The 60948-nt window shown below is 33.9% G+C and overlaps 2 protein-coding genes across 2 annotated transcripts; one reads left to right on the forward strand and one right to left on the reverse strand.

Moving 5' to 3' along the window:
* The first annotated feature begins 43412 nt into the window (after positions 1-43412).
* Positions 43413-43991, forward strand: LOC115956595 (putative RING-H2 finger protein ATL19). The gene has a single exon (XM_031074923.1). It carries the CDS (start codon positions 43413-43415, stop codon positions 43989-43991), a length of 579 nt encoding a protein of 192 aa, XP_030930783.1.
* Positions 43992-47126: 3135 nt separating this feature from the next.
* LOC115954760 (putative serine/threonine-protein kinase receptor) lies at positions 47127-57667 on the reverse strand. Its single transcript, XM_031072692.1, has 4 exons — positions 57580-57667; positions 57383-57482; positions 54223-54380; positions 47127-47395 (listed from the first exon to the last, which is right to left on the reverse strand). The coding sequence occupies exons 1-4, from the start codon at positions 57622-57624 to the stop codon at positions 47354-47356; spliced, it is 345 nt and encodes a 114-aa protein (XP_030928552.1). The 5' UTR covers positions 57625-57667; the 3' UTR covers positions 47127-47353.
* Positions 57668-60948: the final 3281 nt, after the last annotated feature.

Here is a 60948-nt window from a genome sequence, read left to right on the forward strand (position 1 = left end):
TGGGTCATGGGCTATTTAGTGCCCTTAAATATATGTATGAATTTTGAAAAAGTCTAAACAAAAGTCCTGCCAGCTCTACCTAACAAATCGTTCTATCGTGTAGTTGCCCATTACTTTGAAAAACTGAACCTCTATATTTGGAATTCACAACTCTTACACTCTTGGATTCACATCCATTTTTTTGTTTTTTATCGTACAAAACAAGAAAAAGATAAGAAAGAAAGCCCTGATGAGTTACAACGTTTAGCCAAAACTTCATTTACAAAACGTCTGCTCAAGCAATCATTCATCATGAACTACATGGTTCCTCAAGCCAGTGTTCAGCTACTGCCTTCTCTTCCTCCTGATCCTCTTTCATCATTCGATTCATTTGTTGCTGCTCTTTTAACCATTATTTTATTCATTATAATCATAATTTTCTTTATTATCTTCATTTTAATGTCATTGTTCTATTTCATTCTCATTGTCACTATCATTACATGTGAGTTCTTATCTTGGTTCAATGAAAGACGTGATCACGATCTTGAAGAAGGAGAAAGAACAATCCATCAACCAGAGGACAATCTACATTCTTCTCGTCAAGCTGGGGTCCGAAGTAATTTACGGATTTGGGCTTCATTGGATAGAATCATAGAGGATATAGAGGCAAGAAAGAGGCAAAACCAACAAGCATTAGAAAAATTACCATCACCTGTAAATTATGGAAGCAAGGAAGTAGCATCAGCTTATATTGTCTGCGTTATCTGTTTGGAGGAATTTGAGAATGGCCAGTCATGTCAAGTTTTTTCACAGTGCAACCACATCTTCCACTCAAATTGTATCGGACGTTGGTTAAAGAGGAGGCTGACTTGTCCTATTTGTCGTGTTTCTGTCTCAGATGTATAAAATGATGTAGCAAAAGATAAAAAAATGAGTTTGTCACAAGAATTGTTAATACCAAACTTTCAGCTCAGTAGGATTATATTTTGTTTTCTCCTAAAAATAACTGCAAACTTTCTCCCAAATGGTTTTTTTCTTTAATTTTTATTTTAAATATACAATAGGAATTTTTTTTTGAGGGGCAAGATACAATAGGATTTGTGTAGGTGAAGATGTTCCAAAAAGGGAGGAACCACATCAAGAACATTTTGTTAGGCCCCGTTTGGTCGAGGTGAAGACATGGAGGATGGAAAAGAAGGAGAGGAAAATAGAGTGGAAAATGAAATTTTCTCTTTGTTTGGTTCAGGAGAGAAAATAAGAAAGAAAGAAAATGGTGTGGAAAATAATCTCTCCAGGCCCGCATAATTTTGTCCTCCTAATTTGGGAGAAAAACTAAGGAGAAAAGATGATATGGGTAGTAAATTACACAAATATCCTCACCTTTATTGCACTCACTTACCCTTCACTTTCCCATCTCTTTACATAATAGTCAATTCATATAAATTACATTTTTCATCCTCCCACTTTTTTCTCTAACCAAACAAAAGAGTTTTCCACCCTTCTACTTTTCCACCAAACACACATGAGGGAAAACCAAAACTTTTCTATCATTCCAATTTTCCATCCTTCCACTAATTTTTCATTCTCCCACTTTTCTACTTCTCCAACCAAACAAAGCCTTAGTCATGCGAATAAGAGAAAAAACTAGAAAGACTAAGTTGTGACATTTTAAAATTTTGAAGGACCAAAATCGAATAGACCTAATATTTGAGAGTATAAAAATGCATTTTAAGTCAACTAATAACAACAACAACATTATCAATAACAATAGTAAAAATAATGTGGATTTTAATTTTTTTTGATAACTCAATAGTCAGGGAAAGGGGGATCTCAATGGGTAAAATCCCTTATCATTCCATAAGGGACCTTCTATCATACTTATAATAATTATTTTTTTTAATTTTCTTTCTAAAAAGTTAGAGTTGAAAAGGAGAGAAAGGGTAGACGAGATAAGGAAGCACTAATTGCATATTGGGCTAGGTATTTTACTTCTACAGTAGCTAGGGCTGTCCATCAACCCATAAGCTCGACCCACCCGTTCGACTCAGTCCGACCTGAAGACTAATAGGCGGATCCGATTGCCAAAACAGGTGAGTTGTGGGTCAGTTAGAGATAAATTTTCGGGTTTTTGGTTCGGTTTTGGGTTCCACAACTCATAATCCATAGAAATTGACCTGATCTGTAAGAAGTTTAAAAATAAGGCAAAAAACCCAACCCGTGAGAAGTTTTCATTTTTTCAGATTTTTACGCTCTCTATCCTTCAGTTTCATATTTTCACGCTTTCTCCTTCTCCTCTCTCTCTCAAATCCCTAATCCTAACCTTTCTTATAGCCGCTGCCATGGTCAAGTTTTCCTATTGCTACCACCGTCGTTGTCAAGCTACTCAAACCCCTCTCGAAGCCTCTTCTAATTTGCTTGAAATATCCTTTGATCTTGTGCATCTGATGGTGGGTTAGTAAAAAATATAATTTTATTCTTTTAGATTTCGCATTGATATTGTGATGATGTGGTGATGATGGGTGAGGGGGGTGGTGGTGGTGCCGGTTTAGTGTGATATCTCTCTTTCTTTCTTCATTTCAGTCCATAGATCTGAGTTCTTATTTGTGCCATGTGATTTCTGCAGTTTGTGTTTGGGTTTATTTCCTTTTGGGTTTTTATTTTTGTGTTCTTTTGGCTTGATTTCTTCGTGTCTGTGTTCTTTTGGGTTTTGATTTTTTTATTGTTTGGGTTGTGATTTCTCTGTTTTCTTCTTTTGTTTCAAACCCGATATTACCCGATGGATCCAACCCGCTCAACCGATGACCCGAGTTGCCAGTTTCGATTCAAACATATGGTTGGTTGCGGGTCCATTTTATGTTCACCTGAGCCAATCGGGTCGGGTGCGGATCAACCCTAAACCCGATCCGACCCGACTCGTGGACAGCCCTAACAGTAGCATTCCTCAATAATATTTGGTTTAAATCAGATGTGATTTACTATCTAATCAATAAACTTATTTTTTATACACAAATTTAGATTATAAAAACTTGAAATTTTATTATTTTTTAATGACATAGCAATTGATTTTTTATTTTCTTAAAAATTTTACAAGCATAAAAGATATAATAAAAACATAAAATCCAACTGTTAGATTTTCAAAATTTACACTCAATATAAAGATATATGAGTAATTTGAAGAGTTTTTCTTCAAATTAATTTAGAAAAAAATCTTTGTTCCATTTTAATGTAGATGGAAGATACGTCATTTTTCTTTCTCTCACCTCATTCTCTCAATTTTCTTCTTCTTTCTCCCTTTTTTTTCCGTTTTCTCCAACATCAACATTGTCTCACCCAAGCTTCATATCAGAGATGAACAAACTCCAACATTAGCGATTCTCAAAAAAAAAAAAAAAAAAAAAAACTCCAACATTAGCACTCTCACGAGCCCATAATCCAGCTCTTACCAAATCCACAACCCATCGGAATTCCCATGCTAGAAACCCATATCAAATCCGATCATACCAAATCCATAATTCATCAGAATTCCAATTCTCCTCAACCATGCTTCTCCCAAAAAAAAAAAAAAAGTCATTGGCTACCCATCAACCATCTATAGTGCCTAACACATATTCTTTCAACCAATATCTGCTAACCCCAGAGGAACCCGATCCATATCAAAAAACCCAGCCGCGGTGTCAAACCAAACAGCCCCACCTATATAGTTTAGCTCTGCCGCAAGCTCGCCGGAGGACTCTGTCTCGCGCGCCACCTCTGAACCGAGCTTCAACGCTCCCAGCTACAAAACCCACCACCATGTTAATCCTAACTGCCATTGTTTCTTATATTGCTACACAATTTCTTTTATTCCTCGAAAATAGTCTCATTTAGAGCATTCTCATTAGGTGTGCCAAATGCCAAATATTTGACATTTGGCACACCAAACACCAAAAATAGAGCATCATGAGGTGTGTTAAATGTGATAAAATTTTGAGACATGTTACAGTACGCTTTCATCTTTGGCATGGTATGGATGAGAATGCCATATGTGTTTATTGTTTTTTTATTCATCTTTCTCTCTCATCCCGATTAAAATATATCTTCATCTTCACATTCAGCCACCCATTTTCTGCTTCTCCATCTCCACTCTCCCGTATCTTTTTCTTCTTCCTTCTTCCATTTTGCTCTATTCTCTTCCCATTCATGAATCATAAGCCACCACCGATTTCCTCTCTACTATCTCACAAATTCCACCATCACTGATCTATAAAATCTCCTTTATCGGTTCCCCCCCCCCCTTTTTCCCCTTTTTTTGGCTCTCTCCCCTCTGTTCTATGATCTCATACACTGAATCAGTTTAGTTCATCTCAGAATCGCCGACTCGCAGTTCAATCTTAGTATCGCCAATTCGCTATTTAACCTCGATATCGCCGATTCAATCTCAGTTTCACCAATTCTCTAAAGGTTTCATCGATTCGTCGATTCTCTGAAGGTTTCATCGATTCATCGTTTCTCTAAAGGTTTCATCTATTCGTTCTACGTCTATTGCGTACTGGTAACTTCTCCGTCTTCTCTGTGATTCTCTCGGTCTTTCAGTGTCTACTTCTATTCTCTCTATCTTCTTTAGTTCATATGTGCTATATGCTGTGTTATTTATTTATTTATTTTTTCAATTCTTTTGCATTACCGAATGATTACTTGGATGCAAACTATGAGACATTACAGATTCTAAATTCTAATTCTAGCATTTAGGCTATAAGACACTATGAAATTCTAATAGTCCATGCTCTAAATTCTAATTCCAGCATTTAGGCTAAATTCTAAATTCTAAACTATGAGACACTATGAATAATCTATTTGTTTCATTAATTCTAGCATTTAGGCTAAAAACATATGTACCAAAGATCTAATTCTAGCATTTAGAATTTAGAATGATAAAGAGTGAGGCGAAGATTAACAAGTGTTTATGTGTGTTTGTGTGTGTGTGTTAAAGGTGAACTTATCAGTCACAATTTCACAAAGCCATATATATATATATATATATATATCGATAAATCTTTTGCAATAATTCCTATTTTTGTGCATTTAGATATGCATTTGAGTTTTTTTTTTTTTTTTTTTTTTGGTGGGCTCTTTTTGGACTACCTAAATTATTTTTATCTACATATCTATTTAGAGCATGGACTCAAGACATTATTCATAGTTCGTTGATGTCTTACGGGGGAATATTAATCTTGAGGATGAACTTTTCGATTTATCTGAAAATAGTCCTATGTTAGTTCAAGATTCTCCACTGAATGATGAAGTTGCCACTTCTAAGAAAAAAACAACATGTGGTATCAACTTCAGTCTTGAGGAAGACAAGCTGCTTGTAGTAGCATGGCTCAATACCGTGTCGATCCTATGTATGGTAATGAGCAACATAAAACAACATTTTATGGCAAAGTTGCAAAATACTTCAAGGACCACAAGATTGATTCTACACGTAGTATTTCACCCTTAACAAGCCGATGGGGAGTGATTAATAGGGAAATAGTTAAATTTTGTGGTTCCTTAGGTAAAATTGAAGCAAAGAATGAAAGTGGAACCACTGCTAAAATGAAGATATAATTTTTGCAATGGTCTTTAATTTTTTTAGATTTACAACACAAATGAAATGTTTGAAGAAATTAATTATGTTCTATTTATTTTATTTTTTTTAGATTGAGAAAGCAAGGGAATTGTTTAAAGAAATATACGGTTACTTTTTTCTATATGAACATTGTTGGCTAATGTTGAAGGATTTTCCCAAGTGGGCATCTACTATGCCTAGGGAAGATTCAAGAAAAGAAATGCCTCAAACTCCAGATTCAATAGATCAAGGAGGGGAGGTTGGTGACACTATGGATTTCGAGAGGTCAATAGGTAGAAAAGTTGAAAAGGTTAATCGAAAGAGAAAAAATGATGGGAAAGATGTTGCAACGGAATATTTGAAAAAGAAAAAGAAAATGCTTGAAGAATCTTGTGCACAAGAAAAAGAGAAAGTACGTATCAAAACGGAAATGGTTTGCTTGCAAGAGTTGAAAGAGAATGAAAGAATTATGATGCTAGACACAAGTGGCATAAACGAAAACCAAAGAACTTTTTATGATGGACTCCAAAATGAAATCCTTGCAAAACAAAGATCAAGTCGTTCGTTGGGTTGAGATGATGTTGGTGATGTCTTGTTTCAACCTTATTTTGGTAGTAACTTATTGTAGGTCTTGATATGCATTTTGTGGCATTTTTTGGGTGTAGCTAATTTTAGGCTTTGATATGTATTTTGTGATCTTAGTAAAATGTCTTGACTCTTTTATTATGTGATTTCTTTGTAGATTCTATTAGGTCACTGCCATCTAAGTAATGCTAACATTTTAGCTTATATAAAATGTCGTGTATTTTCTATGTTTGATTTTATATTACTATAGAATTAATATTACTGTCATGCTTAATGCTAGTACTGTGCTGTGTTATTGTCATTGTTGATTGGGCTGAGAGGCCAGTGTGTAAGTGCCCTGATTCTGCTTTGGTGTTGTATATACCTACAACTAATTTGCTAATAGCACATATAATAATTCATATGAGCCTGTGACTAACTACTGAGTTGTTAGTGAACAATCAAAAAGCTAGGAGCCAACACATATATACATTTTTTTTGGTTATATTTTCTTGTAGTTTCTATGCTTGTCATGACTGTTGGGGTCTTCTAATTGTTTCTAAAATGTATCCATTGGTTTACAATTCTTAAGTGCTAGAAGAAGATAGGAGAGGATCTCATCTTAGGCCACATTTTTATTTAAAGAAAATTTTATATTTTTTACATAATGATCAAACCTTCTTTTAAAGTTATTGATTTCATTTCATATCATGTTTCTTACATCTATATTGATAATTGCTTTCCAATGTTTTCTTCTAGTTTATCTCCATGGGTCGTTCTTTTTTTCGTGAATTGCTTGATGATGACTCATATGAAGATGAGATAATTATAAAACTTCTCACGAGTGAGACATCACAACGTAAGCGTCGTCGGTATATCGACCGTAATCATTTGGTAGGCCATAAAAGACTTTATGATGATTATTTTGTTGAAGAATCTGTATATCCTCTCAAAGTATTTCAAAGGAGATTTCGAATGAGACATTCTCTTTTTCTCCGAATCCTATCTAAAGTAGAAGCTCATGAACCTTACTTTATCCAAAAAAGAAATAATGCTGTCCAACTGTATGGAAAGGGATGTATTGTGGTCATATTCGTGAGCCAACTATTATTTTGGAAGCAGTGGCTTCATATGATCTTTGGATATGACACTCATTTTTTGGATTACTTGGGTCAAATAATGATATTAATGTGTTGGAGCGGTCTCATGTATTTTCTGAGCTTGCACAAGGATGTGCTCCTGCAGTTAATTACTCAATCAATGGTCATGATTACACAATGGGATACTATCTTGTCAATGACATATATCCAAAATGGTCAACATTTGTGAAGACAATCCTATCTCCACTAGGAGAAAAAAAAATTATTTGCAAAAACTCAGGAGGCATATAGGAAGGATGTAGAGCGTGCATTTGGAGTGCTTCAAGCACGATTTGCAATTGTACGTAGACCTACATAATTTTTCTATCATGAAACACTACAAAAAATTATGAAAGCATACGTAATTCTTCATAACATGATTATTGAAGATGAGCGAGATGAAGCTAAAGCAGTGGACTTAGATTATGAACAAATTGATGAGATTTCATGTACACCAATTTCACGTGAGCCGACAAATGAATTTACGAAGTTCATTCAAGTTCATCAACGCATTAGGGATAAAGAAGTTCATTCTCAACTCCAAAGGAATCTCATTGAACATTTATGGCAATTACAAAGAGAGTTGTGAAAACTTTTGATTTTATTTATTTCTCTCCTCTTCCTTTTATGGAGTTGCCATTAAAACTTTGGATTTGGTTTATTTGTTTCATTTTGTTTTTGAAGCTACCATTAAAACTCATTGGCTATGTTGTTTTGTTGTGTTAAGTTTAAGTACTAGCCAATTGTTTTGTTGTGTTAAATTTAAGTACCGTTTGTGATCAAAGAAGTGGCAAGCTCAACTCTGTTTAATTCAATTGGTTTTCTGTGTGAGTTAATGTTATTGGATATGAGTTATGTGTGTAAGTTTTCTATGGGCTACATTGGTAGTTTAGTTCAATTGAAACAACTTCAACTTGATAGGTTGTTTTTTAGATTGCATTTATATAAATATGTTTTTGGCTTTTGATATGAGTCTTGACAGGTTCAATTTTTTTTTTTTGAAGGTGATAGGTTCTAAGTTTTTATTTTTATTTTTATTTTATTTTTTAAAAAAATGCTTAAGAAAATATGGATTTTAAAAAATATGACAGTTGAATAAGAGGATTATTTGAAAATGTTACCATTTAGAACAAGAATATTTGAACAAGAATGTTACCTTTTAGAACAAGAATATTTGAACAAGAATGTTACCGTTTACAACAAGAACATGACTGTTAGGAACAAATAATAAAGTAAGAATAAAATAAGAATTAAAAAGAGTTAAGAATTAATATTTAAATGAAGTGGTAAAAGAATAGAACATCTGATAAATGATATATTGTAAAATGGTGTGCTAAAATGATAAAGTAGGTTTTTGGTGTGTCAAAATAGCATTTTTTTATGAGAGAGCTAATGAGAATGCTCTTAGATCCTTTACTTATCTCTCTCAAAAAAGAAAAAAAGAAAAAGAAGAAGAAGACCCTTTACTTCAAGCAGTGTGACACCACTGACATGTATGTGCACCACGCCTCGAATGATTTAAAAAAGAAGAAGAAGAAGAAGAAGTAATACTACAATTTCAAATTATTTTATAACATTTTTACAAAACATTATTTAGGGATGAAAATTTTGCCCTGCCCTTCCCCACTTGACCCGCCTCTTTTCGCTTCGCCCCACATGGGTTTTTCTTGCCCCCAAAAGGTGGTGGAGTGGGGTGGAGATGGGGCGAGATTTTAACTCCTGCACCACAGGGTGGGGTGAAGATGAGTTTAGACATTTTAAACCTAACTTGTCTTGCCCCATCCCTGCCTCATATTGATAAGGGTTAAATTATAAAATTTTCATACCTTAAAACCATACTATTTAAACAAACATATCATCAGTTTATTTTATTTTACTTAACAAGGCTTTTGTTCTTTTTTTTTAATTATTATTTTTTTTCTAGCAGGGTTGGAAATAAGGTACCAATTTTAACATTTTCTTTTATTTTTATTATAAAAAAATTTATATACTATTGAATCATTAATTTTGTATTATGAGATTTTTATTTTTGTTGTGATATTGTCTTATTAAATACTTTAATAATATTATTAAATTTTTGCTAAAAAGTAGTTTGATTTGATGAGATAAATTTATTTGTAATTTCAAGCATATTTTTATTAATGAAATAAGTTTTATTAAAAACAATTGTAATAGTTGTAGGCAAATTAACAAGAAGTAGAGTTTTACAGGATAGTGCGGGGCTTTGCAGGGTCCTAAGGGGCGGGGATGAGGTAAGAAATTTTTTCCTGTCATGCGAGGTAGGGCGAGGAAGGGGTAAGATAAAACCATGCGGGATGGAGGTAAAGACCCCATCTTTTGTACCTATCCTGCTCCATTGCCATCCCTACTATTGCTATGATAAATTTTTAATAATTTTTATTTGGGTCTACAGTTGATATTACTTTTTTACTTACCAATTATTATTCACCACATTAATAGTTTGTAAAAAATATTGTAAACATTTTTTTTTTTTTGTGACTTTAGCATTTTCCATAATTATTTCCATGTACCCATCATTATAGCGCATTGTATTTCAAAGTGAACTTTTTATAAATATTATAAGATAAAGTATACAAATAAATTCTGCATACCGAATTTTAAGTTTAAAAGGCAATAAATTATAGCCTAACATGACGAGTGAGGTTGTAAATCCATCACCTAGTGAATGCTTAGCAATAACAAAATTTAGTAAGGAAAGATAAGTTATGTCAACTATGAAGATTAATTGACAAGGGATAAACAATTTCTTAGAACGTTTGGCGTGATGGTCACTTCATAGGATTCAGATCCATTAGATTTCTTAGGGTACTCTACCAATAGATTTCCTTAAATTTTAACCACTCTTTAATGATTTAATGGTCTAAATTATGCCATGTCAGCATTCCACTAACATCATTCTTAAAATAATAAAATAATGTTGCAAACAAAATAATTAAAATTATTATTAATAGAATGCTGACAGGGCAAAATCTAAAGTATTAAATCATTAAAGAATGATTAAGATTTAAGAAAACTTATTTGGTAGAGTACCTTAAGAAATTTAGAGGATCTGAATCCCACTTCATAAGTATAATTGTTTATGGGGTGTAGGGGGTAAGGGTCAGAGTTCAAGTCTTCAAAAGAGAGTTTCATATACATATACACTTAGATTAAGCTATAGTAGAATTCTATCTATCACCAAAAAAAAAAAAAAAAAATTCTTGGAGCTTGGTAAAATTTTTATTGAGTTAAAGATACATAGGTAAGAAAAATTAGATTGTTGAAATATGTTGGAGGTACTTTTAAATAAATTTGAAGCAATTTTAAATTAGAAGGACACAAAATTAAATAAAATCTGAAATATAATTTGATACTCTTGAATCTTATACATAAAATCAGAGACGATTAGCTTATTCCTTCTTTTTTTTTTTTTTTTTTTTTTTTTTTGAGTTTTCATTTTAAGTATATCATATAGATAAGGGTTCATCCATGTAATAGGATAGTCTATGGTTTCTAGGATACTTGTACCATAGAGTTCCTAGATTAGATTTTAGCATATCATCCCTAGCTAAACAAACGTCAATTATAATATTTGTAATATCTATTGAAATTATTAACTATATGGTAAACTGCAAACATTTCATTTAAAATGGTCAAAGATAATTTAGAAAATATAATTAATTTAAGAACTTTACATGATGTAATATATGTATAGATCAGGACAAAATGGGCTTCTGCCCTTTTTGGACAAATTAATTAGCCTTTTGTCATTCTTCCCAAACTAAATAGGGAAATGCCCCTCTTTTGAAAATCGAGTTTCTCAAAATCGAGTTAAAAAAAAAATAAAATTCTGGAGCCCTATAGTGACGTTTTCAAGGACCTATAGTGACGTTTATAAAGACCTATAGTGGCGTTTTGTAACTTGATATCCATGAAATCAAGTTATAGGACTTAAATCGATTTTGAAAAACTCGATTTTCAAAAGAGGGATATATCCCTATTTAGTTTGGGAAGAAGGGCAAAAAACTAATTAATTTACCTGAAAAGGGCAGAAGCCCATTTTGTCCGTATAGATCATTTCAAAAAGTCTAAATTAACAAACCTACCGTCTCTACCAGACAAATATCATTCTTGTATAGTTGACCATAATTAGTTCAAAAAACTGAACATCCATATTTGGGATTCACTACTCTTGTTACAAGCTTGGGTTCACATCCATTTTTTCCTCTTCAGAACTTAATCCTCGAGTTGCACACAGGATTATTACTATTATTTTTTTGTTAAAAAAAAAAAAAAAAAGAGAAAAAAGAAAGCCCAAATGAGTTAATTTACAAAACCATATGGCCAACCATGCTGGACGCGAAACCCTTTGCCTGCATTCATTCCTCGTAAAAAACATGCTTCCTCGAGCCTGTGTTCGCGGCTTCCGCCACTGTTCACTCTTCCTCCTCATCCTTTTTCATCATCAATTTGATTCATTTTTAACTGCTATTTTAATCGTTATTTTTTAAAGGAAATAGCATCATCAGCTTATGTTGTCTGCGTTATATATGTTTGGAGGAATTTGAGAATGGCCAGTCATGTCAAGTATTTTCGCAGTGCATGCAACCACATCTTCCACTCAAATTGTTGGTTGAAGAAGAAGCTGACTGGTCCAATTTGCTGTGTTTAATTCTGTCGTAGATGTATAAAATAATGTGGCAAAAGATAAAAAATATGAGTTTGTAACAAGAACTGTAAATTACTAAATTCTTTAGACACATCGTTCCCTTCTTAAATTCCTTTTCTCTCTTTTTGACTGAGTACTGAAGTTGATAGCTCGAAGGTTACTCGGTTCAGAGGTTTTCTATTTGGAATTGGGATATTAAACATAAGCTACATTTTAGTCACCTGGTCTACATTGTGTAATATTGTTAATAATAGTATATGATAAGAAGGGGTAAATCAAAATTTTTGTCCTTCAAATATGGGATTGGTTCAATTTTTTATTTGATATTTCAAAATTTTAAATTATAATATTTTATTAGTCTATTTGTCTGTATTTTTTTGTCGAATATTAATTGTTTTCCGACCATTTTTTATTTGCATTTTTGGTCTTTTAAATTATGGAGTGCATTCAATTTTAGTCCCTTATTAAGCAGTATTAGATTGGTTTGATCTTAGTTTCTTACATATAAAGCTAGTTCAATTTTAATCCCTTTAAATACACGGTAGCTAGGGTACCTTAGCTACCGTGTATTTAAGGGATTAAAATTGTGACATTTTAATAATTTGAAAAGGCCAAGTTGAGCAGGCCTTAGATGGCCCCAGGATCATTTCCTTTTGTTTTTTGTATTTTGTATTTTGTTTTTTGTTTTTTGTTTTTGTTTTTTTTAAAACCAAGGTTCATTTGAGAATGAGAAGGGGGTAGGATGAAGCTCATAAGCTCACTCCAAAAGGTTTACTTTAAAAAAATATACAAAGTTCCGAAAATTAGGGGGGTATTGAGTTCAATGTCTGATATCTCTTAACTCTTAAGTCACCGATTAGTCATAAATCCATTTTTTTTTCCTTAAAAAAAACATGTCTTGACTTGTTAACTCCTGATTTAGGTATATAAATCCCGAATTTAGGTTTGCTAAAAATAAATTGGAAAACGAATTTATGTTAGTGAACATTCATTAATACTAACAATTTTAGAAAATTAAACAGTATTTAAGTAAATGGTTTTGAGATTCTGTCCATTGTGTGTAAGTTTTGACATATAAGTTGCTAAGTTGAGATTTCTCCATCAATGATTCTTAAACCAAATTACGCGTATATCCTTCCCAATAAATAAGTAGTGGAGGGGAATTTTACATGTAATATTTAACAGGATTTTGGGTGATTTGTGTTTAAACATTAAAAGGTATGAAATCTCTACCAAATAACTGCCTTTGTCTTAATATAAATGGGGTTTCGCCTTTAATGTTAGAGACTACCAATATACTTACTGCTTTCTAAAGGCAAGTCTTTCCCATTTACCCAAAGTTCTCATTGATCATGAATTCTACGTATACTTGGCCGTATTCTTCACCCATTCTTAAAGAAAATGTACGCCCCACTCCTCTGTCCCGCTTAGAGTCCCTTATGGTAGACTCTACTTTGGTTTGTATGGTAGTGTTTACGGGTGGCTTAGTTATATATTGCATATTTGAATGCGTATCCCAGATGTTCTCGAATTCAGAAGAATCGGATCAGGCTGAGAAGCAAATGAAGCGCGCATTAAAGAGGCTGTCACCAATTTCAGGCTATAAAAGTGATCAACAAGAAACAGCAAGTTGGAATGAATACTGTGTGATATGCTTAGAGGAATTTGAGCCTGGTGACCCATGCCAATGTTTTCCTTTCTGCAAACACATCTTCCATTCCCACTGCATTAGGCATTGGTTGAAGTTTCAATTGACATGTCCAATATGTCGTACTATTATATGGAGGACATCAAATATAAAAAGATATCGTCGTACTCCTACAAGAAATCTTGGGCATGAGAGTGCCCATGTTGACTTGCATGCCAATAGGGTCATCACTATCGTCTAGCCTTTTAAGGCCGGCCAATGAGTATTCAACTGCTAAACCCCCACCCACACCCATTTTCACACCCTTTATCAAGATTCTAAAGATCAGAAAAGGAAGAAAGATCAAAGGAAAGGGAAAGAAGTTCAGAAGGAGGCAAACTAAGCTAAACGAGAAGTTGAATGTGTAAATTAAAACGACAGAGCATTTTAGTTGGTTGGCTATACTGCAAGTAGTTTAGGTGTTTTATTTATCAGCTCTTGTAAAACACACACTTGGTTAATCACACGTGCTGTAATTGATTCCATGATAGTTTGGTTGGTTAGTTTTTCAGTTATTAGTATATAGCTAGAGCTCTTGTATAGAATTCAATTCATTCAGTACAACATAGAGAAAATTCCCAAAACTCTCTCTAGCTCCCAAGCTTTCTTCTACTCTTTGGTTGTATTTCTTACAAGGTATCAAAGCTCGAGCTTCTTTCAATGGTGCCCAATTCTGATCCAAGTTCCTCTTCTTCCCAGCATGAACTTTCACCGATGGAAGATGCTTGGAGTCCATTCTTTCTACATCATGGTGAAACACTTGCTGCAATTTTGGTCTCTTAGCCTTTGATTGAGGACAATTACCCTACTTGGGTTACAGCCATGAAAATGGCCTTGAATGCTAAGAGCAAGCTCGGATTTGTTGATTGAAGCATCAATGCTTCAATGACAGTTACTCCACTAAAGAAACAAGCTTGATTAAAGTGTAATTACATGATTTCCTCTTGGATCTTGAATCCAGTTTCACCTCACATCGCTGCTAGTGTTATCGATAGAGACACAAGATTCGAGGTCTGGAATGCTCTCAAGAATCGCTTTTCTCAGGCCAATGGACCGAGAATTTCACAACTTTAGAAAGAAATGTCCATTATGATGCAAAGAGATTCAATAATGACAAAACTTTTTCACAGGCCTTCAAGCTTCACAAGATCAATTGTTGAATTTCAAGCCTTTACCATGATGATCATGTGGTAAATGCACTTGTGGTGTGAAAGACAAGATTAACAATTTTCACCATCAAGATTCAATCATGCAGTTTCTTAATGGATTGAATGATTCCTATTCACAAGTAAGAACTTAGATCCTCATGATAGAGCCTATTCCTTTGATAGATAAGGCCTTTTCATTGGTGATTCAAGAGGAATGGTAGAGATCTTTGGGATTCAATGTAAGTCCTTCAGTTGAATCTATTGCCATTGATGTCAAGAATCAAGGATTTAGTTAAAGTTCTAGATTTTCGAGAAATAATGACAAGAATTTTAAGGGAAACACTAGAAAGGAAGGCCCATGTGCAACCACTGTGGCAAGATTGGTCACATCATGGAGAAGTGCTATAAGCTAGTTGGTTATCCACTAGGCTACAAGCAAAAAGGAAAGCTTGCAATGGCTAATCAGGTAATTGTTGAAGGTGATCAATGCCAGTCTAAAATTGCACATCAAAACAATCCTTTTCCTTTCACTTCAGAATCGTGTCAACAATTAACATCCATGCTAAATTCTCATTCCTTTTCATTTGGATCTAATGATGTTGTGCACATAGCTAATTTTGCCATCAATCCTAATGCTCTTTCAGGTATTTCTTGTGATCCTTTCCAAGAATCTAAATGTTTGAGTATGCAACATTCTATTTTTTTGCTGTTAATCCTGCAAACAAGACTGCCTTTGATATTGAAACTTGGGTTCTTGACACTGGGGCCACAGGCCATATCATTCATTCCATCACTTTGTTTACCAAATCACTAGTTCTGTTTCCACTTTTGTCTAATTGCCTAATGGTGAAAGAGTTACTGTCACACATATAGGAACAATTCAAGTGACATTTACTTTAGTCCTTAAAAATGTACTATGTGTTCCTTCTTTCACTTTTAACTTGATATCAGTTAGCCAATTGACCAATCCCTATAATGTTGCCTTGTGTTTCTTTCCAATTTTTGTTTCATATAGGACCTTTCATGTTGGAACACAATTGGAGTAGGTAAACAACATAACAATCTTTACTTGCTGTAGACACCCCATTTTACAACTTACATTTAACCGACATTTAGCGGCAAAGTAGTAACTTTGCACCAAGAGCATGATTGTAATTTCAATAGTTAGATCTTCAAATTTGTGATACAAAATAAATCTTGATGCTCTAACGATCACAATGGTATGTCATGAGCCTTGATCAGACCACTTGATCAAAAGTTATCACATAAACAATTTTCAATGATCATGACTCACCTAGACAATGGGCCCCGATCACGTCTCAATTTAAGCACTAATTTAGATTGGTTTCAATATGAATTAATTTAACATTAATTAAGTTTCCATTTGACAAAAATTATTTTTGTCAACTTATTTTACTATTCATCTTATTTTTGGTATTATTCATAAGTCTCATTATACTATTTTAATTAACTTTTACCTTTATCTATAGTACTTTCAATAAAAATTTTTCAGTTTTAGCAAAATAAGCAGATCCTATATGAACACTAAGTGTGAACTTTGATTGGATTTCATTTCATTTTATTGTTTTTTAAAAATAATGAAAAGGGTTTTCCTTTATGGTATCTTATCTGCTCTTTTGAAGAACAAGTTGGATAGAGAAAAAGATACATTTTAAGAAAATTTCAAAAATAACAAAAAATAATCAAAAAACGTTATTATTTTTAGTAGCAACTTGAATCACATTTATGACCTGGAAAAAATTGAAATTCGGTTTTATCTATTTTTGGAAAAGTTGAAGAGAATTAAATTTTCATTCAAAAGACACCAATCTGGAATCAGTTGGAATTTTCAACAAAAAGTTATAACCAAAACACCAAACAAGTGCAAAAGGTAACACAAGTTCAACATCATCTTCAACTTCCTTTCAAATTTCAAATGGGGATCAACACCAAATCCGTTCCAGTTTATCTAATAGGCTTATTTCCCCCTTTAGCTTTAGAAGAAAACTAACAACTTAGCTTTAAAGCTAAGCCATCCCTTCCCCTATAAATAGAGAAGACCTTTTCCATTTTCAGTACCCTGATTCCCTCTGGAAGAGCTAGTGAGAAAGTAGAAAAGAAAAGCCGTTGTACAACCATTGTTATTACTTTGGTTGTAGTTTAGTACTTCCTCGCATTCTCCCTAGCCCTTTAAGTGATTAACCCCCCCCCCCCCCTTAATTTATGCCTTATGCTGGTGTTAGGAATATGAAATAATTGTTGTAATTTCTTCAGTTAGGTAGTTAGCTAGTTGGTTGAGATTAGGATGATTTAGTTAGGATTTGAGCACATGTAGCTCATTTAAATCATGGCTTAATTCATAGAGTATGTGTTGAATTAATTAGCCAATTATCTTGAGCCATGTGGGCCAATAGGATTAGAGCTAATCTCCTATAAATATATGATTGTAATTCAACATTAGATATCAATAAAGAATAAACCAACTCATTACTTAGAGCATTTTCTTTCTCTCTCTCTCTCTCTCTTAATATTTCTCTATGAAGGGTGACTACCACGAAACAAGTCAATTTCTCTACAATTCCCATCAATTTCCCTATAATTTCTATTCATCCCCATTAGAAATCACTAGGTTTCTAACAAGTGGTATTAGAGTCCTTGATCTTGAGACAGGTGAATATGATCGACAAAAAATTTTAAAAGACTTACAACAAATGGTGGATGAAGTTTTAGAGAAGGTCAAGGCCTTGGCTGAATCTAAAAAGGCCATGAAAGAAGAGCTTTTAAGATTGCAAAAGGATCTTGAGAACATGACGGAAGATGAGTTACAATCTTTTGATTTGATGGAACTCGAAGAACAAATCAAGTTTCAAGAATCTAATGCTGTTGTTGCAAGTTGGAATGTTAAATTTTTTTGTCAAAGTGGATGATGATATCCATGTACACGTTGCCCTTGAAGTTCAGTCCAAAGAACCAACAAAGAAGATGATGATGATTCAAGAATCTACAATGCATGAAGTTGTTGTTGTTGGTGTGGATACGAGAGATCCAATGGCGCTTGATTGTGGCCAAACTCATACTTCAACAGATGGGGCTGCTCATATAGTCAAGAATGAAGACATGAAATTAACAGTCACTAACATTGGTGGTAATGCAAATGAATTTGAACTAGATGATTCTTTTCTTGGTGGCTATGGTGGGATAAATGATGGGTTCCATAATCGAGTTGATCATAATTTTATAAGGACTTGGGTGTGAGTTGGGATTTTAAAGGTTGTGAAGATATAGAAATTGCTCTCAAGAAACTCTCTATATCCCCAATATCAGCTTCATGGGAATGTGATCAGTTGGATCCAATTATTGCATTATTTACAGTTTATGGACAATCATCTCCTTATGCACATGAGTTGCATAGTTGGACATTTGTTTGGAAGTTTATGGCCAGAGAATTGGTATTTGATCGAAAGAAAGGCCACGACATAAAGATTTCTTGGTGCTCCTTTGCCGATCTAGTTAATGATAGGAACTACTTGCTCAAGTTATCGTCTGTGACAAGGTGCTTGGAAGTAATTGGTGTGTTCAATGTTCAAGATGCTTTGGAGTATTGGGTTAGTGGCCAATTTCCTCTTGTGAAGGTGTCATTTCACAACAACACCTTGTGGCAAGGTGTTTTCAAGGGGAGGAAAATGTTAGGAATATGAAATAATTATTGTAATCCCTTTAGTTAGGTAGTTAGTTAGTTGGTTGAGATTATGATGAGTTAGTTAGGATTTGAGCATGTGTAACTCTTTTAACACATGACTTAATTCATAGAGCACATGTTGAATTAACTAGCCAATTATCTTAAGTCATGTGGGCCAATGATATTAGAGCTAGTCTCCTATAAATACATGATTATAATTCAACATTAGATATCAATAAAGAATAAACCAACTCATTGCTTAGTACATTATTTTTCTCTCTCTTAATATTTCTCTATAGAGGGTGATTACCTCGAATTAAGTCAATTTCTCTACAATTCCCATCAATTCTCCTATAATTTCTATCCATCCCATTAAGAACCACCGGGTTCCTAACAACTGGTAAGTAGTTAATTATGTTCTTTAAATTTTTGAGCTAGTTTATTATTCATTATTTGTTAAATTTCTGCACTAGTATATTATTCTTTATATTTCTTGCTCTCTCTTTAGTCTTTTAGAAAATATTAAGATTCATTATAATTTATCTCAAATTGCTGAATTGCTTTCCTTTATGTTCTCATAAAATACATGTAGATTTTGATTAAGCTTTCTTTTCATTACTTGGTTTTCTTTCGTTTCAATCTTGTTAATATGTATTGTCACATGTATATAAACTACATGTATATAAACTATATGTACTGTCATATTAATAAACTATAGGTATCATATACAATAAACTATATGTACTATATGGGCTTGAGTTTATGATCTCATATATATATATATATATATATTCGGCCTTTAGTATGATATTCATGCTTATATGTTAAGTTTGCTTAAACTGTTGGTTTGTTATCCTATGCATGAGTTTCATTTTCCTCCAACAGGCTTAAACTTTGGATTGCTATCACATGCTTGATTTTCATTTCCTACAAGTATGTTTAAAGTTTCATTTTCTATCACATGCTTGATTTCCTTTTTTCCTTCCAACATGCTCGAATTTCAATTCTTCATCACATACTAGATACTCGAATTCCTTTTGCATCCCAATCATTAATCTTTCCTCTATATGTTGAAATTATTCTCATAACATACGCTGTTTATAACAAATGTACATGTTAAATTAGTTTATTGTAATGAAATACATTTTCACATGAAATTAATGTAATAACATTCCCTAATCCTATGGCACACAACATTCAAATTTTCTAAAGTGTCGATGATATACTTGGATAAACATTTCTAGATATCTCATTGATGTTCCTTTTATATGCTTAGGTGAACACTTCTAGGCTAATGCACAACTTTCAATTAAATGCTTAAATGAACATGTCTAGGTAGTTGTTTTACTTTTTATTTATTTATTTATTTATTTTATAATAATTTTTAAATGCTTAGACAAACATGTCTAAATATTCTGATTTTCTCTATAATACTTAGATGAACATGTCTAAGTGATTTTTCTTTGTTTTTTATTTTTATAATTTCTTGGATGATCGATATGCTTAAACATTTTTTTTTCTTTGCAATTGTGTGGATGACAAATAACATGACAATTTTTAGTTTTCTTTCACATACTTGGATGAATACTTCTAAGTTATTATTTACTTTTTATAACATGATTGGATGAACATATCTAATTATCTAATCTACTAAACATGCTTGGATGAATATGTCTAAGCTAGGAATTCTTTGTCTTTCATTAATTTCTTGGATGAACATGTCATTACTTTCATGCTTTCTTTACAATTCTTGCAAATTAATATATATATATATATATATATATATATATATATATATATATGATATATTATTTGTATTTGTTTGACATGTTTTGGCCACCTTAACCTAGGAGACTAGTTTTATAGGGTGAGATGGGTGCTTAATCTCTTATCATCTTGTAAATTAGCCTCCAAACTAAGATCAAGGGTTCTAAGGCTAGGCATTTGTATATGCAATTTTACGTTTTTTAGAATGTAACTAGGAAACAAAGCAATGTAATTTACTTTCTTAGATTGTATCTTGGACCAAAGAAGCATTGTAAATTTTGTTACAAAATTGATGTAAATTTTCATATATATATATATATATATTAATACAATAGAAGCATTTTTTAATAGAGAATGTTTTCTTACTTTTCCATTTAAATTAAGTAAGTGGCAACTCCATGTAAAACCCTTGATCTAGGGGGGAGTAAAGTTTATAGTAAATTCGACATTTTGAGCATCGTGATCCCACTTGTTTACGCAGATTAGATCTAGTTTGAGAAAAAATTGGCGGGTTGGGGTTGCTCACCCTTGCTGGCTACAGTCCTCAACAAATTGCAATTTTATTTTAGAGGCTTTAGTTTTGCAATCTGTATTCACTTCTTTTGTTAATTTAGTTTTCGATATTCCTGTTGTTTCTAAGCCATATCTTTGGCACCTTAGACTTGGTCATGTATCTGATAATAAGCTCAATGTTTTACAACATACTCTTCTTGATGTAATCACTTTTCATAGCAATAAAGATTGTATTCTTTGTCCTGTGGCTAAATAGAAAAACCTCCCTTTTCCTTCTTTTAATCACTTGTTTGATCATACTTTTGATCTTATTCGTTATGATGTTTGGGGTCCCTTTGCTATGCCTACTCAAGAATGTTTGAGATATTTTCTTACCATTGTGATGATGCCAATAGATCAACATAGGTACGACTTATGAAAACTAAGTTCGAAACTAGACTTTTTATTTTTTATCTCCTTTTATAAAATGATATGTACACAGTTTCACACAAACATTAAGGTTATTAGAACTAACAATGCTCAAGAATACTTCTTAAAAGATTTTTTTTTTTTACTGCTTGTGATATTATTCATTAGCACTCCTAGTTTACAACTCTACAACAAAACTCAGTTGCGGAGAGAAAAAACCTACATATTTTGAGCATGGCTAAAGCACTTAAGTTTCAGTCTAATGTACCTCTCTATCTATGGGGTGATTGTGTTTTTACCGTTGTACATGTCATCAATATGTTGCCTTCACCTATTTTGCAAAACAAGTCACCTTTTGAGAAACTATATAGTAAGCTTCCTTCCTATGATCAAAAGTAAAGGAAAAACATGTTACTTGTTTTGCCTCTACTTTTGGTGTTAAGGGTTACAAGTTGCTTAATCTATATTTCCAAGAAAATATTTTTTTCCAGGGATGTGATTTTCCATGAAACAATTTTTCCTTTCATTTCTTCTGCCTATTATTCTTCTCCTCATTCAAATATCTCTTTACCTCATCTTTTTCCACCCGTGGCTTCACCCCCAGATTCTTTATTTCCTTATGTTTCTCCATCTGTTGATTCTCAGCTTGTTCAATCTTCATCTTTTCTTGCCACTGAGCTTATTCCATCTTTCACCCCTTCTAGCACTGATCTTATTACTCCAGTTGAGATTGTTCTTGTAGCTAATCCCATTCCTCTAGTTGCAATTGTTCCACTTGCAATTCCAACTCCTTTTGCAGATGATGTAGCACTTGCATCTCTTTCCACTATTGATTTTGTAGAACCTGTGACATTAAATCCACCTATAAGGAGATCTCACAAGATTACTAAGCCTCCATCTTATTTGCAATCATATAAGTGCAGCTCCATTGCTTATGACCAGTTTGCTCATACTAATCCTGCCAACAGGTTTGGCCTTTCCCCAGCCAAGTCAAGTACACAATATCCTTTATCCAATTATCTTGATTCCTTAAAATTATCCCCATCATATGCCCATTTTTGTTCCCTTATTACCCATGTTATTGAGCCTAAGTTTTATCATGAGGCTGTTAAGGACCCTAAGTAGCAAGAGGTAATGGATGCTGAAATTGCTACCTAGGAGTCTAACCATACTTGGACCCTAACTCTTTTACCTTCAAATAAGAATGCAATTGGGTGCAAGTGGGTGTACAAAGTGATGTACAAATTAGAGAGAGATATAAAGCTAGGCTGGTTGCAAAGGACTTTACTCAACAAGAAGGTCTTGATTTCACAGAGACCTTTTCCCTTGTGGCAAAATGGCTACTATCAAGACACTACTTACTATTTCTACTGTGAGAGGTTGGCACTTGACTTAGCTTGATGTGAATAACGTCTTTCTTCATGGTGAGCTCTATGAAGAGGTCTACATCCAGCTTCCTCAGGGCTTTCACAGAAAGTGGGAGTTGGTTTACGAGCTTAACAAGTCCTTATATGGGCTCAAGCAAGCTTCAAGGCAGGGGTGCTCCAAGTTTTCAACCACCATTTTGAAGCATAGTTTTAGACAGTCTAAATCATATCATCCTTAAACGTTCTAGACATCTTATCCACCCATGCCCCAAGATTTCCTTTTATTATTATTATTATCTATCTATACTATTATTTAAGGGACTTTCCCTATTTGGACCTATTTAGGGTATTCATTTTCAAGGTTAAAAAAATACCCATAAACTCTAGGTTTAAGTAGAGACAAAACCAAGGGACAATTGGATTAAAATACATTTCGAACTCCCACATAGGACACTTCCTACAACCACTCTCCTACTAACCCACCTCTTCAAAAGTGCCTACTTTTTTTTTTTTTTTTTTTTTTTTTTTTTTTTTTTTTTTTTTTTCTATACTACTATTTAAGGAGCTTCTCTTATTTGGGATCTTCATTTTCATAGTTAAAAAATACCCCTAAATTCTAGGTTTAAGTAGATATAAAACTTAGGGACAATTCGGTTAAAATAAATTTCTAACTCCCAGGTAAAATACTTCCTACAACCACGTTTCCACTAACCCACCTCTTCAAAAGTACCTACCATTTTTTCTTTTTTCTTTTTTCTTTTTCTTTTTATATTATTTAAAAATAAAATAAAAACACCTCACATTCCCCCTGTTAGAAATACTGAATGATTGTATATTGTATTTCTCAAGAATGAAAGAATACACATGAGTGCCTTTATATAGGAGGCATATGAGTGCAATACAAGTAAGAGTGTAGTACAAGAATGTGTGCTATACAAGTAATCTAGTTGGGCCTAAAACCCACAACACTATATATGTTAACAGCCTCCCTCAAACTCAAGGTGGATGTGAGACTAACTTGAGGTTGTTAACCAAAGTACGAAGGTGTCCTTTAGGATGTGACTTGGTGAAGATATTTGCAAGTTGATCTTTAGAGGAGATTGAAATCAGCTTGAGAGCACTATGGACAAGATGATAACAGATAAAATGACAATCGATCTCGATGTGTTTAGTCCGTTCATGGAAGATATCATTGTGAGCAATATGAATGGCACTCTGATTGTCACAATAAAGAGGAGTAGCAGAGGATGTAGATACACCTAAGTCTTTGAGAAGCCATCGTAGCCAAAGGAGCTTAGATGTGGTATCAGCAAGGGCATGATATTCTGCTTCAATACTAGAATGGGCCACATGAGTTTGTTTCTTACTTCGCCAAGAAATTAAAGAAGAACTAAGAAGAAAACAATAATCAGTAGTGGACCTGCGATCAATGAGATCTCATACCCAATCAACATTAGAAAATGCACGGAAAATAAGAGGAGACTGAGTAGAGTAGAAAAGACTATGGAAGAAGGTGCCCTTTAGGTATCGAAGAATGCGCAGAACAGTAGCATAGTGAGTCGATCATGGAGCAGACAGATACTAGCTTACCTGGTGAACATCATAGGAAATGTCCGGACGAGTGACAGTGAGATAAACTAGGCTGCCAACCAAGCGTTTGTAAAAAGAGGGATTAGACAATGGTTTCCCCCCTAAGGGAGTTAGATGCACATTAAACTCAACTGGAGTGTCAACAGTCTTGCTATCAGTGAGTCCAGCTCGAGACAAGAGTTCAGAGGCATACTTGGCTTAAGTAATATAAAATTCATCTGTAGAATGAGTGATTTTAAGACCTAAGAAGTAGCTGAGATGTCCAAAATCTTTCATCTCAAATTGCTGACTGAGAAAATCCTTGAGTTCTTGAATGCCATTGAGGTCATCACTAGTTATGATCATATCATCCACATACAGGAGAAGTAAAATAGTGCCTTTGTCAATGCGACGAAGAAATAAGGCAGAATCATAATGACTGACCATGTAACCCAAGCAAAAAATGGTAAAGCTAAATTTGGCAAACCAAACTCGTGGAGCTTGTTTAAGGCCATAAAATGCACGTCGAAAGTGACAAACCTTAATAGAGTCAACAGAGAGACCAGTAGGAGGTTGCATATAAACTTCTTCACTTAAATCCCCATTAGGAATGCACTTTTGACGTCCATCTGAAAAAGGTTCCATTTACTGGAAGTAGCAACAGCTAAGAGGGCATGGACAGATGAGATACGAGCAACCGGAGCAAAGTTTTCTTCATAATCAATCCTATACTCTTGTGTAAAACCTTTTGCAACGAGACTAGTTTTGTACCGCTCTATGGACCCATTAGAGCGAGTCTTAATCTTGTAGATCCACTTACAACCAACCACAGATTTCCCAGGGGGGAGTGTCACCAAATCCCAAGTATGGTTTTTAGATAATGCATCAAGTTCCTCTTTCATTACAATCTGCCATAAAGGGTCAGTGGAAGCCTCACGATAGGTGTGAGGCTCGTGTAGTATAGCAAGAGCAGTGTAACAATGATAGTCAAGTAAATGTGCAGGAATGGATCTTACTCGAGTTGAGTGACGAGGTGGAATGTCTTGTGCAAGATCTTCAGGCGGAGCAGGGGACCCAAGCTTAGGGTTGGGGTTAGTAGCTCGTCTTCCTCCTGTTCATTTTCCACTTGTTCATTAAAGGGTGAACTAGCAAAAAGAGATCAATGATATCTGGTGGTTGGACAGAGAAGTCTACAAGAGAATCAAGAGCAACTATAGGAGGATCAGGAGCAGCTACAGAAGGAATAAATATTAGCATTGATACATCATGTTGAATATGCTAGTATGGATGCGGAAGCGAAAGTATAAAGTATAGAACACAATAACACACGAGGGTTACGTGGTTTAGCCTAACGGCCTACATCCACGGAGGAAACCTTAAAGGGCTACATAAATAATATATTATAGTGTAGTACAAATCCTATGTTACAATGAATCATAACATGTGTATATATAGTAGACTAAACCTTAGACTAAACCTTAGACTAGTAGACTTCTAGTATAAGTAGGAGACTTGACTTGCACACAAAGTAGAATTAGGCTTGGGCCTATACTAATGGGCTAATATATCTCTAACACCCCCTCTCAAACTCAAGATGGAAGCTTGATGAAATCTTGAGATTTGATTAGGTTGAAAAGATCCCTTGAATGAAGTTTGACTCTGTGATGATAGTTTGAGGAAGGCAATGGTCTTGTAGTGTTGATGCGACTTCTAACGGTGGCATGACTATACTGGAGAGTTTTGACGGCACACTACAAAAAAACGGGGCTATCCCAGCGTTTTGAAAAGCGCTGGGATAGCCCCAAAAAGCGCTGGGATAGGGTCAAAATTCCTATCCCGGCGCTTCAGACCGCCGCTTTTTGAATGTGGGGATAGGGTCGTGCGGACCTGTACCAGCGCTTTTCAAAAGCGCTGGGATAGGTCCTAGCGCTTTCAAACCCTATTCCGGCGTTTTTAAAAGCGCTGGGACAGTCTTTATGAAAATGTGAATATAACCTATACCAGCGCTTTTGGAAGGCCTATGCCAGCGCTTTTGAAAGCGCTGGCATAGGTTTTACCTATTCCAGCGCTTTCAAAAACGCTGGTATAGGTCTTGAATCAGTATAATTTAAAAGGACCTATGCCAGCGCTTTTGAAAGCGCTGGTATAGGTCTTGAATCAGTAAAATTTAAAAGGACCTATGCTAGCGCTTTCAAAAGCGCTGGTATAGGTCCTTTTTTTAAAAAAAAAAAAAAATTAATTTTATAGACCTGAAATATACCTACAATACATATTTTCCAATACATATTTTATAACACCTGTAATGAACCACAATTCATATTTTTACAAATAATAATGCAAAAACCAAAAACATAGATTAAAAGAATTTTATTCACAGATTTTTTACAATAATAATGCTAAGACCAAGTGTGTAAGTTAAAAGAATTTGATTCACAAAAAGCCTAAGTCATGCCAATCACAGGACAAACCAATAACCTGAAGAACTCAACCTAGGCAACCACAAGATCAGCATCAATCTACCTGCACCAGACCAATAAGAGAAATTACCACATTCAAATAAGCGATGACCTTGCAAACATAAAATGGCCCCAAATTGAACCACATTCAGCAACAATTGATCTCTACAGAAGTTTGGTGCAACAAGGAACAACGATTCCTTTTGAGGGAGCAATATATTAAACAATGTATGCGCAAAAAGTGAAATCTACAGAACTAGAAAAAAGTCATAAATTTTAGACCCATAATTACCGGCCATCCAACAATAAGGGAAAGGAAACTTCATGTATTATGCTCCAATAGAAGAAACATATTGATCTACAGAATTGTAGCAAAAAAAAATTGATCTACAAAAGCTTGCTACAACAAACACCTTTAAAAAAAAAAAAAAAACCATGCACCCAAATCTATTAAATAAATGGAATGAAGTCATACTTGGACCATTCTTAATCTACCTGTCCCTCAACAAATGCCTTAAAAAGAAACCATGCACCAAGTCATTCCTAGAAAGCCTAACTCGTGTTATAGGATGAAGCAAAAAAGCTGTATTATTTTCCCTGGCAACCATATTAAGGTCAAAAACTTTGTTAATCTACCAGTCCCTCAACATCAACAGGCATTACCACATTCAAACTAAATGACCAAAATTTAAACAAGAGAAGACATAGAAACAAGAAGAATTGCAAGGGAAATTTCAAGCCCTCCCTAGGTGAGACATGAATTTATGGATGTGAAGGAAACCAAAGCCTAAGAAAAGAATTTACAGGCACAAGTATCAAAAAGAATTAAAACAATACAAGAAATTTATAATTCTTATGATTGCAAGAGAGAATAATGAAAGCAGGCAGAAAATAAAGCTTATCACCAAATGAAAAGTTCAGTTTATTAAAGCTGCTAAGCACAAACACAAAAAAATTAAAAAAAAACTAGTTCCTGTAGACAAACAAAGAATAGATTTTTAACATGTGAATTGCAGAAGTTGCAAAACAACAAATGAAAGAACTATATATTTCAAATGAAATTAAACAAGCAAAAAGTTTTTTAAGTTCTCATGATTGCAAAAGAGAATGATGAAAGCAGGAGAAAAAGAGAATTTATCAACCTAATCAAACTTGGCTGCTTAAACTGCCAAGTACAGCAGAAGAAAAAAAAACAGTTCTATATACATATAAGTAATAGAATTTTAACATGCACAGAGAATCACAGGAGTTGCAAAACAACAAATGAAAAAACAACTATATTTCAAAGAATGCAAAAATATAAAGATAAATCCTTTCTAACTTAGAAAGCCAAGCTCTTCTCTGTTGCTAGATATTGGGGGACAAGGAAATCAAGTAGCAACAATCCAAGTTAACAAATTACGATGCATACCAATGTAACTCCCAGAAAGCCCACAAATGCCAGGAGAAGAGAAAGCAAAAGCGTTCCCTCAAGACACACTACGATTAAAATTGTGGACTACAACAATACTAAGCACTGCCAGATTAAGCTGTGAATTCATTATTGAAGTTGCCAACACATAATGACCAAAAATAAAATAAGACAGCAAGACAAAGGAAGAAAAATTGCAATAGAAATTTCAAACCCTCACTTTGCAAGACTTGGAATTATAATTCTTCTCGAAAATGAAACCTAGGAAATTCAGTCACAAACCCAAGTATTAGACAAAATTAAAACAACAAAAATGTATCCTTAAAATTATTGTGCTTGAAGGAGAGAAAAACAAAGGGGAAGAAAAAGGGAGTTTATCGCCAAACTTAACTGCTTAAGTTGTGAAGCACCCAAACAAAAACATCTTGCTTCCTGCATACAGACGATGTGACAATCCAAACTAGAAAAAGAGCTGCTAGCACAACATAACCAGGTTCCACTATAAGCAAGAAAACATCAATAGAAACAAGACAAGAAGACAAATGTACAAGTGCTATGTGAAAGATGACCACACGAGCAAACTGAAAAACAGAATTCCAGCTACATAGTTTGGAATAATTATAAATTATAAGATTTTACTTCTAAAGGAAAATATAAAAATTTATAAAGAGCAAGACTACTCAAAAGCATGTTTCATCAAGAAGCAACCAAACAAAATCAACCTAGCTTAAGTACCACAAATGCATCACCACTTAAATTAAAAAAACCGACAAAGTAGACAAGCAAGATATCCAATCTCCAATAATAAAAATGTAGATTAAAATAATTAGTCATTATTATCATTATATATATAACAGAAAACCAAAAACCTCTTAAGGGTCAAGCAAGAAGTTAAGGGAGTATTAGGATCAAAAGCAAAAACTAAAACACAGCTGCAATAGAAGCCTATTCTCAACCCAATGTCAGTCCAACAAATTGTTTTTCTAACTCATGTGTATCTTACTCCAATACTTAAAACTTCAAATTAAGAAAAATAATAATGAAATCAAGACATAAAGAGAGCTTATTACCTGAGGTCCCCCATCAAACTTTGCCACCCAAGTAGATATACAACATGAAAATTTTTAAACACAAGAATTGGGGCAACAAAGCCATAAGCCCCAAAATATCACCCCCACACAATCCAACTATACAAACCACATCCAATATATCACTTGTTTTGACTTTTTAGTTTTTTTTTTTTCGAATTAGGTTAGAACTTAGAAACTATACAAATAATCCACACACCTATAAGTGCTGAAGTGCATGAAAAGGTACCATCTGGACCAACTTGATTGACTTTGACAACAAGAATCGGTGCAGCGGCAAATTAAAATAACACCGGACATTATCCACACAATTAAAAAATAAAATAAAATAAAATACACTAACTACTTACCCAGTACTTTTTTTGGAGAGATAACCAGTACCTAATTAAACAATGATGCAATCCACACAACGAGAAGGAAAAAAAAAATTTAAAAGAGAATAAAGTCAAACATAATTTTCTTTGCAAACAAACAGTAAAATACATACATATATTATTAATTATTAATTCATAACTTGGTGAATGAAGGTGATTGAGTTTCGTTGGAGTCAATTAACGTAAAGTCTTTTGACTTGTATTTGATAGCCACAGAGTGTTTAAACCTTAAATATACACAAAATATTTAACAACAACCAACATAATCCAAAATATAATCCAACAGTTACACAAAAATATACACATAATCCAAACCAAACTTCAACCAAAATCAAAAATAAAAAACCAGAAATTTAACAACAAATATATATACAAATATTGCTACAAAATAGAAATGAGAGCTAGAGAGACTTACCTTGCTATGTACAGAGGCAGATTAACAATTTCTAATGTAAACCTTAGAGAAAATTTTTGTTAGCACTACTGCCACCTATAGTTCCTCCAAAATAAAGCAAACTTTAACCAAAATCAAAAATAAAAAGCCACAAAATGAACTAAACTTTAACCAAAACCAAAACTAAAACCCATACAATCAACCAACAGTTACACATAAATATACACATAACCCAAACCAAACTTCAACCAAAATCAAAAATAAAAGACCAGAAATTTAACAACAAATATATATACAAATATTGCTACAAAATAGAAATGAGAGCTAGAGAGACTTACCTTGCTTTGGGTAGGGTTTGTGGTTTTGGGTAATATTTTTTTGTTTGAAATTTCAGAAAAAAAATGGTGGGTTTTGAGTAAAGAAGAAGAGAGGAAGAGGGGAAAAGGGTTAAGGAAGAGGGAGAGGGAGAGGGAGAGGGAGAGAAAATGTGGGTGAGAGGAAAACATCTGAAGCAAAGAAGAGGGAGACCAAAAACGAGAGGCCAAAGTGGTGGGAAGGTGAAAAAATAAGTGGGAAGTCTGAAAATTTTTAAGTGGTGCGAGGGACCTATCCCAGCGTTTTGGAGAGACCTATCCCAGCGCTTTCAAAAGTGCTGGGACAGGCCTCTTTTCATAAGGGAATGGAGAGACCTGTCCCAGCACTTTTAAAAGCGCTGGGAAAGGTCTTTCTCATTCCCTTATCAGAATGACCTATTCCAGCGTTTTGGAGAGACCTATCCCAGCACTTTTAGAAGCGCTGGAATAGGTGGACCCTATTCCAGCGCTTTCAAAAGTGCTGGGACAGGCCTCTTTTCATAAGGGAACGAAGAGACCTGTCCCAGCGCTTTTAAAAGCGCTGGGACAGGTCTTTCTCATTCCCTTATTAGAATGACCTATCCCAGCGTTTTGGAGAGACCTATCCCAGCGCTTTTAGAAGCGCTGGAATAGGTGGACCCTATTCCAGCGCTTTCAAAAGCGCTGGGACAGGCCTCTTTTCATAAGGGAACAGAGAGACCTGTCCCAGCGCTTTTAAAAGTGCTGGGACAGGTCATTCTCATTCCCTTATGAGAATGACCTATCCCAGCGCTTTTAAAAGCACTGGGACAGGTCTTTCTCATCCCCTTATTAGAATGACCTATCCCAGCGCTTATAAAAGCGCTGGGACAGCTCATTCTCCATAATGGAAATAAGTAAGCCTATCCCAGCGCTTTTGGGCTTCCTATACCAGCGTTTTTGAAAAACGCTGCTATAGGCCTCATATGGCAGCGCTTTGTAAAGCGTCGACAAAAAGCGCTGGTATAGGCTTATCTATTACGGCGGTTTGTAAAAACGCTGGGAAAAAAACGCTGGGACAGGACGATTTTTTTGTAGTGGCAGCAGTAGGAAGCCAAAGAAGATGAACGTAGCAAAAAAAAACACCGAGGAAGACAAAGATTGTTCTTTAATATACCGCAAGGATAGAAAACCATGGCCACAGGGAGGTGGCTCTAATATCATGTTAGAAATACTGAATGATTGTATATTGTATTTCTCAAGCATGAAAGAATATACATGAGTGCCTTTATATATGAGGCATATGAGTGCAGTATAAGTAAGAGTGTAGTACAAAAATATGTGCTATACAAATAATCTAATTGGGTCTAAAGCCCACAACACTATACATGTTAACACCCCCCCTTAAAAAAAAAAAAAAAAACACGTATCACACTCACACCTTCAATAAGTTTCTCTCCTCATGTTTCTTTTTCAAACTGAAATTAAAAAAAGAAAAAGAAAAAAAGGCCTGAAAATTCTCGCGCATACAACTTCAAACTTACACCTAACAATTTAAAATTTCCCGTTATCATCAACCAGTTATAATGTTATCCAATCTCTCCTCATTCTTATCTTCGAGTGCTCTCTTTTATACTGAGAGTAACAACCATTTTTCGCAGTTTGATAAAAGGTGATTAAGTACTAGAGGGAACACTCCAAACAAAATCCACAAGGAATTTACTAAACGATTTCTATCTGTTTATGTTAGATAATTAAGTAGGCCTACACACGTATATTTCCATTCAATTTGTATACCTTTCACTCTATTACTTTCGAGGTTGTTTTTATTTTATTAAGTTTTAATTGGAACTATATTCAAGTATTTATCAAATAATGAGAAGGAAAAGAAATCTACACGTCAGATTGGACTTAATTGAGTCATAGATCCAGGAATGAAATGGAGCGAAATGTTGCATCTACTAATAGGAGCATGAAATGATTCATATACTTAAGTTGGACTTGTTTCTTGGATAGAAATGTATGGGACAAGTATGCAGGATATTATGTGTTGTATATGTGGAAAGCCATATGGTCTCCATGCGCTTTTGGTTTAATTTTAGTGTAAAATATGTTGCTTATTCAGTTTTAGAATAACTCTCTTTCTCATGTAGTGGTTGCTGTAAAGATAGAGACAGAGGAAGAGAGGAAAGAGACAAATGGGAGAAGAGAGAGAAATAATTTTTTTTATAAATTATTTTATTAAATAGTTTATATTATTTTATTAGGTTGTATGTAAAATTAAGATGTGGAATGTAGGATGTATTGTAAAATGAGTTGGTATAATAGATAGAATAAAGTTTTAGATGGTAAAATAGCAACTGGTTCTCATCCCCGGGTGCTAGTGCTCTAAGGAGCACTCCTACTACTACTACTACTACTACTATTATTATTATTATTACAAAAATATTTAGGGATGTCATTAGAAAAAGACAAAAATTTTGAATTATGATGAATGTAAAGTGACATCTCTTTCATGCCAAGTTCCAATTATGTTTCACACTCTAGGACTTTGTTCTCACCCTTGGAAAAACTAAAGAAGGATTTGTAATAAATTTCGCTTGCAACCTTACTTCGTGATTTATGTTCAAGCTCCGATAATGGAGGTTTGATCCTAGAGAGAAGTACTATACCAAGAAAAAAAAAATAGTTCTGTTGAAATATATTCTTTGATTACAAGGCCATAATAAATGATAGTTGACAAATTAACGAATTTTCCAACCATAATAATATATAATTCCCACATAAAAAAGAAAGGACAAAGACTTCCATGCTATAAGATCATCGATTCAACATGCACAACAACTACCCTCCAAGAATGGAATGGGATGGTAAGAAAAAATTAAGATACTTAGGGTGTGTTTAAATATCGCTTATTTTGCTGAAACTGAAAAATTATTGTTGAAAGTACTGTAGATAAAGGTAAAAATTAGTTGAAATAGTACAATGAAACTTATGAATAGTAGCAAAATTAAGCTGAATAGTGCAATAATTTTAATTTTTAATCTTAACCTAAACGCACACTTAGTCAGCAAATTTAGTAAACCAAGTAATAAACACCCATAATCAATTTTTAAAAGAAAAAAGAAAAAAAAGAAGAAAAAAACCCAAAATGACACCAATGAAGCAGAAAAGAGAAATTTTGTATAGATTAGATATCCAAGGCATGATACTTCAAAATAACATTGAAATCATATGTTCATGTTTGGATTTATCTGTTTTTTGAAGCTCGCCTCATGACACTCTTAGTTGTATAAATAGTTTACAAATGTGTAATATTATTGGACAAACGTATAAATCTCAAATTAGGATGAATGTAAAATTATGAACACTAAACTTAAAAAAAAAGAAAAGAAAGTCTTCTCTCTCCCATAATTTGGGACTAGCCTCTGGGAGGCTCTTTTATTTTTTTAGATGAAGGTTAATAATTTGTACCATTATAATTTGAAATTACTATATTTTCCAATTATAAAATATCTAGAGGTGTGATGAAAAAATTATTTCATCCACAAACGCATAACACTCATCACACCTCTATTTATTTTGTGATTGGAAAATCATGTAGTCCTAGATTATAAAAGATGCAAATTATTAATCTTTACCAAAAAAATAAAAGAGTCTCTGAGCACGCGTTGAGGCTAATTATTTTTTAAAAATTTGAGAATAAGAAGACTTAGGATGAGTCCCATAAGAAAATTCTTAAGCTCACTCCAAAAGGATCCCTTAGAAATACAAATGCTACTAAAAATTAAATTAAATCCCTTTTTCTTATTTTCTTTTTATTTTTTTTTATTTTTTTGGGTTTAAAGATGATTAGGGAGTTCATTTGTGAGGCCGTATTTGATTTGGTAAATCACACCAAATCTCTAATTTAGGTCTGCTAAAAATAACTTGGGTAACAATTTTAGAGCATTTCGCAATATTTAAGCATAGGGGCTAAGAAAAGTCTTGTCACTTGTGACTCAACTGATAGACATACATGGTTTATATCTCCTCTCGTGGATTGTGATTATCAAATTTACAAATATGAAAAAGAAAGAAAAATGTAAAGTTTTGGAGATTCTCTCCTTGATCTGTTTAAGTTTTAACAGTTATAAGGTGTTTAGTTGAGATTTCTCCATCAATGGTTCTTAAACCAAATTACGCGTATCCTTCCCCATAAATAAGTAGTGGACGGGAATTTTACACGTAATATTGAACAGGATTGGGTGAGTTGTGTTTGAACTTTAAAGGTTATAAAATCTCCAACAAAATTAACTGTCTTTGTCTTAAATCTTAATATAAATGGTCTTTCACATTGAGAGTTAAGAGACCACCAACATTTACTACTTTCTAAAGGATTTACCAAAATTCTCATTGATTATGTATCCTAATCCTATGTATCCTTGGACGTATCCTTCACCCTTTCTTGATGAAACCCTTCCTCCTCTAACCGCCTTAGAGTCCATTATAGTATGCTCCACGTTCTTTTGTTTAGCATTGATGTGTGGCCTCGTTATAGTAGTTCTATTAGATGAAAAGAAGTCCTCGAATGATGAATTGGAGCAAAGGAACCGTGCGCAAGGGAGGCTGACACCAATCTCAAGCTATGAAAGTAGTGATCAAGAAAAAACATCAAGTTGCAACAATCACTACTGTGTGATCTGCTTGGAGGATTATAATCCTGGTGATCCATGCCAACGTTTTCCTTTCTGCAACCACATCTTCCATTCCGAATGCATTAGGCTTTGGTTGAACTTTCAATTGACATGTCCCATATGTCGTACCAGCATATGGAGGTCTAGAAAGATAAAAAAATATCGGCCTACGCGGAAAATAAATCGTGGGCAGATCAGTGCCTATGTTGACTTGCAAGGCAATAACAATGGCGTCACTGCAGCCGTGTAAACGTTTCAGGCTTTCAGCCCTTTTTTCTTATCTTACAGCTTGTTCAGTTAATAGACGTAGAACGTAGTTGAGAATCCAGAGCTTTCCAAGGAAGCCATGAAAATGATGTACTTCAATTATAACTCACTTCTATAAACTTCCATTCAATGCTTCATATGTGGGTGTGTTTTGATGAAATTGAGGCTTGAGACAAGACTTCCATTTTTGTTAGGACCTATGCAATAAAATTTTCCATCAAAATCAAAGCTCGCATATTAAGTCAAAAAACTGATCAAATTTAGTCACAAATTAAAAAAGGTTAACATAAAATATTAACAAATTAATAAACTCTCTTTATAATAATAATGATGATGATGATGATGATGAAGAATTTGGTTAATAAGTGTCTTTAGGACATTTGTTAATGAATAATTTTTTTTTTTTTTTAAAAAAATTATACAATTTTGATTGAAAATATATATAAAAAAAAAACTATCCAAAAAACAAGTTTTTTTTTTTTTTTTCCATAAATTTTTTTTTTAAAAATTAATTCCCAAATGAATGCCTTTAGGACATCTATTAACATAATCAACAATAATTATAATTTATTAGGGCATCTGTTAACAAAATCTATAATAATATATAATTTACTGTTTCTTTTAAATAAGAATCCTTTTGATAATGTGTCTACTTATAATATCTATAAATTAAAAAATTGAAGAACAAAATTGTGCGAAGCTAGGGGCAACTCTACATTGTATCTAGGGTGCTCATAAGACCACTCTAACTTGAAAAAAAAAATTATTATATATATATAAATTTTAAAGACTTATAATTTTTTTATCCTTAAAAAAAATTTGTGACCACCCTAAATTTTTTAGGTGCAACATAATTAAACTTTGGACAATGTTTGGCAAGAAATTTGATTGTAGTCTTTTAGACTAAGGTTACAATTGTCAATTTTTTTTTTATTGGATGTAAATTTTGACAAATCCAATATTTGATTATGTTGTTTTCTTATATCCTCCATACTTATAAAATTTCAAGAAAATCAAAAATCAATAATTTTGTCATCAATCAAATGTTTAAATTTCAAGTTTTTGTAGTCTAAATTTATACATAAAAAATGAGTTTATGTATCGTATAGTAAATAACATCCAATTGACATAAAATTTGACATGTATTTAAAGAACATGAAATTCAATGGTTAAATTTTCAAAATATGTTGTCATGTTAATTATTTTAGTGAGAGTTGTAGCCTTATATTACAACTAAGTTTGTAGTCAAATTTTGTCCTTAAACTTTGGTACCCTTAACAGTATATAAGGTCTTTACAAACAAAAAGAAAGGCCCAAGAAAAATTTTATTTAACTAAAATTTTAAAAGAGATGTAGCTTATAACATTCATAATGAGACTATCATTCAACAATTTCAAAATAAAAAAGTTCGTAGAAGGAAATTGTAATACTTTATGTATTTATGTGTGTTTTTTGTTAGTATATGAAGTTCCTTTTTTTATTAGATTTTGTATAATCTAAGTTTCTTAATAACCACCTTGAAATATATTCCTAGAGCTGCCACGGGACAATAACTAGTAAAGCTAAAATTTGGGTCCATAACCTTTGTACCATTGTTCTTGTTCGATTGCCTCAGTCAATTAGTCTAATAGTAGTTCCTCAAAAAAATTAGTCTAATAGTACTCTTTTTTGATAATTTGATGTCAAATAATGATGCTTGAATCTGAAAGTTCACTTGGTGTATAAAACACTAGTGAGTATTTAGACTCCCAATTTCAAAATTACCAACACAAGGTTATACTCTAACAATAAATGTGCGGAATGATAAATACAAACAATACCCAAATAAACAAACTACTCTAAACCATAATTAATCACAACACAGCAGCAATTAAAAGGTAAGAGTAAGGATTAGAGAGATGCAAACACAAAGATAATATCAGCATGTGTTATCGAAGAACTCGGCGAAAAACCTCTCCGTGGCCCTCCAAGAGGTAAAATGATCCATTAGAGAATAAAGTTGGGATACATAAATAGCAATAAACCCTTTAAGCCTAATCTACCCGATACACTTAAGCCTTCCAAGCTTCTTGCTCCAACAAGGTTAAGCCTAACTGTGTCTTCTCTAGTTTTCTGGATCCCACAATAAGCCCATTGCATCAACCAAATGAATTGTTCCTCTTTGAATTGCTTCCCAAGCACCAAATAACCTTCTCACTGATATGGGTATGGTGAGATAAGGATTTGGCTAAAGGTCCTCTCAAGGATATGTTAATGGAGAGGGTGAGTAGAGGAATTTGAAGAATCAAATGTTTAAGATTTTGGATGAGTCAATCTTGATTTTCTCTAGGATTTATCTCTCAAAATTCTCTCTAGAAGCTCTCTACATTTTGTAGGTATAAGGTATTTATAGTAGGGTATGTAAGGAATGTGAAAAGTCATTTTTTTGCAAAACAAAGGGTTTTGGCAACTCACTCACGATTGGGACAAGTCGTGAGTTCTAGTCGTGAAATAACTGACTGGCCAGATTGTCCATTTTTGTCTTGTAGTGCTCCAGCTTTCGTGACCCTTCAGCTTTCTGCATGCTTCACACGTGTGGCATTTTGGCGAATCATCAGTCGCGAGTCACTCGCGAGTTCAAGTCGCGAGAATGCTCTTGAATGCACACACACTTGAATTCTTCACACTCTCTTATACACACTACCCTTACATGATTCCCACCTAAATACAGGATACCTAATTGCTGAATTACAAGCAAATTTGTCACGGAATAAAGTCAACATGTGGTTGAATAAATTCAACCTTATAGAATCAAAACAACCAATTAGGCAATTTAAAATCTGCTTGCTCCAAAAGCAACCCATGACATATTTTATATCAAAGGTTGATGAATCTTTGACCTTTGGATCCTAAAATTAGTTCCAAATACTTGGTCTCGTAAGCTTTACAAAAAAAGAGTTCAAAACTGAAACTATCTCAACACTGGCAAACTATTTGAATGAAAGAGCGAGTTGATTAAGAGTTTGTTTGGGATGTGATGAAAAAAGTTCAGCTTATTTGAGTTTTTAGATTCTTTTTAGTATTATTCAATTAGTTTTTAATTTTTATTACACGTTTAACAAAAAGTTTTTGTTAGATTTTTAGACCCTTAGAAAACATAATATGTTTAACTTAATTTATTAGCCAAGTTGTTATTTAGTTTAGTTATTTAGATGTAGGTTAAACAATCATCACATGAATCATCCATATTGGAAAAGTAGATAACACAAGACGTGATAACTCAAGAAAACCAATGAAACTTTCCAATTTCAAGGTAAAAACTTCGGGAGGATTTAACTTAAACAATCTACAATGCAACAATTCACTAATAGAATAGAAGTTTGTACAATAGACTTAACCCTAAATCTACTGCTACCTCATGTAATACTTACTTATGTGACCACACGTAGTTCCGAATCCACAAACTCTTCTAATATGAATTTGTTTCACACAAATGCTCCTTTTTGTAACTTTGAGAACCCTACTCAAAGATTTAGATCATCAACTATAATTGATTTGATGCAGCAAATTTTGATTTACCAATTCTATTGGTATGAAAATGATTTTCAGTAGTGACTTTTAATGGAGAAGGCACAATACCTTTTAGATTTCAATAGAGAAGCTCCAAAAGCCTCTACAAAACGTGTCTTAGGGCTTCCTTTAAATACTTAGTGAAATAGATCTGAAACTCTAATCACTTAATGGGCTTAATGGGCTACTAGACCTTAATTAAAATTTGCAGATCCGTATCTTGATCGGTTGAGCCTCCTTCTCGATCGGTCGAACCTGACATGTTTTGAATTCCTGAACTTGCAGCTTCCTTATTCTTGCATTCCGACTTGTAACAACTTGAGCATTATCTAATCATACTTATAGACATAGGAATCTATATTTAGACAAGTTTGTGCTCATAATTTGCCGATTGTTCTAAACTTTTAGAACCTAACAGTTTTCAGTTTTATTTAAATAAACTATTCCCGAATGGACCCTAACACTCTATTTGAGAAAGAGAATGGTTGAATATATGTGTGAGTTATTTCCTTTCGAATGAAAAATTTTATAAAAGAAAAGAAACGGAAGGAAATAGATATTTACTCTATTATATCGTTATATTAGAGACTAAAATATTCTTTTTTCTATTATACCATTATATGTGTGAGTTATTTATTTTGATTTTGCTTTTATATTGGTTCATATTTCTGTTAGTACTTTAAATGTTAAGTACATTTTATGTTTAAATATTTTATGAAATATTAGCTCTAAAATGTTATGGAATGTAAAAATTTCAATATTATAAATAAAAAAAAATTATGGATGGTCATATTAATAATAGACAAAAATAAACAACTGGTAGGGCTAAAATGAAAACAGAATTAAACATAAATAGTCAAAATGAAAATATTAATATACATTTTTTAGGGTCAAAAGTGTACTGTGGGGTGTCTGAGGATCGAGAAGAATAAGAGGCGGGGTATCATTCACGAACCCACCTGTAAAAGCACATCCAACCCGAGGACACCGTCTACCTGAGAAGAGAATAGAGAGGTGATGTAGCATCTTATGAGGGCCCGACTAAGAGGAATGGAGCCTGAGGAAAGGATCAGTGTGGTGGGAGCAAGCTTCCTGAAAGGGTATACGTTCTACCCCTGCATTGAATGCTCTATAACAACCTTATCAGCTGCATTAATGAGGAAGTGACTCTTGAATAGTATTTTCACAGCTAGCAACCTCTTATGCCACCTTTAGTAGAGCCCTAATGGGACAAGTATCCTGGGAAGGGCCTTGGGGCATACAAGTGGAGGGATAGGATCCAAAGAAGGGGGATATATAAGAGGGAAAGAGCTCCACAGTGTGAGGGTCTGATATTTTTGGAAACAGAAAATAAGAAGTAAAAAAGTGAACAGTGTATTGCCTGATAAAAACTCGTGTCAATCATATATAAGAACTCTTACTCGGAAGTGACCGAGGAGAACTTTATTCTCATTAACTACTTGATTCGTTCTTCCTTGTTTTGGCACCACATCCTTAGCCCTAGGCTTAACCTGTAACTATATCGTAATTGTCTTCCCACCCTCTACATGAAAAAATTCTATTGTTTGGGCTTGGATTGAAGTACAAGGCACGACTATTTTAAGTGGGCTAGCTTGAACTGCCAAATCTTGAGTTCCTACATATACTATAATCTATTTTATTTGTATTTTAAAGAATGGGGTTTCAATCCTTTTTTAATTGAACACACACATATGTAGCTGTAAAAAATTAAGAATAGAGTTTCAAGGTCTAAGTAAAAGTAGCAAGTACAACTAGGGTTACCAACAGAACAGAGTAGGCCGACCTATACAGTGCATGTGTGCAAAATGTTTTGATAGAAGGGGTTGGAAACAATTTAAAGGTTGATAATGGCAGCAGTTACTTAGGCATGGATTAATGGGTTTTATTTATCATGCGTTTTTCTATATATATATATATATATATATATATATAAAGTCTAATTACCAGAGGTGTGGGTCAGTAAAGCTTATAACTTTCAAGCATCCAATACATGCATTTTTTGGTCTAAAAACATTTGGGTTTCATATTATGTACATTGTACAATATGTACATAATATGAAACTCACATGTTGTTAGTTAGATACGTGGTACATATGTTTAGGTACCACATATCTAAACATGCTTTCGCACAGATTGTTGATATCTAATTATTTTTATTAAAAATGAAAAACTAAGGGGTTGTTTGGTTTTTTAAAAAAACCATCACTTATCACTTCTCACTCAATTTTCGTCACTCCTCACTCATCACTCATCACTTAAAATACCCTAATTTCCTAAACCCCACCCATTTGGCACGCTATTTTCAGCTTCTCATCACTCAAATATTTCTACTTTTTGTGGGACTCATACCTGAGCACTTGGTCAGAGCCTTTTGTTAGCCTACCTGCGAAACCCTCATTCCCCACCATTTTCTTCACTTCTCATTTCCCCTTCACCTCTTCACCCTTGTTACTCTCCCAAAACACAAACCCGAACCCATAAAAATGTAAAATAAAGAACCACTCAACTCACCTAATACTTTTTCTCTTTTGTTAGGACATATGTGAATCATGTTAGGAACATATATCAATATAAAATTGGTTAATCCTTTGACAAAATGCACTTTACTTGTAATTTGGTTGATCTAGGATGTGTTTAATACTTCAAGGAACAAGGTTTCAAGTTTAAGTGTTAAACCTATGCAAGTCTATCCAAGAATCAAGTGAAGAAGTGCTAGATTTTAAAACTCGACAGCTAGTATCTATTAAGATTTAAAAGGCTGTTTAAGCTCGATGCTCGACAGCTGCTCGATAGATAGGGTATCTATTGAGATTTAAGAAAATCAGATTTTTAGTTCTAATTTTCATTCAATCCGTGTATAGATGTTTGAGCTTTCTTTTATTACAACCCTAAACATATATAAGGATTGTTTTAGGGCTGTCACAACTGATACACCTTAATGCAAAATTTTTTCACAAGTATATTGTGAACTAGAGACATATGTCCTAGTTCATCTTTCTATTCAAGAAACTGTTGTGTTTGTACACCGTAGGGTTTTGTAACCAAGGAGCTCTGTGATTTTCATCGTGTGATGAACTGAAGAACTTTGGAAACAACATCCTTCTTAAGTTGGTGTGTAAACCGCGTACTGGGATTCGCGCATCGAATTGGTTAGTCACGTACTAAGAGCCGTGCATTGAAAGGAGAGATTGTCACTACAGAACAAGTCCAATTGGGTATTGGGGTAAGGGTTTAACTGTAGGTTGGTATAAGGTACTGGGATTTCTTTACTTGTAACCGCTTATTGTGATAATAGTGAATTCTCGGGAGTGGTGACCTTAAAATTACTTGATGGGAGTTTTTGCCGTATAGGTTTTCGTTATTTGTAAATAAATTACCATGTCAATTTATTTTCCGCTGCATTTTAACTTAGTTTGTGATTTGTTTGTGCTACCATACTTATTGCATGCTAATTGAACTAATTAATTAACTTTGCTAATTAATTGGTTAATTTATCACAAGGGATCAATACATTCTTGGCCTATCATTTTCCCCCAAAACCTTTGTTCTTCAAATTTTTGGATTTTATGATATTATTTTCTTCATTCCTTTCCTTCCTCTACTACCATGTAAACCCATCCATGAAAGAAAGTTGTGTTGATTTCGTGATAAATTTTCCAAACCCTCCCACCGAAGTTTCAAAAATCCCAAAACAAGAAAAAAAAAAAAAAAAAAAAAAAAAAAAAAAAAAAAAAAAAAAAGAAAAAGAAAAAAAGAACACCTAACATACAACACCACGATATTCTAAATATAGAAGCAGGACAACTAAAAGAAGAATATAAATAAAATCTAAACAAGTAATGGGTATTTTGAAACCCATTCATGTTTGTATTTTGAAACCCCAAATCCCCAAATCCACAAACAATTACAAAGGAAGGAATTTTCAACTCAAAGAAAAAAGAGAAAATTGAGCAAATAAATAGAAAGAAAATAAAAAAGAAAGAGGGTTTCAAAAAGAGGGTGGAGCTTGAAGCTTGAAATGTTTGTTTCTTGATTTTTTTTAATGGGTCTGAGACATCCTTACCCGATCATGGAGTGCAGTGAAGACCAAAAATATTCTGTGATGAAGAACAAAAAAAAAAAAAAAAAAAAAAAAGAAGAAAAAAGAACTAAATGGAGTGCAGCGAAGAACAGAGAAAGAAGAGAGACAAAAAGAAAGAAAAGTAGAGAAAAAAAAAAAAAAAGGTGTGACTGGTGGGAGAGAGAAGGAAAGTGACTTGACAAGACTAGTGGGTCCCAATCATATGTGTTTATTTACCAAAATGCCATAGAAACTTAGTTTTGATAACTTGAAAACTCCTAAAATATGTTTTCAGTTTCCATAACTCATCATTCAAAAATCAGAGAATTGAGTGATGGAAACAAATCCAAACAAACCCTTCAGCCATGGAACCCACTAGTTTTGAGTTATAGGTGATGGAAACAGAGTTATGAATAATGAAAAACAACAAATTCAAACAGGCTCTAAGTCTCTATAATTGGGTTACACAACAAATGGAGGTTTGGACTTACAACATTTTGTTACTTTTTCATCGTTGCAAATTGCAATTACAGTTTCTATTAACAGATGGCTTAAATTTATTTATTCCTTTAATAGATATATGTAGGTCTGGATTCCCAACAGTTTCTTTTTTCCCACTTTTGTGATACTAATGTTTGTTCTAACAAAGTTCCTAAATAGTTTTATCAATGTATATATAACCAAAACTTCATAATGAAAACCCAAACGATCGAATCAACCAAAGCTATCATGGATTCCCAAGCTTTTGCTCACCCACCTCCTTCTCCTTCTCTTATATCAAACGTCACTACGATTAGTCTTGTACTTACAGCCTCATTCGCCATTGTAGTTTTCTGCTTCTTATGTACAATTATCATTGCCCTCATTCACACCACAGTTGGCATGTTATTTTCCTGTCTTCTATTCGATATGCATGACCGCCATATTGATCTTGAAGCCGGACAAAGAAGACACCAGACACGGATACTTTCTGCAATATCACAGCAAACTCCGTTCAGAAATAATATAGCATTCTTCCAAGCTCTTTTGGTGGAGGTATGGGATGGAGTTAACATTGATGAAGAAGGAACAGAAGAGCAACAACGACAAGTAGCCTTGGAATCACTACCGCCACCCATAAGTCACAGAAACTTAGATGTTTCATCAAGTCCCCATGAATGTGTCATTTGCTTGGAGGATTTCGTAGATGGCGATTCATGTCGAGTTTTTTCGGTTTGCAAACACATGTTCCATTTGAATTGTGTGGACAACTGGTTGAGGAAAAACCTTACTTGCCCAATTTGTCGAAAATATGTAATGGATGTATGAGCACAAATTTCTAGGAACATCAATACAACATATAAACTTTGTCTCAAATTTATAAACTTGTAAGAAGGAAAAAGAATAAATAAATTATAAACCATTTTTCTTTTTCTTAAAAAAAAAAAAAAAAAAAAAAAAAAAAAAACAGACATCAACATCGGTAAATTTTATTTTATGGACGTATTTTAGTTTCTAATCCTCTTTAATTAAGATTAGCTTATGGACACGCGAAATGATTGTAGAGTTTATCTATATATACCATCAAAAATGAAATTTTCGTCCTTTCATTTCATCTTTTCAATAATCAAAACTAACGTTATGAAAATAAAATAAAATAAAATAAAAAATCACCTATCTACTATGGAAAAAAAAATATAACTAATTAAGGTTAAAATAGTAAACTAAATTTTTAAAAAAATGTCCACATAATAATTATTTCATATGCGAAAAATCCTGATAGAATTGCAATTTGCAACTTATAAAAACTTTCCCCACTTCTAAAATGGTAGGTCCAACTGTCAGTTCATATATTTTTCATACATTTTATCTCCTCCCTTTAAATTACGCAGTCATCTTTACATAATCTTTAATTACGTTTAATTTCAACTTCATGTAATTAAGTTTCTCAAAAAAAAAAAAAATCATTTAATTAAATTTGGGGAATATATATATATATAGAAAAAAAAAAAAAAAAAAAAAAAAAAAAAAAAAACTTACCGATGCTTACACTCTATTTCGGAAGCTCTCACAATGGACGTGAAGCTCTATGTATTTTCAGCTTCAGCTCTCCCTCACTCTCTCTCTGGGAAGCTCCCTAGCTCACTCCCTTATTTTCGGACTCTCTTACTTAGAACATTCCCACCAGTGTATGCAAAAAAAAACGGAGCGTGCTTGTTTGAGAGGCAAATTCAGTGAGAAGGAAAAGGATTTAAACAAAAGAAAAAAAAAAAAAAAAAAAAAAAAAAAAAAAAAAAAAAAAGGAAAAGAAAGAATGCATAAGCTGTACAACTGCAACATCATCTAAAAGTAGCTGATACAGTAACAATGTTTAAAATTTTCTACAAGAATGGACCGGATGTAAGCACTCCTTTGGTTGTTTATTACGAAACATCTTAATTTTGTCTTTTGCATTTTTAAAGAAACAGATGAGTAATGCTATAAATGAATTAAGCCATTCATAAACCGTTTTACCTTTTCATCATTTATATCTGTTTATTTATAAACAAACCAATTTTGAGTTTAGTTTTAGGCTTGATTAATAAAAATAACCCAAGCCCAAGTAAAAAAAAAAAAATTGTTTATGAACAAGCTTGTGAATATTAATATTGTAGGTGCATTTTTTGATTCAAGGAAACTCATGTACTCCTTGGCAATTTTTGCTTGTCCCACATTGAAAAGATATCTTTCCTCTTTCTACCTTATAAAAGATGAACCAATGGAGTAAGAGTACCATTAGTTTCGTTTGAAGCAAAAAATACACCTACAAGACTCATTGTATATGCGCTACATGTATGCTCAAAGGCTTTTTTATTTTTATTTTTTTATTTTTTAAGTCATATTTTACATTCATTCCAATTTGAAGGTACTGTTTGGATCACCTCCAGCACGTCCATGTCTGGCATTTTTGGCCTTTTTTTTTTATAGCTCCTCTTGCATTGTTCATGTGACATGAACAATGCATAAAGGCAAATGACCAGTATTTTCTCAAGTGAATAGCAACTTGAAAATTAATTTTTTATTGTTTTTAGTTTTTAGTTTTCAGCAAAATAAGTGGTATCCAAACGCCCTTAAAGTTTATGTATTTTTCCAATGAAATTTTCGTAATTGCTAATATCCAAAATAGCCAAGAGTGTGATGAAGCTTAGCACAAAAGAATGAACACACCGACCCACGCATGAAAAAATGATTTTAGAAACTATTTCAGTGTTCATTTTGTTGTGCTAAGTCTTATCACACTTCAAGTTATTTTGGTTATTAGCACGTATGTAAATCTCATTGGATAAATACATTAACCATGAATTGGGATGAATAAAAAGTTATGACATTAAAAAAAAAAAAAAAAAAAGCACATGAGCACTCACATAGCGTCCGATGAAGCTAGTATATCATAATTATCATATATATTTGGGAAAAATACCCACACCCACTGAACTTTGAAGTAGTGGCCAAAACATTTCTTGAATCTTTTTATTGGTCAATTTACTCCATAAACTTTACATACCTGCCAAACCCAGTTCTTTGTTTCTTACCATCTTAAGCTTTTCTTGGTTCAAAAAGCCTAACTCAGACCAAGTTCTTTTTTTTTTTTTTTTGAGAATAACTCAGACCAAGTTCTTGGTTTCTTAAAAGTCTTGAGTTTTTCTTATTGAAAAAATATACCCAATTCTTTTTCTTTTTAAGAAAAAGGTCACACTTAAGTGAATAAGTTTCAATATTGTAACAGCTTCTTGCTTCTTGAAAAACCATACCCAGACCAAGTTCTTGCTTCTTGAGGCTTTGGGAAGCCCTTCAATATTCTAACAGCTTCTATCTCAATAAAAATAAAAATAAATAAAATAAAATAAATAGCTTCATTCTGGTTTAAAATAGCATAAAGCAACTGTTAAATATACTTGAATTATTTTGTTAGTTTTTCTGCGAATTTATATGTGTATATAGGCCCACCAATTTTAACATATCTATGGGGTAGGTATTCTCAATATAAATTGGAACCACTCGGTTTCTGGAGACCTTGCTTTTCTTTGGGTCTGAGTTTTTTTTTTTTTTAAAAACCTCACGTGAGAGACACATGACCTTCCATTAATTTTTTAACAGTAGACTAACTGAGGTAATTATTTGGAAGCTATGTAAAGTTTATGAAATAAATTGGTCAATAAAAAGGTTCAAGGGGTATTTTGGCGACTACCTCAGAGTTTAGGGGTTATGTGGGCATTTTTCTCCTATATATTTTTTGCTAAACTTCCCTACAAGCAATGAGAGTAGAAAATTCATATGCCACTAATCAATAGAGCATACGCATAAAAAATAAAATAAAATAAAATAAAAACTTTATATTTGCTCACTCCATACACAATTTTTATAAATTTACGTGCATTTTTTATATTTTTATTGATATGAAAATTTAAAACATGAAATAGGTGATATGTATGAACAATGTAAACTAAAGAGTTTGAGAATCAATGCTTTTAAATTTTACACATCTTTAGGCATATACTTTAACGACCCTCTAGCAATGTAATTGTTAGTCCATTGTTTGAAGTTGAACATCCTTCTTGCTTCCTTGGTGAAGAATCCACTCTTGGTACGTCCATTTCATCGAGAAAAGCAGGCTCTTTAGGCTGAGGTAGAGCAGTGTCACTGCTCAACACCTAAACCACAGTACACATGGTAGGTCTATGTTCTGGACTTTTCTGCACACATAACAGACCCGCATGAATTGATCGTGGCATTTCAATTGGATTGAACGATTCCTTAAATGATCTATCAATCAGTTCCAATGGTATGTCCTCCTTAAATAATCTCCACGTTTAAAAGGATTTAGATCATTTGTAAAAGTTTAGGGACAAAAGAGCATATATTTAAACCTAGAAGGTGCCACAACGGGAACAAACTCACTCAACCAAAGAATGAAAAATGAAGAAACCATAGCTGTATTGCTAGACATCACTTACAAGCCCAAGAAGGTTAAGCTTGTGGTCTGGATGATAGAGAATCCCCTATTCCTCTTCCACACACATATTTTATATATATTTATATAATTTATACTTAAAACATGTCTTTAACATGATTTAGTTTACAAACATTTGTTGTGCTGAATTAGCGGAAACTATGATACTAAATAATTGAACTAAACGCGTGATGGACCACATAAATTTTTTTATTGTTTACACAAGAAATACGATATCGAAAGCTTAGTGTGGCTCCCACATATGACACAATTACAAGACTCAAATAATACCACAAGGCAAAGCTTCGAACAATTCCAATATGCTAGCTTTTACAAGACACACACCAACTCTCTAGACACCTAGGCACTAACACTTAGACACAATAGCTCTTGACTTTACTTTCTCTACTTCACACTCTACACGCTTGGCTTATGACACACACTTCACAAGTCACGCGGCATGGGCATCATCACATCTTTTTATACTAGATTTATGTCGGTTAAGAAACTGGCTTTGAAGCTTCCAGCATCTTTTTCTAATTGCCAGTAAAATAATGCCTTTCACCGACCTTCTAGACATCTTGGAAATTTTTTATTGAAAATTAAATTATGCAGTAAACTCTAGAGAATTCCAGATGGAAGGAGAATAAGAGAGAAACACTAGAAATTTCTAAAGACAAGAGAGATGTGTTGATTTCTAACAATGTTAGGTTTTTGTACATAAGAAAATAATTTCATTAAGTCAATTTTTATATAATTCAAGACATATATTTTCGTTCTTTGAGTCATGTGTAGTTATTCTTTAAATTATATTACTCATAGTTAATACTTAAAGGATAAATTATATATTTGGTCATTAACATTTATACTATATTTCAATTTAATTTCTAACGTTTTAAAACGTTAAGGACCAAATATGTAGTTTACTTATACTTCAAAAGAAAAGTCAAAATTAAGGTTTTAAAACATATTAAAGATTATATATATTATACTTTAATAATCATTATAGAAAACATAAAATGCAACACTAAATCAAAACTCTCTCTCTCCCTCTCATTTTTCTTTTTACTTTTATGTTTTATAGATGAAAATGTAAAACATGTCCCAAGCTTTTAAAGATAAAAAGTGTTAAAATTATGTGGTTAAATGATTAAATTTACCATATTTCAATAATTTAAACTAAATTTAGTTCCAGAAATGAAAAAGAAATTTTATTAAAGAAATTTATGTTCATATTTTTGGAAATTTGTTTCAAACAATTATTAAAAAGGTGAATGAATTATATATGGGAAAATAATAAATACAAAAAAGAAAATGAAAAGAAAAGAGATATTAGTAGTTTAAACTTTAAATGAATGTTTATGAATTTTTTTTAAATGAAAAAAATGAAGGGTCCATTAATTGCTACTATGGGGGGTAAAAGACCAGGAAGCCCATGTCAATATCTACATTGGGCCAAGGGCCCAGTCCAAGGAAGAACCCCTCCTCGGCTATGGGAAGAACCCTCCTCAGCCATGGATGTAGCCGAGGACAAAGGGAGCAGCCTACTACTGGGAGTGACACTCCGGGTCATTCCATGGAATATGGTAAGTACTAAGATAGAAAAGGACAACGGGAAGAATGGAAATATCTAAGGGAAAGCTGACATTATTGCATTCAGTATCTTGTACCTGACATAGCCATACCTCTCTGCCTTTACAACCACTCCCAACAACTTTGGGGATGGGTGGATGGGACAAGTAGCAGCGCTATAAATCTAAAAATCTATAGGAGGGAAAGGGGATATAAATAGGATGGAATGGGAGGCAACGGGGGGACTAAAAAAAAATACCCCTACCACTCAATGTGAACTGGAGAAGGCTCCTCGGATTGTGCCGAGGACCAATCTTCCTTGATAAACTCAGTTCATCTTAGCTTGATCGTGAAAAACACCATATTAACTGTTATACGTGCACTAAATCTTGGCTCTTTGACCCACTCTCTACAAATTTATTGTACAGGGCTCACAGGTCCAAGATCCCATATATTTTGAGTTTAGGCTGAAAAATGAGACCTTACAATTGGTACCGTCTGTGGGGAGAGCTTGTGTGTTAGCGAATGCAACGGTTAATCATGGTGGGATCAAGCTCCTATCAGCAAGAGTTCCTCGAGAAGACCATTTTGGCGATGGTGCAAGCTGCACGAAAGCTTCCCCATTATTTCCAAGAACACACCGTCGTTGTCATAACTCAGCTTCCGCTTAGGTCTACACTACGAAGTACTGATTATGCGGGAAGGATTGCTAAATGGAGCGCAGTTCTAGGGGCTTCTGACGTCAAGCATATGCCCCGTGCACTTGTCAAGGGGCTAATTCTCGCGGGTCTAGTAGTCCGGTTCGCTGAATTCCCTTCGGAGAAAGAAGCTGAGGGCCAAACTAGAATCTTGTGAAGCGATTAAACAGAACCTTAGTTATGACGGGTCCTCGGACCTTCTGTTTTGGGGAAATTAACACGCACCAGAATCTTGTGAAGTGGTTAAACAGAACCTTAGCTATGTCAGCTCCTCGGACCTCCTGCTTTGGGGAAATTAACACGCACCAGAATCTTATGAAGCGGTTAAACAGAACCTTAGTTATATCGGGTCCTCGGACCTCCTACATTGGGGAAATTAACACGCACCATAATCTTGTGAAGCGGTTAAACAGAACCTTAGCTATGTTGGGTCCTCGGACCTCCTGCTTTGGGGAAATTAACACGGACCAAAATCTTGTGAAGCGGTTAAATAGAACCTTAACTATGACGGGTCCTCAGACTTCCTGCTTTTGGGAAATTAACACGCACCAGAATCTTGTGAAGCGGTTAAAAAGAACCTTAGCTATGACGAGTCCTCAAACCTCCTACTTTGGGGAAATTAACACGCACCAGAATCTTGTGAAGCGGTTAAACAGAACCTTAGCTATGTCAGCTCCTCGGACCTCCTGCTTTGGGGAAATTAACACGCACCAGAATCTTGTGAAGCGGTTAAACAGAACCTTAGTTATGTCAGGTCCTCGAACCTCCTGCATTGGGGAAATTAACACGCACCAGAATCTTGTGAAGCGGTTAAACAGAACCTTAGCTATGTTGGGTCCTCGGACCTCCTGCTTTGGGGAAATTAACACGGACCAGAATCTTGTGAAGCGGTTAAATAGAACCTTAACTATGATGGGTCCTCAGACCTCCTGCTTTGGGGAAATTAACACGCACCAGAATCTTGTGAAGCGGTTAAAAAGAACCTTAGCTATGACGGGTCCTCGAACCTCCTACTTTGGGGAAATTAACACGCACCAGAATCTTGTGAAGCGGTTAAACAGAACTTTAGCTATGACGGGTCCTCGGACCTCCTGCTTTGGGGAAATTAACACGCACCAGAATCTTGTGAAGCGGTTAAACAGAATCTTAGCTATGTCGGGTCCTCAGACCTCCTACTTTGGGGAAATTGACGCACACTGATAACTTTCTAAATGACTAAGTACTAGACAGAACCAAAGTCTTGCATGGTCCTCGGACTCAAACCTATAGGGAAACTAGTTACTTCAGAGAAGAACTTAAGTACTAGACAAAACCAAGGTCTTACATGGTCCTCGGACTTAAACCTATGGGGAAACTAGTTACTTCAAAGAAAAACCTAAGTACTAGATAGAACTAAGGTCTTGCATGGTCCTCGGACTCAAACCTATGGGGAAACTAGTTACTTCAGAGAAGAACCTAAGTACTAGATAGAACCAAGGTCTTACATGGTCCTCGGACTCAAACCTATGGGGAAACTAGTTACTTCAAAGAAGAACCTAAGTACTAGATAGAACCAAGATCTTGCATGGTCCTCGGACTCAAACCTACGGGGAAACTAGTTACTTTAGAGAAGAATCTAAGTACTAGACAGAACCAAGGTCTTGCATGGTCCTCGGACTCAAACCTACGGGGAAACTAGTTATTTCAGAGAAGAACCTAAGTACTAGACAGAACCAAGGTCTTGCATGGTCCTCGGACTCAAACCTTTAGGGAAACTAGTTACTTCAAAGAAGAACCTAAGTACTAGACAGAACCAAGATCTTGCATGGTCCTCGGACTCAAACCTATAGGGAAACTAGTTACTTCAGAGAAGAATCTAAGTATTAGACAGAACTAAGGTCTTGCATGGTCCTCGGACTCAAACCTATGGGGAAACTAGTTATTTCAAAGAAGAACCTAAGTACTAGACAGAACCAATATCTTGCATGGTCCTCAGACTCAAACCTATGAGGAAACTAGTTACTTCAAAGAAGAATCTAAGTACTAGACAGAACCAAGATCTTGCATGGTCCTCGGACCTCCTGCTTTGTAGATGCTAACACACACTGACAACTTTCTAAGTGTTTAAACTAAATTCAATCATGTCTCAGTCCTCGGACCAAACACTTAAGGGAAGCTAACGCTATAAACATCATTGTAAATGTTGAAAAGAACCTTAGTACCTGGTGACCCTCTCAGACTGTTCATTTTAAATTACACGTCCTTTGGCAGTTGCGCTATTCGCAATGTAAAGCACGCGGTTATTTTCCTAATTAGTCCTATATAGTTAACTTATTTAAAGTTAGCGGTGGTGCGCCCGTCAGTTTTGATAAATTCAGGGTGACAACTCTTTACCATCAACGACATCAATTCTAAGTACTATTCGAAAAAAAAGATACCAACACACCCATTCATAAAACAGTTATTGCAGAAAATGAAAGGTATGCAAAATGAAATAAAGTCACCTTTTTATTAGATAAAGAAGAAGTACAGTGTACATAAAAGGGCTTAAACAAGCCTGTTTCAAAGGCTAACTATAAAAAGCAGTCCATGGGAACAATAAATCCACAATCTTGTTCTAGCAGCAATCGAGCAAGTATGGACGGTACCGACTATGGGAGAGAAGAAGAAGCAGAGATGCCAGATCCACAATCTTGCTCCAGCAGCAATCAACCAAGTATGGATGGTACCGGCGATGGGAGAGAAGAAGAAGCAGAGACACCAAATCCACAATCTTGCTCTAGCAGCAATCGAGCAAGTATTGCTCTAGTAGAAATCGAGCAAGTATGGATGGTACCGGCGATGAGAAGTCCAAATCCGCACACGCGTGACACACGGTGCCGGATGAAATCCAAATTTTGTCGCACCAAAAATCTTATGCGACCTACGCCTGCTTCGGATTTTGGCTGAAGGAAGAACGACTTCTTTTTTGTCCGGTCGAAGGGGAGAAATATCTTTGGCCTCTGCTTCCCTTGCCTTAACTATGTCATTCTAAATCTTGGTGGCACCCAGGGCTTCTGAGAAGGGCTTGGTCCCTTCACCCTCGCCTTTATCCTTGACCATTTCATTCCCTAAATCTCAATCACCACCTTGGTAGGGCCCTTAGGAATATTTGAAGAGTTAAGAGCTTGAAACTCCCGCTGGACTCAAGGATCTGCGAATGAAGAAGAACGATCCCCCTCCCATGCGCCTTATATAGGAGGCAAACCTGGTGGCAATCAATTTTCCCAAATCTCCAAGAAAGAATTACAAGCGAGATAAACCTCGCTCAATTTCCAAAGCAGCCTTCAGCCGTTGGATTTACGTCATCTTGTAAAAAGACCTTAATAAAAGCGCGCCTCGTGTATCGAAACGGCAGGAACGCGACTTGGATAAACTAAAAGAATGTCTCACAACTAGGCATAGTGCAAAACGGGTGCGAGAGGACAATCATCGTATCGAGATCCTCCTTTCCTCCTATAGGGAAGAAAAGAAGAATCTCGAGAGGCTATTGTGGGGGGTAAAAGACCAGGAAGCCCATGTCAATATTTATATTGGGCTAAGGGCCCAGTCCAAGGAAGAACCCCTCCTCGGCCATAGGAAGAACCCTCCTCGGCCATGGATGTAGCCGAGGATAAAGGGAGCAACCTACTACTGGGAGTGACACTCCGGGTCATTCCATGGAATAAGGTAAGTACTAAGACAGAAAAGGACAACAAGAGGAATGGAAATATCTAAGGGAAAGCTGTCATTATTGCATTCAGTGCCCCGTATCTAACATAGTCATGTCTCTCTGCCTTTACAACCACTCCCAACAACTTTGGGGATGGGCGGATGGGACAAGTAGCAGCGCTATAAATCTATGGGAGGGAAAGGGGATATAAATAGGATGGAATGGGAGGCAACGGGGGGACTAAAAAAAAAACCCCTACCACTCAACGCGAACTAGAGAAGGCTCATCGGATTGTGCCGAGGACCAATCTTCCTTGATAAACTCAGTTCATCTCAGCTTGATCGTGAAAAATACCATATTAACTGTTACACGTGCACTAAAGCCTGGCTCTTCGACCCACTCTCTACAAATTTATTGTACAGGGCTCACAGGTCCAAGATCCCATACATTTTGGGCTTGGGCTGAAAAACAAGACCTTAGAGCTACTATTCACCTATAATTTTAAATTTTTATCAAATTTGAAAAGCAAGCTAGGTCCTCCCTTTGAATCTTTTCTTACACCCTTCCGGCAAAAAATTATTTTTAATTAAGAAAAAAAAAAAGGAAGAAGAAGAGTTTCTAACTAAATACCTTGTAAAGTGGTCCAAAGCCTCCTTGTCCAAGCACATTTTTAATTGAAAAGTTATCTGTGGCATAATTTATTGTAGTAAAATCAAATAATGGTAGCTCTAAATCTCCATTCTCTTGTCCATTGGTGAAGGATTGTTTTGGAGTGTGCAAGATCTTTCCTGCAAAGAATTGGTCACATTTGAACTATCCATACATATTTACAGGAATATATATTGAAGTATTTCGTTTCGTTAGAGGGGTGAAAAAATGAAATGATAGAAAATGATGGGAAGATGGAAAAATGGGAGGATAGAAAATATTTTAATTTCTCTCATTTTTGTTTGATTGGGAGTGAAAAAGTGAAGGGATAAAAAAATGAATTTTTATAAATTTACTCATATACCCTTGTTAAAAAATGATGATTAATTAAAATAAAAAAAGTGACGAATAACCAAAAAAAAAAAAAAACAATCATCCAATTTATTAAAAAATAAAAATCATGTCCCCAAAAAAAACATGTCTAGTTAAATAAAAAAAAAAAAAAAGATGAAGAAGAAGAAGAAAAACAAAACAATTATCACACCCACACAACCCAAAAAAAAAAAAAAAAAGGTATTGGACGAATTGCTCGTGTGCGAGTGCACATGGGCATTTTTGTCAATCAAGATATTGAATCCCTACTTAGTTTTCTCTTCATTTTGGGGAGACAACATCTTGGACCAATTCTTTTACCCTCCCTTTCTCCAACCAAACATCCACCAAAAATGTTTTTTCTCCTTTTTTTTTTTTTTTTTTTTTCTTCATACTCCCTGAAATCCACCCAACCAAACATACCCTTAACCGGAAAATTATTGTGTACTCCCGGAGTACCATAAATGCATATTCCCTCATCTCACATGAATGGTGGGTCCCACTAATTAAATTCATGGTGGGACCTACCATTCATGTGAGAGGAGGGAGTATGCATTTATGGTACTCCGAGAGTACGTAATAATTTTCCCCCGTAACCTACCATGGAAATATTTATTAGCTGGATTCTACCAATCAATGTTACCGAAGTGGTACTCTAAAAGGAAAATGAAAAATTAATACAAATTTTACAAAATATTTTTTTACAAATTGATGTCGATAATTATTGTGATTATTGGTAGATTTAAAAAACACAATAAATAAATATCAAAAATTACTTTTTCATAATTAGTGATACATTAATTTGTAAAATTTATGGTGTAAAATTGTAGTATCTATAGCATATCTCAAAATCCATGTTGTTGTGATTCTTCATATCTTTTTTTTTTTTTTTAAATTCTTTTTTTGGTTTATTTTTTTATTTTTTTTATATTCAATCAAATTTGAAACAAGTGTTTATAAGATATTTGTTATATATTTATAGCTTTATTTACCACTTAAAATATAAACAAACTTATCGAACACACTAGATGCTTAACATATATAATAATTATTTGACCCAAAAATAACAAAAAAATGCATCAATGAAGCATTAGTTGGGAAACTATCATTCTAATTAATCTCTATGAAAACTAGATTTTCTTCTCAACTTATATCTCATTTGATTTTGCACTCTTTGATGATATCCCAAAAATCACCAAGATACTGCAAAATAAGAAAACTTGCAATAAATTGAAGAAGACAAATTTGAATACTCAAGGAAAAAAAAAAAAAAAAAAAAACCTAAATATTAAACATATTTTTCAAAAAGTACATTGTTGGAATTAGGTTGATAAAACCTAAAACTCATTAGATAACATTTATTATTCATGTCAAATAAATATTTTCTTTTAGGTTTAACAATAAATTATCTTTAGCCACATACCTTAAATATAATTGTATTAGAACCACTTAAGAATTCTTATGTATTATTTTCACAAAAGTTGTGAATTTTGAGTGCGGTTTTTATAAAATTTGTATAATTTGTTTGTAATATTATTATTTTCAATTGTATTAAAACCACTTAAGAATTTTCTTTTATCACATGCCTTAAATATAATTGTATCAGAACTGCTTAAGAATTTTCATGTATAATTTTCACAAAAGTGATGAATTTGAGTAGGTTTTTTTAAAATTTGTATAATCTATTAGTAATCTTATTTTTCTTTAATGGTATTAGAACCACTTAAGAATTTTCATGCATAATTTTCACAAAAGAAATGAGTTTGAGTGGAGCTTTTATAAATTTGTGCATTATATCTGTAGTGTGTCTTTGTATTAGAACTCACTCTCTCTCTCTTGTGTGTGTGTTTCTAAAAAAATGGTAATTGTCCCATATTGTTGAATAGAGAGTATTATGTATAGTATAACTTGCTCCACTCACTCTTAAAGTTACAATAGCTTTAAATGGAGTTTGTAGTATTTTTTTGAGTATTAGAACTCGATTTCCTCTCCTGTGTGTGTATGTGTTTGTTTCTAAAAAAAAATGTTACATTTTACAAGATCCTACAATTCTTTCAAAAAACTATTTCCTTTTTAATGTTCTTTCAAAGGCTATGTTTTTTAAGGGGCTAATTAATTTATCTCACATCCAATTTCATATCATGCTTGGTTATCAACTTATGATTGGATTACAACACTAACATAAGAGACTACCAAGGGTCCAATGGTACTTGCCGAAAAATTAAATTTACGTATACCAATCAAAAGGAAATACTTAAGTATATTGTGGATTTGTACGTGTATTTGGGTGTCTCTAGAGTTTTCCAGTAAAGAACCACATCTATATGAGAGTTTTAGCCAATCCTCCGACTGATTGGTGCAACCATGCTAGGCATGGAAAAGAAATAGAAAGACTAATTGGTGAAAGACATGGTAAAAACAACAAAAGCATCATATAAATCATTGCCAACATGCCGTAGGAAAAGAAATTTGAATTTGAAATATGGACCAGAATCGATCTGTGATGGCTGTCGTAAGATCAGTCATGCTTTGTTTTACTATAATTTTTCACTGATCAAATCTTATTTTTTGTATTTAAAGATGAGTTACCTTCTCGATTCAGCTTCTTCACATAATCATCAAGCACAGGCAGAGGAGAGCGATTCCAAAAGATAAGGTAGAGATAACTATTATCCTCACTCGTTTCTTCAATTTCGGTTTTAAATAAACTGTTGCATGCACAGATTCAATGTAAATAGGAGAAAGATTAGGTAATGTTGTGATGATGTACCTTTCTCCATATTCATCTGGCCAATCTGATTGCTAAAGAGGACAATGTCGGCGTTGTTGAAGCTCTTGGTGATGAGCTCTTCAGTTGTGTAATCGTGGCACTGCAAGGTTGGAAGATAAATGGAATGGAAAAATTAAAAACAAAACTAAAAGATACATGTAGACCATAAAAAATTCACCTTAAGTTAAATACCCTGCCTTTGGTTTTTTCAGAAACGGCAGCAATTGAAAGGATTTGAACATTTGGAGGAAGGAAGAGCTGTGACAATAGAAGAGGGAGAGCCTTGGCATTATGAATATGAAGTCTGAAGATTTGAAACTGTCTTTGTAAGAGAGAGAGGCTGGCATTAGCAAGCTGAATGCCTAATTTTTTGAAACCATGAAACAAAGGTAAAGCAAAAGGTGGGGAGACAGAAAGGGTTGCCTTTGTAAGAGAGAGAGGCTGGCATTAGCAAGCTGAATGCCTAATTTTTTGAAACCATGAAACAAAGGTAAAGCAAAAGGTGGGGAGACAGAAAGGGTTGCCGTTAAAAATTAAAGCTACGGTTTTAAAGCAAAAGCTGTGACAATACCATTCCATTAGGTTTGAGTTTTATGGTGGACAACATATAGGTTTGGGCTTCATGGTTGTTATCATTAATGTTAGATACATATTTACAATTAAAGCTATAAAGATTGGGCTTTGTGGTAGAGATAAGGCTGTGAATCATTTTTCTTTTATTTGTATTTTAAAATTATAGAAGAAATTCATAAAAAAATGATATTGACATGACTACTGATGTGGCTCAATAGAAGCGTGGCAACATTAAATGCTACGGTTCAGTTTTTAGATATATATATATATATATATATATATATATATATATAAACTAAATGATGTCTCGCATAATGCGCGAATACTTTACAATTTCATTTAAAATCATTTTTATGTATATTAAGACCTATATATATATATATATATATATATATATTGTATAATATTTAAGTTTGGCCATAATATTTTTGAATACTTTGAAATTAGGGGTGTCAATGTTCGACCCAACTTGCGAACACAACATGAACCCGACACAGATTTTTGCAGGTTAGGGTTGGACCTTAATGGGTTTGGGTCATAAATGGGTCGACCCGAAATCGACACGATAAGAAACGTGTCGTAAGCGGGTTAACCTGCGTAACCCACAATAGACACGTTTGACATGCCAATTTAAAAGACCTACTTAACACAACCCGTTTAACTCGTATTACAAATAAATATTTATTTTATTTTAGATTCATCAAATACCTATACAACATATATTTTTTAAAAAGAAAAGTAAGTAATTACAGAAACTTGTAAGGGATATAATTGGAAATTGAAATTTTACAAATCCTAGATCTCTAAACCCTACAAGCCCTAAATCTCTAAACCTTCTTAAAAACATCTTCTTCTTTTTTTCTTTTTCTTTTTTTAATTTCAGTTGTACTACTTACTCTACTATCTTATAAATTCACGCCCAATTCTTAAACTCAAAGTCTCAAATTGGTTATTGCTCTCTCTCTCTCTCTCTCTCTCTCTCTCTCTCTCTCTCTCTCATGTGTTTAGTGAGTTTAGAATTAAAGAAAACCGTTTTCTTGGTGTTTCAAAATTCTGTAGTAATTTTTTCTGCATGATGTTTTTGTTCTATAAACTTTGAACCCATATGCTGTTATTAATATATGAGATATATTAATTGTTAATTAAGGCCACGGTTGTAGCTTTTGATTTGTGCCGTGTTTTTTTTTTTTTGGTGTTTGTATTAGTGTTGGACATGGTCTGCATATCTTACAAGTGGGTTTATTGAGATAGTTTATAAACTAGATATGATGGGTTTGCTTTTAAAACTATTATATTTGGCATGGAACTTGCACAAATGAAATTGGATGAGCTTGTGGAAGATGTTATGAATTTGGACATCATAAAAGAAGCTATGGATGATAATCGTAGTCATAGTCAGGATTAGTTTACTATTTACTCTAATTCTTTCAATATTGATACTTAGGGTGAGTTTGGTTCAACTTTTTGTAAAAGTGCATAATGAAAAAGTGGAGTTTTCAAAAAGTGCATAATTGAAAAAGTGCATTTTCAAAAAGCTAAGTGTTTGGTAAAAGCTGTTAAAAAGTTCTTTTTGAAAAAGTTGAGTGTTTCGTTAGCACTTATAAAAGTGGCAGTTTGAGGGATAAATTACCAGAAAGGACAATGTATATATAAGAGCATCTCCAGTAGGTTAGACAAATTTTTGTACTGTTTGGACAATCAATAGTGACATTTATCTTTTGCCTATCCACTTTTTTAATTTTTATTTTGTAATCAAATTTATTCTTTTTTAATATTTATTTATTATTTTTCTATTCATTCTCAACAATTATATTTTTCAACAAAAAGTGTTACATCCACAATATTTTTTGCAATACTTTCACAAGAATCATAACAAAATCTTATATGAAAAGTTGTTACTAGTTCTAATTTGAACCCATTATTGAAATTACATTTTTACTCATCAATATTAGCTAATTACTTAAAATTTATTGTGAAAATATTGTGGTAATATTTTTAAATTGTGATTTCTAATACTTTGCCTTTTTTTTTTTCCTCCATACGTTTCCTTTTTTTTTTTTTTCTCTTGTATTTTGTCCACCACACACGTATACATTATTTTGTCCACATCCTCTCCTTTTTCTTTTTCTTTACTTCCACACCTCCCCTTTCCAGAAGCTCCTCATTCTTTCATTCTTTCCTCTTTTATTTTTCCTTTACTTCCACTTGATGATTCCAAAGCTCTCTGGCTCTCTCAATTTCTTCTCTCTCTTTTTTTTTTTTTTTTTTCACTTGATGATTCCAAAGCATTCCAAAGCTCTCCGGCTCTCTCAATTTCTTCTCTCTTTTTTTTTTTTTTTTTTTTTTTTTTTTTTTTTTTTTTCCACTTGATGATTCCAAAGCTCTCTGGCTCTCTCAATTTCTTCTTCTCTCTCTTTTTTTTTTTTTTTTTTTCCACTTGATTTCCAGAAGCTCTCCACTTCCGCTTCTTGACTTATATGAAGCAAATTGCTCGCGGACCTGAACTAAACATTGAGAAGCCTCACGACCTGAACTGAACACTGTGGGTTCGGTCTTTCTTCGTCTTCCTCTTCTTCTTCTTTCTTTCTGTCTTTCTGTGTGTTTATGGTTGTTTGGCCGTGGGTTTGTGCTATTTGATTTCTGTAGTTTTGGATTGTGGTTTGTGTTTTGGGTAATGATTTTTCTGTGTGTTCTTTGGGTTGATTTCTCATGGGTATGGGCTGGTTATGATTTCTCTGTTCTTTGGGCTGGTTACGAAGAGGGCAGAGCAAAGCAGAGAGAAGAGATGGAAGGCGTCGTGCAAAGGGAGAGCATAAATGAGATGAGGGGCGTGAGAGAACTGAATAATTGAATGGGTATTTCTGTAATTCTACCGTAGCAACGGTAACCCATCCAAAACGTGCACTGCGCGTTTTCATTTATGGACCCTCAGAGGTCCATAAAAATTTCCGCATTTGTCCGCATTTTTGGTCTATGCCCAAAACGCAACTTTT

Source organism: Quercus lobata, chromosome 8 (assembly GCF_001633185.2).
Source record: "Quercus lobata isolate SW786 chromosome 8, ValleyOak3.0 Primary Assembly, whole genome shotgun sequence".
NCBI lineage: Eukaryota > Viridiplantae > Streptophyta > Magnoliopsida > Fagales > Fagaceae > Quercus > Quercus lobata.

Bases quoted from the DNA above. Each gene is read 5' to 3' on its own strand.
- LOC115956595 (XM_031074923.1), top strand. From the start codon at position 43,413: ATGGATTCCCAAGCTTTTGCTCACCCACCTCCTTCTCCTTCTCTTATA.
- LOC115954760 (XM_031072692.1), bottom strand. From the start codon at position 57,624: ATGTTCAAATCCTTTCAATTGCTGCCGTTTCTGAAAAAACCAAAG. The intron at 57,483-57,579 runs GCAGGGTATTTA...CCAACCTTGCAG, and splicing joins CGTTTCTGAAAAAACCAAAG to TGCCACGATTACACAACTGA. The intron at 54,381-57,382 runs GTACATCATCAC...AATTCTTTGCAG, and splicing joins CCAGATGAATATGGAGAAAG to GAAAGATCTTGCACACTCCA.